Here is a 72,089-nt window from a genome sequence, read left to right on the forward strand (position 1 = left end):
TACCCAAACTTTTTTTTTCAGTATATCTTTCAGTAAAACTCATGAATTATGAAAGCTACTTCGTGACATTTTTGGCAAATTGTTCGTAAAAACTTTCTTATCTAAAAGACGCCGGAATCTCAATATCGTGATCTTATTGAGGGTCATATTTTCAAAGAAATGTTTGGGATATATACATATATACATAAATACTCCAGTGGCATCCCTAAGAGCCGGGCTCAACTCGCGAACAACTTCGTTGAGGGCGATCACTAGTCACCGGAGCCTGAGGGGGCCGTGTATTGTTCAAAGGTTGTAAATGCATTGTTAAAGGTTTGCCGAACAATGGATAGCACTGTGACTTTCCTACCTCTAGCGATCACACCCGTCAACTTGTGTGTCGCGCGACTATTCGGCCGACAAAGTTGCACGGTGCGGCCCGGCCCTACGCCTTCTGGTTGGATCTCTCTTTGTCTGAATCCTCCTCCTATATCTGTCTGGATTGGTTAATTCTCCTATATCTGTCTGGATTAATCCTTCGAACAGAATAGTTATAGGAATCATTGGAATACGCAAGCCTCCTCACCACGACAAGGTGGAGATCCGTCGAGGAGGATAATTATTTATTTATTTATTAATAACAGAAACACACAATGTTACAATTTTTTTTAAAAACATGTTTCTAAATATTTATTTATCTATTATATATTAGCCCCGATCATAGGTGTTGGCCAAGCCGAATCCTTGGAATACACAAACCACGACAAGGTGGAGATCCGTACGAGGAGGATATTCTGCTACCCAGCTATTTCCGCGTGGACAATATTTTGGAATATGCAAACAGAATGAACTATGGAATATTTGCATATTCCAAAGTACGGGATCGACAAAAGAAAGTATCTTTGAATGACCGCCGTGAGAAAATATTTTATGTCAATATTTATTCTTTGATAAATAAATATTTGACAACATACTACTAAAAAACGATCGCCCGATTAGTGACAAAATATTGAACAATGAATCATTCCTTCTTTTACTATTTGATTGAATAAAAACCAGATTAAAATGCGTATAACATGGAATACGTGACAAAAATATTCGACGAAAATCTCCCTATTTTTATCGCACAGATTTACTAGGTGACGTCATACCGAGTCCTCTTGAATTTTGCTCGCGCACAAGTAAGTAAGGCTGTGCGACAAAAATGGGGAGATTTTCACAGCACACAACTCTTAATAATGCTTAATTCATAGGCTAGCTTCCTCGGTAATATGTTGATAGATGTTCCAAGAACATATCCACTCACGTTTCCACCCAATTTTCCACGCTCAATACCTGAAACAAAAAACCAAACATTAAAACACATTTAAACTTAGGTACTTCAGCTCATTCAATATAACAATACAATCGGCGAATGTATTGCATATACATATGTATATTATAGTCATTCACCTGCTGGATGAAGGGTTCTCCAACATGCTTCCACTCGGCTCTGTTTGGGGCAGTTCTTATTCATCTCACCTCACACATTTTTCTAATTTGGTCGACCATCTTCCCTGCATTCTCTCGGGTACCATTCTAGCACTTCTTTTGTCCACCTTTTGTTCCTTATTCTAGCCACGTGACCTGCCCATTGCCATTTCAATGTCTTATTATCCATTGCTCGGCTAATTGGAATGAAGAGTAAAAAAAAGTAAGAACAGGTTAGTAAATAGAGCGCTCTGGTTTCGATTTGCTTCAGAACCAGATGACCGGCGATTATAAATCAAAATTATAAATATTTTATATTTAAATAATATCGAAATTAGAGCTAAAATATTTTATTTGTTATCGTGTGTGAATATGACGGTGAACGCACCTAGAGATGTTACAGATATAGTTAAACTAAACTCCTGACTGACCTGGAAGACGACGTTACATTGTTTGAGGTAGATTCTTCCCATCTTCAGGCATCTGAAGATCAGCGAAGTGGCGGGAGAGGTGATAGAATTCAGTTCTCGAGGTGCACCCTCGTCGATTGTGGAAATTGTAGAGGTCTCTTCTTCGCCTAAGATCACATGTGATGATATCCAAACTGTGCAACATAGTGGAAAAGGCGACGACCGAGGAGCCTGTGCTCTTCACTTAATTCTGCTAGAATCCTGGGACGTTTCCGTTTCCGTTCTCGCTCTCGTTCCCGTTCCTATTTTACCCTAACAACGCAGGTCGCGACGCTAAAACATTTGAAATTATTGCGTTGAAATGCCACTCATTCCCATTTTTTCCGTTTCCGTTCTCATTTTTGGGGGATTTTTTTTTTCACATTAAGCTTTCCGGATATGCATACCACAAATCCTGAAAGTTCCATCGTAATCGGTTGAGTGGTTTAGGAGCCTATACGAGACAGACAGACGGACATTAATTTTTATTTATGTATATAGATAATTCATTTGCATTTAATAAATATTGCATTAGAAATTGAGAGTCGTAACATGGGAAATATTGATTTTTTTCTGGAATGATAACTATGATGTTCCTGGTACCAAGCCAACGAAATAAGTATAGACACTGAGAGTTCATTTAACGTGAATTGATGTTTCGCATGGGACATGTATTTTAATTATTGCAAGAGAACTTAGACACCATCCAAAAGTGGATACAATTCTAGACAATATAGGCAAACGAACAAATGTCGGTCCATGGGACATTTACACTGAAGAAAAAAGCTTGTCCTCTCGTAAAACTGAACGACATGACATTTATCAGGCAGGAGACGACAAATATGTTGCAGCTTGACAAAACTTAATCAATTAAATGTGAGTAAAAGAGGTTAGTAAAAGAAAAGACCCCCCTGGATCTAGACTTTAGGTGAAGCGTCAATGGGCACTTCACCTACAAGTTAAGATGAAAGAGGAAGAAAAATAAAAAGTTTGCGGAATGTCCTAAAAACGACAAATAGCATCGTAAATATATTATGATAATGAGAAGTACTTATGTATGTATACTGCTTCAGTGTTTTCAGATAATCATTATTTTTAATTTTTGAATAAATTTGTATTTTTTTTTTTGAGCCAATGAAATCACCAATAAAATTTTCGTACTAATTATATGAAAATCTATATTTAAAACATATTTTCAAATAATTTTCCTTAAAATTTAGTATTTGACCATCTTATGATGCGGTGCCTCTATGTAAAGGTAATGCTTAAATGATCATCATGAAAAACACTAATTTGGTGTCAATATGAAAATCATTGACATTTTTAATATGTTTGGTACCGCTAATAAACATACATATGTATGTATGTATGTTATAATTAAAACATGATATTATAAATTATTTTTTTTCATATGTCATAAACCCTGTCGATCCACTTTTTGACTGATCATAAGAATATCGCGGCAAAATATCGTATATGTATATCTACATATATACGTATACAAAATATATTTATATTTAAATTTATCCACACTATCATAATTTTAAGGTACTTCAAGACTATCGAAGTCTATTAGACTATAAGACAATTAAAAGTTGATATTAAATATTCGTGTAAGCACAAGCCATCTATGTATGTATGCATGTAAGTCAACCGGGTTGGGGTTAAAAATATGTTGAATATTCTATTTTTGAAATACGGATAAGGGGTTCTATTTGGAAATAATATGCCATAGTCATTTGCAACTAACAAATATTATAATATTTTTTTAAATAGATTAAAAATACAGAGATATTAATACAAGGGAATAAAAGTTTTTTAACACCGATACAACCAAATAAATATTCAGCTACTGAAATACAAAAACAAGGTTCTTCGGCCAGGTTTCAAAACGTGCACGAAATATTCTCATTTCTAATGACATAACCGGGTTTCGAGTTGCTATTTATCCCATGACATTATTCAAACACCTTACACAGGTTGAAGATTCATTGAGATTTCGCGCCACCCAAAGTTCAGTGAAACATTTCATTGCACATTTCATTATCATCGAGATGAGAACCACTCACGATTGTCGGAGTTCAAAGATTACTTGATATACATATGTATGCTCGCATTGGAAACTCGCCGAATGCCCCTCTTCGCGGAAAGGCGGAATTGCAAGACGAAATAATTCAAAAACGATGAACGTATAGTATCTCAGTACCCTACCACCACCAAACAGAACGTTGATATACACGCTGTCATTGGACATTGTAATCCAACAAACAAAATAATCCCCGTAAAATCCGTCTCCATCCGACACCGCACAGCGGGCTCATACTGGGCATTGGTGTCGCATTCAAACGGATTTGTACAACCGCGTTCGACAAGTATTTACAAGTACATGCTCGATTTGTATATCCGCTCGACGTTCGAGCAAGCGCATTCAAAGAAAAAGGCATGTCCGAAAAGAAATACGCATTTTTTAAATATGCGTTTGTCGAAAGATGCGCTCATCCGTTTACACAGAGATACCGCTTCGGGGGCCCATTGTTAAATATTGTTAAATAGGCTCGACAACGGTATCGACCGGTGTGTACGCTGCATTACGTGCAAAGGTGGAAAATCAGCTAGAGATTTCGATAAAATCTCTAGACATTCATCCGGCGAAGCCCACTGACGAGAAGATTGGACGGCAGACAAGTTTGCCGATAGATCTGCCTACGAAGTTTGCCATAGAGAGAAATCACACGAAAGTTCAATTTCAACTTCCATTCTCGCAAGATTGTTGGAGACAAATTTTGGTACACAGTAATATGTCAAGTGTCTCGATTGTCTTATTTAGTCTTTGCATCTACCTTTCGTCAATGGGTCGCATTAAAATGTTGACGCAGTGAAGCCATGAATACTATAACAGCGTAATTGAACATCTCAGATCTTGCGAATACACCGCCCTCGGTTAACATAACATAATGCTTACGGGGGGAACAAACGCCACAACATATACACGACAAATATTACATTCAGATAAACATCGATATAATTGAGTATTTAATAATTGAATGTTTGAATATATTAATAATTGATTAATTTATAATCAAAGCACAAGCTATTACATATAATTTAAACACTGATTTTTTCACAACATCTAGATATTATTGAATTAAATTGTACTAAACATATATTCTGATTAAATATGAGTATTCAGATAAACATCGATTTAATTGATTATATGATATTTGAATATTTTGAATAATTGATTAATTAATAGTTATGCATATTGCATGCTACATATCATTTAAACATTGAATTTTTCACAGCATCTAGATATTGTTGGATTAAATATGAGTATTAAGATAAACATCGATATAATTGATTAATTAAAATAGAACATTAACTTCAACATATTAGCGTTTGTTCCCCCAACTTGATAGAAACAAAATGATAGAATTTCACATTTTTATATTGTATGTAATATTTAGAGTAAAGAAAAAAATAGTATAATTTACATTTACTTAATATAAATACGTTTAATGTATTTGGTAAAATTTAATGTGTATATATGTATATATACAGACATCAATTGTACAGAGATATTTTTATATAACCTTAATATTAGATTTTAAAATTTTTATAATTACCGCTTATTGGATTAACTCGCGTTGAAGAGTTGCAAATTAATCCATTTACGATCATTGTTTCCTAGACTACTGTTATCGTTTGTTATGTGTATGTATGTATGTGTATGGTTTTGATATTGAGATTTCATTTCGTTTCTGTCCTTGTTGTAATCGCAGAAACCTGAATGAATTTTTTAATAAAATTATGAATTGCCGCACCTTGTATTGTATAACATCAACTATATATAGTTTTATATTTATTCGATACAAATAAGATTCAAGCCGTTGTTCAATGGCAGACCATTTTGTGAGTTTATTTGCAGAGAGCAACGTCTCCTGAAGGCGACTCATCTAAGAAGGTTATAAATAATACAAGATTATTCAGAGGTGAAAGTCTGATCGCAGGACATCTTGTAAGTTACGGATCCTGCAAGCCCGGGCTGTGCTTTTAGTGTTTTTTAAGTGGCTGCACTTTATCGCCACTGTCCCGAGACTGGCCTAGTGTATGTATGTAATAGAGGTTTTATATGTTATACATAAGTTAAATCTTGCCACGGATTTAACTGGCATCTATGTTTTTCGTCTCGGCGCTCCTTGTCCAGAACCACCATGTCGCCATGGCAGTTGACTCATAGAGTCGTTCCCCTATCCGCAACCTGGGGATCCGTGCGGTTGTATGGAGCTATACCTCCAGGCGTCAACCATAAGTGTGTGTGTGTGTGTGTAAATCAAAACGAGAATAAATAAAATAAAATAAAGTGGAATCAAGTTAAATTAAATGTTTGACGTGTACTGAATAGAAATCTAAATATGTATGTATAAATTATATGTGACAATTATTTTATTGATTTTGGATTTTAATCAAATATATTAAAACACATCCAAGAAAATAAACACACAAAATAAGATCACGTTAAACAGGTATACAAAGTTGACCCCCGGCCGCAAAACGCATTTTTAATTGATTTAAATATGTGTACGTATTTTGGTTTTGAAAAATTGTGAATTAAAAGAAAGCTGAGAAGCCAAAAATCGTTATCAATGTGTCGGCTACTTCAACGCATTCTATGAAATGTACATACATTTACATACAATAAGGTCTCCCACTTATGAAAATAAGAAAAACTTTACATTTGTAGTTGTGTCATATGATGATATGGACTTCAGGATCCACAAGAAAGACGCATCAAATCGACTGAAACCAATTTTATTTCATTTTACGACATAAAACACTGAACATACACATTCAAAGCATGCACTTTGAAAGCGGGACATTGACTCACTTTCTTCGATAAATAGTGGATTTTGTAGCTGTGAAAAAAACTGTTTTCTCAACTAGATTACAGAGTATTGTGGACATATGTATGTATGTAAGTGATAACAGTTTGTGAATTAAGTCAAACATAAACATTGTTTTTGGAACTGAAAATTGGACTTCCGCCGCTCTCAAATATTATTGCCGCTCATATTTACAAATATTTATACATATAATATATACGTTTTATTGACTATTTGTATATAATTGTGTATTAAAATGTATAAAATTTGTCAATGTCCCATTTTCAATATAAAAGCTAGTCTACCTTGGCTGTCAAGAAGGCCTGGTTCGTTTCGTCTTTGGTCATCGGATGAATGTCGGCTCCAGCTCGTCGTTGTTAAGTGGAAGGGTCACCATCTTTTGATGGTGTCTCTGCTTGAATATGTTCGCAATGGGCACTGGGCTGTCCGTCTTGAGCATGTCGAATGTGCATATCTTGGAAGATTATGCACCTCGTCGGAAGTGATTCAGATCGAAAGATAACGCTCCTAAATACAACAAAATTTAATATTACCAATGGTAGAACAAAATTATACACATATGTATTAACAATAAATAAAAACGAATCGCAAGCAGAAATTTTCGCTGCAAATGCGCACCGCAAAAAAAAAATGAAAATAAAACATTTCACTATAGCACTATATATACATATATGTGCATATGTATACCATTGTTTGTGATATCATCTGTTCATATTATGGCACTAGAATATCTTATATAATAATTGTCTGGGAGGAATTTTCGTATGTGTGTGTGTTTATAGTTCCGTTAACACATGTTCCGTAATAAAATTTAATTAATTTTTTTGAAAACAAAATCGTATTTTTTAAATTTATTCTCCGGTTAATATCGACCGATCAAATGGAGTGCACAAGTATCACTATATTAAGGTCACTAGTGGATTATACTATGCCTTACTTAATATACATACATATGTATATTTTGATTACATATGATTCGATTATATTATAAAAGTTGAATATTTGAATGTTAAATAATTGATTAGTTAACTATCATGCACGCTTTAACACATAAATTAACATTGAAACATTCATTGTTTGCACATCATCTAGATATTGTTGAATTAAATTGTACCAAAAATGTACATATTCTGATTAAATATTTGGATTTATATATTTTTAGCAAATATTCCCAAGCCGTCGCAATGACCAAAAAAATCACAATACAATGAACCTAAATAATACAAAACACATATGTAAGTATGTACATTATACATATATATACACACAGGAGCATGCTACATAAATACATATAAATTGTATATATAATATAATTAAAATATATATAATTAAAAAAAATTGAAAAAAAGATCACATAATTTTGCAAATAAAGAGGAATGAATGCTGATCCGCAACTGAAACAGGGATACGGATACGGAACTGAAAAAGGGATCCGGATCCGGAACTGAAAAAGGAATCCTGATCCGTAACTGAAAGAAGAATCCAGAATCGGAAACAGTATATATGCATATACAGGATTTTTCTTGATTCGTTATTATTAGTCACCGGAGCCCGAGGGGGCCGTGTATTGTTCAAAGGTTGTAAATGCATTGGTAAAGGTTTGCCGAACAATGGATAGCACTGTGACTATCCTACCTCTAGTTATTATATTCGTACATTTTGTTGGCAGTGTTTTAACAATGACGTAAATATGTGGAATCGAAACGACTATTATAATTATTGACTATTAGAATTGCGCTATTATATATATATATATATATATATATATATATATATATATATATATATATATATATATATATATATATATATATATATATATATATATATATATATCATCATCATCATCATTTACAGCCATTCGCCATCCACTGCTGGATGAAGGCCTCTCCAACACGCTTCCACTCGTCTCTGTTTTGCGCAACACTCATCCATCTCATTCCGCACATTTTCCTAATTTCGTTCACCCATCTTCCTTGCGGTCTTCCTTTTACTCTTTTGCCTTCTCTCGGGTACCATTCAAGCACTTCTTTTGTCCACCTTTCGTCCATCCTCCTAGCTACGTGACCCGCCCATTGCCATTTCAATCTCTTCACTCTATCCATTATGTCCACTACCCTTGACATATTTCTCACCCACGTGTTCCGCTTTCTGTCTTTCCTCGTTATGCCAAGCATATAGCGTTCCATACTTCTTTGAGTGCATTGGATTTTATTTTGAATCTTGGCGTTCAGTGTCCAAGTTTCACATCCATACGTCATCACTGGCAAAACGCATTGATCAAAGATCCTTTTCTTCAGGCAGAGTGGCATTTTTGATTTAAAAACAGCATTCATCCGTCCAAATGCACTCCATCCTAATTTCATACGTCTCTTTATCTCTTCATTTTTACTACCAGACATGTCAATTATTTGACCTAAATATAAATAATTATTTACTAATTCTACTGGTTTATCATCTAAGGGGATGCTATCAGGCATGCAATAACTATTGAACATTAGTTTAGTCTTATCTACGTTAATTTTTAATCCTACTTTTCTACTCTCCCTGTCTAGCTGTGTTAGTCTGATCAGTAGGTCAGCTGAATCACGAGCTACTAAAACTATATCGTCTGCGAACCGAAGGTGACTCAAAAAGCGACCATTGATGCTTACTCCGGCTGTATCCCAATCCAAGTTCCTGAAAACTCCCTCAAGCACCGCATTGAATAACTTGGGCGAGATTGTATCTCCTTGTCTTACTCCTTTTCCTATGCTAAATCTATCTGTACCTGAGAAAATTTTAACCGAAGCTGTGGCATTCTTATATATTGCAGCTAACAGTCCCACATAGGGTTCCGGCACTCCCTGTGTTTGTAGAGCGTTAAGTACTGCATTATGACTAACTGTATCGAAGGCTTTCTCATAATCGACGAAACCTAGGCACAATGGCCGTTGATATTCGTTGGCGCGCTCGATTAGTTCGCCAACTACTTGGAGGTGGTCCATTGTGCTGAAATTTGCCCTAAACCCTGCCTGCTCTATAGGTTGGTTCTCGTCGAGGATATTCTTCAGCCTTTCTGTAATAACCTTCGTGAAGAGCTTGTAGACCGCTGAAAGTAAACTAATGGGTCGGTAGTTCTTGATATCGCTTTTGTCTCCTTTTTTGTATATTAAAATGATAGTTGCGTTATTCCATCCTTCTGGTATAGCTTGGTTCTGGATGCATTTGCTGAAAAGCCTAGCTAAGATATTAATTAGGGGGGGGCCGCCACATTTTAGTAAGTCAATGGGAATATTATCTTCTCCTGGGGTTTTACCGTTTTTTGCAGTTTTTAGCGCGGCCTCTACTTCGCTAGGCAATACTGCAGGAACCCTTTGGCCGTGTGTCGATTCCGGAGCGGGAAATTGACCGTTGTTGTTCTCGTAAAGTTTTGCATAGAACGTATAAACTCTGTCTATGATCTCTTCTCTATTCCTAATTATTACTCCGCTCTCTGATCTGATTGCGATCATTTGGTTTTTGCCTAAGAAAAGATCTTGTTTGCACTTTTTCAGACTACGGTTATTCTCAATGGTATTTTCTATTAGCTTGCCGTTAAAATCCCTGACATCCCTGACTATTCTCTTCTTAATTTCCTTATTTACTAGATTGTATTCTTGCTTATTATTATCCCTATCTAACTTCCTTTTATGCTTAATTAGATTTTTGGTTTCCTCTGAAATTTTACTTAGCTTAATCTGTTTCCTGAGTCCAACTAATTTCTTACCTGTTGAGGCTAGAACCGAACTAATTACAGTGTTCAATTCCTCGATGTCTGCTTCTGGGTTTAATTTCCCGTATCGATTTCCAAGTTCGAGTTCGAATTCCTTTTTCCTAGACCTTAGTTGAGCGAAATCTGGAGAGTTACTGCATCCTTTTATTAATTTCCTACGTTCGCAATTTATATTAATGGCCATCCTGGCACGGACTAATCTGTGATCGCTACCTATATCTACTTTACTTAAAACACTAACGTCTTTAACGGAGTGCAGGGCATTTGTTAGGATGAAATCGATTTCGTTTCTGTCTCCTTTAGGACTCTCCCAAGTCCACTTATTGTTGGTGTTTTTCCTGAAAAATGAATAAGTGATAAAGAGCCTGTTGTGTTCTGCGAATTCTATGAGGCGATCGCCTCTGTCGTTTCTTTGGCCGGTACCAAAATTGCCTACTGCTCTTTCTGTGTTTGCCTTTTGTCCTATTTTTGCGTTAAAGTCGCCCATTATTATTTTAAAGTGGTGGCGGCTATTATCGTATGCGCCCTGTAGTTTTTCGTAGAAGTCTTCTATTTCCTCGTCTGGGTGGCTAGATGTGGGGGCGTACACTTGGAAGATTTGACAAGTGTACCTGCTCGAGATTCTTAATACTACATAGCATATACGTTCCGATATGTCGTTTATTTCTATAATATTTCTTTCTATTCTCTTATTGATAAGAAACCCTACTCCTCCTATTCTACCATTTGGTAGCCCTCTCCAGTAGAGACAGTTACCACTTTTTAGGATTATTTGGTTTTCCTGTTTTCGTCTTACTTCGCTAAGTCCTACTAAATCCCATTTGATACTTTCTAATTCATTCTCTAATGCAAGCACACTTCCTTCACTCGATAACGTTCTTACATTGTACGTGGCTAAATACAGGTTTCTATTAGCTAAGCTATCATCCATCGTCACTCTTACCTTGTTGGAGGTTTGGATATTATTTTTCTCGCATTTATCCAAGATGTGTTGAGAAAAAGGCGGTACTTGAGAGAGATTTCCATTCAAGGAGTGAGTTCTTACCGCCATAGACTCTTCTCTGTGGTCAGCTTTGACAGATAGTCATCCTAGGTATCACTTGGATCACTTATGGGTTATTACATGCCATTTAACAGGGTTACTTTGTAAGTGAAAGTAGTTAGTTATGATAATAATAGATTAGCAATTGTTATACTACTTTTTTACAGATCTTTATCGTGAGACGCCTCTTTGGAGACAACGGATTTATATATGTGTGAGTGCGGTTTGCAATTTAATATTTTAATAATAAATTTAGTAAAGAATATAAAATTACACGAATTACTTTGATATAATTTAAATATGAAAAAGAACTGATAGACAGTTGGGAAACACTGTTTCTGCTTGTTATTAAATAAAGTTCGTTAAAAATTTTGCTGGAAGCAATTATGTGGAAGATTTATTGCTTCTGTGGGACAAACTATTGACTGACGGGAAAGGACCTTATTTTTTTGTATTCAGGTAGGGAGATATTACGAATATACCCCGGCCGTATTGACTTTGCACAGATTTTAGACACAAAAAAAAAACTAATATGACAACATTTTACGAATTCACTGATATAAATACGCTTTACGACCGATCTGCTGATTATTTTTACACTTAAATTATACTAGGATGCAATTAGTAAAATAAGTGAGTGGATGGTTAAGTTTTTAGATTTAATTTCGTGCAATAGCCGGGTTTAAGCGAGTAGTAGCAGGGAGAACGCAGAAGCACGTCTTCCCCGCATGACACGATAGACCGAACTCTATATATATATATATATATATATATATATATATATATATATATATATATATATATATATATATATATATATATATATATATATATATATATATATATATATATATATATATATATATATATATATATATATATTATATATATATATATATATATATATATATATATATATATATATATATATATATATATATATGTATGATGATGATGATACATGATACATATGTATGTATGTATGTACAATGTATGTACATATGTATGTATGTATGTACATATGTATGTATGTATGTACAGGCAAAGGTAGTGAATAGAGTGAAGATATTGAATGTCAATAGGTGGGCCACGTGGCCAGAAAAATGGGCGAAATGTGAAAAAAAAATTCGGGTGTGACCAACCCATGACTTTATCTATATATTTGAGGAATATAAGAAGGTTACAAAACAAAATTCGATATTGAACTGATGACTATGAGAGTGATACAAATTGAGCGCAAATATATGGAAACTTGCACAAAAGTTCTACTTCCGGTTGTCAGATTTTGTTCAATTTTTTTTTATTACCAAAAATCACTACCAGTATTATACTCATTAAATATCAAGAAAATAAAAATAATTTTACAGGTCAAAATAAAATAATGAAATAATGTTTTAAAAAAAAATACTACTTCCGGTTAACAAATTCTGACCAAAAGCCTACCAGCTCTAAGTTAGTACATAAAAAATAGAAATATAAATTTTCAGCTTAATACGTTCAGGGGTGTGGACAGAGTAGTGGGCACAACATTTTTGACCTTTTCACGAGGAAAAAAATCCCACTTCCGGTTTATAAAATTAAGTGATTTTTTTTTATTTTTTCTTAAAATCACTATTTTTATCATACACAATAAATATCAAGAAGCTTAAAATAATTTAAAAGGTCAAAATAAAACAATGAAAAAATAATGAAAAATTGTTTAAAAAAAAAAAACTACTTCCGGCTTACGAATTCTGACCAAAACCCTACCAGCTCCAAGTTAGTACATAAAGGATAGAAATATAAATTTTCAGCTTAATACGTTCAGGGGTGTGAACAGAGTAGTGGGCACAACATTTCCGACCTTTCTAAGAAAAAAAAATCCCACTTCCGGTTTATAAAATATAATAATTTTTTTTTATTTTCATCAAATTGATACAAGAATTATACTTGAATTTTTTTGTGACGAAAACACATGTTGAAGGGGTCGAAAAAAATAGTGGAAGAAAAATCGAACAAGAGTAAACTGCTACTTCCGGTTGACGGATGCTAACTTAATTTTATAATTAACTTGGTATTAAACTTAAACTTCTAGAAATGAAATTTCAGTTCAATAAACCAAAAGGTTTCTGAAAATAACATAAAAAACTTCGATTCTCTAGAGTAAAAGTACTGCTTCCAGTTCAGATAGATATATTTAAAAAATATAAAGTTATAAAAATTATTATTTGTATTATATTTAAAAAAAATTCAGTCCGATTCAGTTAGTGGTTTGGGAGATAATTGAATTCAAAAACTTAAAAAAAGAGGACACCTATAAGGCGAGGTACCATTTCCGGTCAACTTAAAAATTTGAAAAAAATTTACGTCGTGTCGGTAAGAATTTCAGTTTCAGTTCGATAGGACTAACGGTGTTAAAAATATCCCCAAAATACACACCCACACAGACGCACACACACACACACACACATTTTTTCTAGATCATGAAAACGTGATCAGTGATCGATTCTGAGTTCGAATCAGTCAAAATCTCGAGTTCGAATTTTCGCATGATCACAAAACTTCATCTATTGTTACTACGTACATAGATAAAGTGAAAATTGCTAGAATGGTATCTGATGGGATTGAATGCAAAAGGGTAAAAGTTAGAACGTGGGATGATGTTTGGGGTGAGATGGATGAGAGTTGCGCAAAACAGAGACAAGTGGAAGCGTGTTGGAGGGACCTTCATCCCGCAGTGGATGGTGGATGGCTGTAAATGATGATGATGATGATACAATGTAAATGTGTATTAAAAAAACATATTCGAAGCGAACGAATCATAAGCAAAAAATTTCGCTGCAAATGCGCACCGCAGATCATTTTGAAGTCGCCGCAACACGCATACGTATGTATGTACAATGTAAAAATAGGGATATAAAATGTATATCCTACCGAGAATATCCTCGCTGGAATCTTTGCGAGATATCGTGATCTTATCCTCGGCAACTCGGATGCTGTGCTTCGGCAGTCTTCTTTCTGGTGCTTTCAACCAGCTAGAAGGAAAATTATTACATCATGAAAACTGACAAAATCAACTTGCATACATATGTAGTACATCAATTTTGATTATTAGAATAAATCGTACCTTTAACGTATATATCAAACATTTTCTCTCCAGTGAAGAAAGCATCGCCTTCAAGAACGATATCGTCCTTATTCCATATCTTCTTCAGGCACGCCCAATTCAGGCGCCAGCCTTCTCCCAATTTCTACAACTGTCCAGTTTTTAATGTTCTGAAACCAGGACAGGCTATCTTAACTTCACGAACTGTTCTCGGGACACTAAAGTTTAAAATGCACAAGTCTTACGTTGATTTTATTAAATCTGCCACTAAACACGATTTCGATTGGAAACTTGAATTATACATATTACTTATGACTTATGTAGTTACTTATTAACACTTTTACTATTCTATTTTTATCTTTTAATTCCACCAAAATATGACCGGCGTCATTTATCAATAGCGTTTTACGTCTACTTCTTTTCTGTACTGCAGTCTCTCTAAAATTTTTACGCACATTATATTAATCATGCTTGCTCTGTAAATATTCGATTGCAAAACATTATATTTTCAGGAACCTTTATTAAGCTTCTTTGATGTTTTGGCGTATTTCTGTGTATACTTCCCAATTTAAATCTGGTTTTTTATACTGAAATCTTAGACCTTTTATTTTTGGGTATTGTTAAATATTTCTTTTCAATATTTACCATTTCAGTCTTGAAATCATCCCACCATTGTTTAGATGTTCATTTTCATATATAGAGTTTCCTCTTTTGGAGCATGTACATATGTATGTAATAGTCACAGCAAGATCTTTTTTCTTGGCTTAATTCTACCAGTCGATTCCCTTCTTCGTTTCTGCTACCCAAACTTTTTTTTTCAGTATATCTTTCAGTAAAACTCATGAATTATGAAAGCTACTTCGTGACATTTTTGGCAAATTGTTCGTAAAAACTTTCTTATCTAAAAGACGCCGGAATCTCAATATCGTGATCTTATTGAGGGTCATATTTTCAAAGAAATGTTTGGGATATATACATATATACATAAATACTCCAGTGGCATCCCTAAGAGCCGGGCTCAACTCGCGAACAACTTCGTTGAGGGCGATCACTAGTCACCGGAGCCTGAGGGGGCCGTGTATTGTTCAAAGGTTGTAAATGCATTGTTAAAGGTTTGCCGAACAATGGATAGCACTGTGACTTTCCTACCTCTAGCGATCACACCCGTCAACTTGTGTGTCGCGCGACTATTCGGCCGACAAAGTTGCACGGTGCGGCCCGGCCCTACGCCTTCTGGTTGGATCTCTCTTTGTCTGATTCCTCCTCCTATATCTGTCTGGATTGGTTAATCCTTCGAACAGAATAGTTATAGGAATCATTGGAATACGCAAGCCTCCTCACCACGACAAGGTGGAGATCCGACGAGGAGGATAATTATTTATTTATTTATTAATAACAGAAACACACAATGTTACAATTTTTTTTAAAAACATGTTTCTAAATATTTATTTATCTATTATAAATTAGCCCCGATCATAGGTGTTGGCCAAACCGAATCCTTGGAATACACAAACCACGACAAGGTGGAGATCCGTACGAGGAGGATATTCTGCTACCCAGCTATTTCCGCGTGGACAATATTTTGGAATATGCAAACAGAATGAACTATGGAATATTTGCATATTCCAAAGTACGGGATCGACAAAAGAAAGTATCTTTGAATGACCGCCGTGAGAAAATATTTTATGTCAATATTTATTCTTTGATAAATAAATATTTGACAACATACTACTAAAAAACGATCGCCCGATTAGTGACAAAATATTGAACAATGAATCATTCCTTCTTTTACTATTTGATTGAATAAAAACCAGATTAAAATGCGTATAACATGGAATACGTGACAAAAATATTCGACGAAAATCTCCCTATTTTTATCGCACAGATTTACTAGGTGACGTCATACCGAGTCCTCTTGAATTTTGCTCGCGCACAAGTAAGTAAGGCTGTGCGACAAAAATGGGGAGATTTTCACAGCACACAACTCTTAATAATGCTTAATTCATAGGCTAGCTTCCTCGGTAATATGTTGATAGATGTTCCAAGAACATATCCACTCACGTTTCCACCCAATTTTCCACGCTCAATACCTGAAACAAAAAACCAAACATTAAAACACATTTAAAATTAGGTACTTCAGCTCATTCAATATAACAATACAATCGGCGAATGTATTGCATATACATATGTATATTATAGTCATTCACCTGCTGGATGAAGGGTTCTCCAACATGCTTCCACTCGGCTCTGTTTGGGGCAGTTCTTATTCATCTCACCTCACACATTTTTCTAATTTGGTCGACCATCTTCCCTGCATTCTCTCGGGTACCATTCTAGCACTTCTTTTGTCCACCTTTTGTTCCTTATTCTAGCCACGTGACCTGCCCATTGCCATTTCAATGTCTTATTATCCATTGCTCGGCTAATTGGAATGAAGAGTAAAAAAAAGTAAGAACAGGTTAGTAAATAGAGCGCTCTGGTTTCGATTTGCTTCAGAACCAGATGACCGGCGATTATAAATCAAAATTATAAATATTTTATATTTAAATAATATCGAAATTAGAGCTAAAATATTTTATTTGTTATCGTGTGTGAATATGACGGTGAACGCACCTAGAGATGTTACAGATATAGTTAAACTAAACTCCTGACTGACCTGGAAGACGACGTTACATTGTTTGAGGTAGATTCTTCCCATCTTCAGGCATCTGAAGATCAGCGAAGTGGCGGGAGAGGTGATAGAATTCAGTTCTCGAGGTGCACCCTCGTCGATTGTGGAAATTGTAGAGGTCTCTTCTTCGCCTAAGATCACATGTGATGATATCCAAACTGTGCAACATAGTGGAAAAGGCGACGACCGAGGAGCCTGTGCTCTTCACTTAATTCTGCTAGAATCCTGGGACTACGTTAATATATTTAAATTGGCGAATTTGGCGACAGCTTTTTAATGAAATATTTTCTTTGGTGTATTTCGGCGATTGAAACATGTTTTTATATTTGTCATGTACATAGTTCTGTAATCAATATGTTAAGATTGGGAACTAATGATATACATACATATGTATGTATTGTACCGGTGGGCCTGGTTTCACCAATTTTCGTCAAATGAACTATTTGTACATTTTATACATGAATATAATTTGTCATCAACTGTTTATTACAGTATATGTATTTAATGAAAACAAATGCTTTTAAACTGAAAATTCTAGGATATTATTTTTATTTAAAATTAACTGAACCCGGTTTGCGTTACAATGTCATGATAACGCATGCAACTCCCGTTCCCGTTTCCGTTTCCGTTTCCGTTTCCGTTTCCGTTTCCGTTCTCGCTCTCGTTCCCGTTCCTATTTTACCCTAACAACGCAGGTCGTGACGCGAAAACATTTGAAATTATTGCGTTGCAATGCCACTCATTCCCATTTTTCCCGTTTCCGTTCCCGTTTTTGGACGATTTTTTTTCACAGTAAGCTTTCCGGATATGCATACCACAAATCCTGAAAGTTCCATCGTAATCGGTTGAGTGGTTTAGGAGCCTATACGAGACAGACAGACGGACATTAATTTTTATTTATGTATATAGATAATTAATTTGCATTTAATAAATATTGCATTAGAAATTTAGAGTCGAAACATGGGAAATATTGTTTTTTTTCTGGAATGATTACTATGATGTTCCTGTTACCAAACCGACGAAATAAGTATCGAAACTGAGAGTTCATTTAACGTGAATTGATGTTTCGCATTGGACATGTATTTTAATTATTGCAAGAGAACTTAGACACGATCCAAAGGTGGATACAATTCTAGACAATATAGGCAAACGAACAAATGTCGGTCCATGGGACATTTACACTGAAGAAAAAAGCTTGTCCTCTCGTAAAACTGAACGACATGACATTTAACAAGCAGGAGACGCCAAATATGTTGCAGCTTGACAAAACTTAATCAATTAAATGTGAGTAAAAGAGGTTAGTAAAAGAAAACGAGGTTAGTAAAAGAAAGGATCTAGACTTTAGGTGAAGCGTCAATGGGCACTTAACCCACAAGTTAAGATGGAAGAGGAAGAAAAATAAAAAGTTTGCGGAATTTCATAAAAACGACAAATAGCATCGTAAATAAATTATGATAATGTGAAGTATGTATGTATACTGCTTCAGTGTTTTCAGATAATCATTATTTTTAAATTTTGAATAAATTTGTATTTTTTTTTTTGAGCCAATGAAATATCCAATAAACTTTCCGTACTTATTATATGAAAATCTTTATTTAAAACATATTTTCAAATAATTTTCCTTAAAATTTAGTTTTCACATTATATGTACATATGTATTTGACCATCTTATGATGCGGTGCCTCTATGTAAAGGTAATGCTTAAATGATCATCATGAAAAACACTAATTTGGTGTCAATATGGAAATCATTGACATTTTTAATATGTTTGGTACCGCTAATATACATACATATGCAGTGGCGGACTGGCCATACAAGCGAACATGCCCGATGGCATGTGGGCCCCACTATCTGTTAGAAAATATGGGCCCTCAGTAAAACTATTTCACGTGTGTAAAAATTTATAGGATATTGCACTTTGGGACCTAAAGTTTGGGTATTTCAACAAAGCAAATTTCTTACGATATACACAAACAACTAATATCTGCTTTAGCAGCCCAAGGATCGGTTAACTTTTTTTATTAGGCTCGAAATGTAAGTTTCAACATTTGCGTGGGCCCTTTTGCTGGGCCCATTTCTAACCTCAATATTATGTATATACCAATACCTATGTAACAACTACCTACTGAAATAAAAATGGGAATAAACAAATTTCCGTGAATTATTCCGTGAATAAACTGAATTGCTTAAAACAATTTTGATAGGACGATTCGTCATCAACCAGCGATTTAAATTTACTTCATACTTTCAAAATAACATTTGATTATACTTCGACGATTTAAATACACAATTTTAAACAGTTTCCGAATATAAAATCTATTCGTAATCTAGACAAATCCATGTATATAGAAATATAGGATAGGGGCCCCCTCCCCAAAATCCCGATTTTCGCATGATCACAAAACTTTATCTATTGTTATTACGTACATATGTATGTATGTATGTACATAGATAAAGTGAAAAGACAGTCGGTAGAAATTAAGTTAATTGATAGTGTTTTAGTGACTCGGTTTGATGGTCGATTTTTGCTGACCATGTGAAGATTTTTAGAAAAAAATTTTCGCCTGTGGCGCTTTTTTCACTTTTTACATAATATTTTTTTATAATTATTCTATCAAAAATAAGCTTATTTTTTTCATATTTTATAACTCAATAAGGTGTATGCAAAGAATATTTTCCATTTTTATTCCGATATAAAAAATATTGTTTTCTACCGAAAGTAAAAGCCGCTTTTATGCCGCATTCTTTTATGATGCATTCTATTTACCTAGGACAAGGGTTAAAAAGAAATATACAATGTATTTTATGGATCTTTTTTGCTTTTGCCATTTTTCTTGTACTTAAATTTGTTTATTCCCATTTTTGAAAATTTTATTTTTTTTTACCCTTGATTTTTAGCGCGATGGAAAGAAGAAAATTTTGTTATATGGGGGAGGGGACAAATTTTTTTAACCCTGGGTGGGCCCCCTTCGACTCATGGCATGCACTAATTTCAGTCCCAGTCCGCCACTGTACATATGTATGTATGTATGTAATAATGAAAACATGATATTATAATTTTTTTTTTTTCATATGTCATAAACCCTGTCGATCCACTTTTTAACTGATCATAAGAATATCGCGGCAAAATATCGTATATGTATATGTACATATATACGTATACAACATATATTTATATTTGAATTTATCCACACTATCATAATTTTAAGGTACTTCAAGACTATCGAAGTCTATTAGACTATAAGACAATTAAAAGTTGATATTAAATATTCGTGTAAGCACAAGCCATCTATGTATGTATGTAAGTCAACCGGGTTGGGGTTAAAAATATGTTGAATATTCTATTTATGAAATACGGATAAGGGGTTCTATTTGGGAAATAATATGCCATAGTCATTTGCAACTAACACATATTATAATATTTTTTTAAATAGATTAAAAATACATAGATATTAATACAAGGGAATAAATGTTTTTTAACACCGATACAACAAAATAAATATTCAACTACTGAAATACAAAAACTAGGTTCATCGGCTAGTTTTCAAAACGTGCACGAAACATTCTCATTTCTAATGACATAACCGGGTTACACAGGTTGATGATTCATTGAGATTTCGCGTCACCCAAAGTTCAGTGAAACATTTCATTGCACTATCATCGAGATGAGAACCACTCACGATTGTCGGAGTTCAAAGATTACTTGATATACATATGTTTATATGCTCGCATTGGAAACTCGCCGAATGCCCCTCTTCATAGGCGGAATTGCAAGACGAAATAATTCAAAAACGATGAACGTATAGTATCTCAGTACCCTACCACCACCAAACAGAACGTTGATATGCACCAAACAGAACGTTGATATGTCATTGGACATTGCAATCCAAAACAATCACAAAAACAAAAAACAAAATAATCCCCGTAAAACCCGTCTCCATCCGACACCGGCACAGCGGGCTCTCACTGGGCATTGGTGTCGCATTCAAACGGATTTGTACAACCGCGTTCGACAAGAATTTACAAGTACATGCTCAATTTGTCCTGAGATGACAATCACTCGCTATTGTCGGAGATTGAAGAATATTTTATATATGGAAACTCGCCGAACCCCTCCTCCTTCAAAGGTGGAATTGCAAGACGCAAGAAATCGAAAACGTTGAACGTATAGTATCTCAATACCCTACCACCACCAAACAGAACGTTGATATGCACCAAACAGAACGTTGATATGTCATTGGACATTGCAATCCAAAACAATCACAAAAACAAAAAACAAAATAATCCCCGTAAAACCCGTCTCCATCCGACACCGGCACAGCGGGCTCTCACTGGGCATTGGTGTCGCATTCAAACGGATTTGTACAACCGCGTTCGACAAGAATTTACAAGTACATGCTCAATTTGTCCTGAGATGACAATCACTCGCGATTATCGGAGATTGAAGAATATTTTATATATGGAAACTCTCCGAACCCCTCCTCCTTCAAAGGTGGAATTGCAAGACGCAAGAAATCGAAAACGATGAACGTATAGTACCTCTGTACCCTTGCCATTACCCACGAAATGTACGGAATGGACATTGCATGCCGAAACAACCCAATAAGTAAACCCCGCTAACGTTTTGGGATTATCTCATGGGATTGGATTCATCCGATTTGTACAGTCGCGTTCGACAAATCTAATTACATGCTCATTTTGTATATCCGCTCGACATTCGAGCAAGCGCATTAAAAGAAAAATTGAAAGTTGTAAATCCTTTGTAAAAGAGGTTCGGTAAACCTTTAACAATGCATTTACAACATTTGAACAATACGTGGCACCCTCTGTCGATAAATATATTTGTATATTTGTATATTTGTATATTTGTATATTTGTATATTTGTACATTTGTATATTTGTATATTTGTATATTTGTATATTTGTACATTTGTATATTTGTATATTTGTATATTTGTATATTTGTACATTTGTATATTTGTATATTTGTATATTTGTATATTTGTACATTTGTATATTTGTATATATGTGACGGACGATCAACCGTCAACCAGTATGGGGAACTAATTTTTTTTGTCATTTTTTTCATTTTTCTTTTTTTTCAGTTTTATCATTTTTTTCAGTTTTTTCATTTTTTTCAGTTTTTTCATTTTTTCCGTTTTTTATTTTTTTCAGTTTTTTCATTTTTTTCAATTTTTTCATTTTTTTCATTTTTATTTTCTTATATTTCTCATTTTCTTCATATTTTTCATTTTTTTCATTTATTTCATATTTTTCATTTCTTTTTTTCATTTTATTCATTTCATTTTTGTGCTACGGACGCCTCCGGCGCCCGTAGCACAAAAATAGGGGTGATGGGGGGCGAAGGCACCGGGGTACCGAAGGCATCGGGGGCGCTGGGGGCAAAGGCGTCGGGGCGTCGGCGGTGCACAAAACGTAATTCGTATTCACTTCGTAATTTGTCATTCGTAATTTCTAATTCGTGCATCAATTTCTTTCCGAAACCAGTCGATTCAATATCTTTAACTTTATTTTTAGTCGAGTTTCAATTTCTTTTCGAAACCACCCGTTGAAATCAACGGGCCCAACACTAGTTGTTAAATATTGTAAAATAGTCTCGACAACGGTATCGACCGGTGTGTACGCTGCATTACGTGCAAAGGTGGAAAATCAGCTAGAGATTTCGATAAAATCTCTAGACATTCATCCGGCAAAGCCCACTGACGAGAAGATTGGACGGCAGACAAGTTTGCCGATAGATCTGTCTACGAAGTTTGCCGTAGAGAGAAATCACACGAAAGTTCAATTTCAACTTCCATTCTCGCAAGATTGTTGGAGACAAATTTTGGTACACAGTAATATGTCAAGTGTCTCGATTGTCTTATTTAGTCTTTGCATCTACCTTTCGTCAATGGGTCGCATTAAAATGTTGACGCAGTGAAGCCATGAATACTATAACAGCGTAATTGAACATCTCAGATCTTGCGAATACACAGCCCTCGGTTAACATAACATATGTAATGCTTACGGGGGGAACAAACGCCACAACATATACACGACAAATATTACATTCAGATAAACATCGATATAATTGAGTATTTAATAATTGAATGTTTGAATATATTAAGCTATTACATATAATTTAAACATCTAGATATTATTGAATTAAATTGTACTAAACATGTATTCTGATTAAATATGAGTATTCAGATAAACATCGATATAATTCATTCATTTCATTATTTTCCTTTTCATTTGTTTATTTTGTATTTACCTTTTTCATTTGTTTTATATTTGTAATTTTCAATTTCTTCTTATATTCTATTTTATAACCTTTTTCCAATATTTTAATTCTATAGTTTAATTATGCAATGTTCTATTTTGTCATAGCCTTTATTCTTTTCTTTTTCATTTGTTTTATAATCTTTGTAAAAATCTGTTATTGGACACGGATGTTACATATATTATATATTTACTATTTGTTTTTTATACATATCTACATCCTGTCATCTGTTGATTTTTCAATAAATAAAATTAAATAAAATAATTGATCAATTAACTTAAACATATTAGCGTTTGTTCCCCCAACTTAAGAGAAAAAAAATTACAGAATTTCACATTTTTATATATGTATGTAATATTTAGAGTAAAGGAAAATATATAGCCTAAATGTAATTGATTACTTAAATTATATAATAGAGTCGTCTTGTTCCAAAACCCGGTAAAAGCATTTCAGTCATTTGTTGGTAAACGCAGTTATTCTGCCACAACTTTATTTAGTGGATTTCATTTACAAAGTTTTATTTTAATGGAAGATATACGATTTAAAGTTATTTTGCAATTCAGTTTTTTGGAAAATTTTTGAGATTAAATGAAATATTAAGACTTGAAAACTATTTTGCCGGTGTTTGTTCCCGAGTTGTCCTTTCACGGCGATTCCGTTCCTTTGCTCACGATTTCTTTCGGATTGTTTTCTTTCTTGTATCTCCATTTTTGGTTTTTTCAATACTTTCAACAGCAATTATGAAGGAAATACGGAATGACAGTTGCACCCAGGTAACCGGTCGAAATGGCCGCCATCTTGCCATATGCAGTGTTCTGATTGGCTGTTGGCAGTTTTGCCGTTAATTCGAATAAAAAGAGAGAATTTTTGCCGTTCTTTGGAACAAAACAAGATTTTAAATATATTTTTTTAGTCATTTAACTTGGTTTTAGAAAGAATTCAAGTATACAGTAATGTGTGAAAATATTCCTAGAATCGGAATACATTTTTATCTCCGTTTTGACCAAATATGAAGATACCGGGTTTTGGAACTAGACGACTCAATAACTAATTTACATTCACTTAATTTAAAGATGCTTAATATTATTATACATATACAGACATCAATTGTACACATATATTTTTATACAACCTGAATATTAGATTTAAAAATATTTAGAATTACCGCTTATTGGATTAACTGGCGTTGAAGAGTTGCAAATTGATCCATTTATTATAATATATAAATATATATCATATATGTAGAATAATAATAGATTCTAAAAATTAATGTAATTCAAACTTAAATAAATAATAGTTTCATATGGTCCTAGCACATATGCTGTGACTCTAAAACCTTTGAAGTCTGATAAAAATACAACTTTTTTTCTCAAAATATATAACTTTCATTACAGATGATTCTCATTTCACATTTTATAACCACACATATTTTTTAGACGTGGCCGCTTTTAGAATCACGTCATAGGTGTACCCAAATTAAGAAGCGATGAGTGCTGACACGTTTGAGACGTCTATTGTCTAAAAGGAAGGGGACGAGACGTGTGCCTATACCCTCAGGAGAATATTTCTTGTTTTTATGTTTTTTTTGTTATATCAAGTGGAAATGTCGGGAAACACGTGATCTTGGATTTAACGTTTCAGGGAGAGTTTTAAATTCATAATTTCATCCCTGCAAGATACAGATAGATCAGATATTACGATCATTGTTTCCTAGACTACTGTTATCGTTTGTTATGTGTATGTATGTATGTGTATGGTTTTGATATTGAGATTTCATTTCGTTTCTGTCCTTGTTGTAATCGCAGAAACCTAAATGAATTTTTTAATAAAATTATGAATTGCCGCACCTTGTATTGTATAACATCATGTGTACTATATATAGTTTTATATTTATTCGATACAAATAAGATTCAAGCCGTTGTTCAATGGCAGACCATTTTGTGAGTTTATTTGCAGAGAGCAACGTCTCCCGAAGGCGACTCATCTAAGAAGGTTATAAATAATACAAGATTATTCAGAGGTGAAAGTCTGATCGCAGGACATCTTGTAAGTTACGGATCCTGCAAGCCCGGGCTGTGCTTTTAGTGTTTTTTAAGTGGCGGCACTTTATCGCCACTGTCCCGAGACTGGCCTAGTGTATGTATGTAATAGAGGTTTTATATGTTATACATAAGTTAAATCTTGCCACAGATTTAACTGGCATCTATGTTTTTCGTCTCGGCGCTCCTTGTCCAGAACCACCATGTCGCCATGGCAGTTGACTCATAGAGTCGTTCCCCTATCCGCAACCTGGGGATCCGTGCGGTTGTATGGAGCTATACCTCCAGGCGTCAACCATAAGTGTGTGTGTGTGTGTAAATCAAAACGAGAATAAATAAAATAAAATAAAGTGGAATCAAGTTAAATTAAATGTTTGACGTGTACTGAATAGAAATCTAAATATGTATGTATAAATTATATGTGACAATTATTTTATTGATTTTGGATTTTAATCAAATATATTAAAACACATCCAAGAAAATAAACACACAAAATAAGATCACGTAAAACAGGTATACAAAGTTGACCCCCGGCCGCAAAACGCATTTTTAATTGATTTAAATATGTGTACGTATTTTGGTTTTGAAAAATTGTGAATTAAAACAAAGCTGAGAACTGAAAGTAATCTAAGTACAAATATGTGTACCTTAACTTTATCTCAAGAGATAAAAGCGCCCCGACAAAACCGCGCGCCTCATTGATGTATAATAAATCAAAGCCTACAAATCCATCCCAGCAAAAGGCGCTCGGTGACAACAAATATGAACAAATTAAAATATTGTTGCTTAGGGGTGGGTGGAGGATCCAAGTCAAAGGCCTTAGTCGTTTCACAGAAATTATTGATGATTAAGGAGATACACGCACTGGCAGTGCTCAGTCCAGAATGACATGAGTTCACCTACGTAGGGGTAGGTCTCTCAGGACGTCTAATCTGTTTACCTATTGTATAGTCACGTATTCGGATATGTATTCTCAGGACATGGGTCAGTTCTGAGAAGTGCAATCAATGTTTAGCTTACTTGCACTTAGCCTGTCGCTAATCCTTGAAACCACTTATACCGCTCACACGGGGTTCAGGGATGGGCCTCGGCTTAATCCGATGGCAACTGACACCGGCTTTCTTATCCACTACTGCAGTTGACATTAAAGCGATTATGTATAAGCTTAAATTTAACAATTACCAAGTGTGCAATTAATACGGCTCATATCAAAATATTATAGATTTTGCTCGTTCATATATTATTATTGAGGACAAAATTAAATACCTTTTGGGAAATTAAATCAAAATTCATGTCCAAAAAATGCCGAATTTGCAATCCACACTTCCAAAGTGAAAACCCAATTTTGAAAATCAGTTACCTAGCAAATAATGAAATTACTGAATTACTTTCATCCTGCCCAATTACACTGTTCGACACGAAAAATGGTACAGAGACGAGATATATATATATATATATATATATATATATATATATATATATATATATATATATATATATATATATATATATATATATATATATATATAGAGATATAGATATATATTACATATACCGATTAATTCAATTCAGATTCGTGTAAATACTAGTATGAGTTTTTATTTCGCAATTTTACCGATTTAAAATTCAGCACACTTCCAATTAACCCCTTTAAACGAATACAAAAAATAGTGTGGCCAGAAAACTATCTCAATAAATATGTTTTAATAGAAAATACTCGATATAAAATAGTATTAACAGTGTGAAAAAATCCCAAGTGAAATTACGTACTTTTGACTTTTCATTTAAACTGAACGACTACTTAGAGAGATTTGAAAGCTGAAAAGTACTACAAATAAAATATAAAATACCTGACTATAGATTCCAATATTCATTTTGAACAGAAAATAGACAGATTTTGAGATATCGACCGAACAACACCAAGATATAGAAAAATCGCGCGATTTAAAAAACCCATATATCTCCGAATCTCGAGGCAATCATCATTCTTTATTACCAGATTCGTGTTCACTGGGCATAGATCTATAAGAAAAGTCATATCTCGTCTCTCAATCAAAAAAAAAGTCGTCATTTCTCGAACAGTGTTATTAATGGAAATATCCCACTTGTTCACAGTAATTGAAATATCCAATCAGTATAATAATGCTCTAAGCCAGGGAGATTGATTATGTCTTGGATCGTTGCGGGCCAAAGCCATAGCCCGAATAAAAACGGGAAGCAGGTGGTGTTGATTGACTGAAACTGTGATACAATCAGAAAACATTCACTTTGATATATAATAAAAACTATAGTAAACTGCCACTTCCGGTTGACGGGTGTTCACTAAATTTTATATATACATATTAACATACATAACTTATATGATTTCTAGATTATTAAAACATAATCAGTGATCGATTCTGAGTTCGAATCAGTCAAAATCTCGATTTCGAATTTTCGTATGATGACAAAACTTCGGCACACCGACAACTCAGCGTACGTACAACGCAACGTACGTGAACGTGACAATAAATCGAGTAAGTATGTTTCTATTTTTAAATTATCGAACTCCAATTGGAAGTTCTGCAAGATTATCAAAATTGTTGTATGATTTTAGTGAAAGTAGTATGGATATAGGTAAAAATATTTTAATGTTTGGGGATGGGAATTTTAATTGGGAAAATTTGAATGAATTTTATGTTAATAAATTATATAACTGGGTGAATGAAATGGGTTTTAAACAAATTGTGAAATAAATGACTAGAGTGAATGATAATTCTAAATCCCCTATAGACTTAGTTACAACAAATATGATTGACTTGAAATGTATTGTAAACGATGTACCAAAAATAGCAGATCACTCTAATGTTGTTATTTTATTGGAACCAATAGATGGCAAGGAACCTGTGGAAGCAATATGTTTAGTTGAAAAGAAATACTTAGATTTTAATATGATGAATGAAATGCTGAAAGAATGTAAGTGGAATAATGATAGTGATGATGTAAATGTTTTATGGAATGAAATGTACAATTGTTTAATGAATGTAAGAAATATGTCCTTATAATCGTAGAAATTTATCTGTCCTAAATCATAAAAACCTTGGATCACAAAAGAAGTCAAAGAAATGTTATCACAAAAAAGTAATAAATTCCTAAAGTTTAAATCCTGTAAAGAAAATGATGAAATTCTTGGAAATAAGGCTTGGTGTGAATATAAGAAGACCAGGAATGCCGCTGTAGCCATCGTAAGAAAGGCATAAATCGAATGGTACGATAGAAATATTGATAAATTAAAGAATGATCCGACAAGAATGTGGAAAACAATAAAATCATTGATTTCAAGTAAAATTGAGCCAGGAATGAAAGAATTAGACATAGATGGAATTGTTTATAGTGATAAAGTAATTATGGTAGACAGGTTAAATGAGTTTTTTTATATATAGTACTAGAGATATTGTAGATTCAATACAGGTTAATATTAATATTGTAGATTCAATACAGGTTAATATTAATATTGTAGATTCAATACAATTAAGAACATTATTATGACGATGTCCCCTTTTCAAAGTAATGGCTAGTTTACCTTGGTTCCCTCTATGTTGGCTGAGAATTTTTCTGCCCCTTCTTTGGTCATGAGATGAATTTTAGCGTCCACTTTATCAGTCAGCTCGATCTCGTTGTTGTTATTTTTTGAAAAATTAGGAAAATTTGAATTTTAAAAATAAATTTGACTTGCCTTTGCTTGAATATGTTCATCATGTGTGCTGAGACGTCAGCTGTGAGCATATCGAGGGAGCATGGCTTGGAAGCCATTCAGATCCAATGTTATCGCTCCTATCCTATCGGATACAAGGATTCTATAGGTAATATCGACAATGGAAAAACACAATTATACATCCATATACGCTACGCAAAGTCCAATGCACTCGAAGAAGTATGGAATGCTTGTCACAACGAGGAAATACAGGAAGCGGAATATGATGGGTGAGAAGTATGGCAAAGGTAGTGAATAGAGTGAAGATATTGAATGTCAATAGGTGGCCCACGTGGCCAGAAAAATGGGCGAAATGTGAAAAACAAAGTGCTAGAATGGTATCTGATGGGATTGAATGCAAAAGGGTAAAAGTTAGAACGCGGGATGATGTTTGGGGTGAAATGGATGAGAGTTGCGCAAAACAGAGACAAGTGGAAGCGTGTTGGAGGGACCTTCATCCGGCAGTGGATGGTGGATGGCTGTAAATGATGATGATGATTAAAGCCCGGACCCTGAGGGGGCTGTATATTGTTCAAATGTTGTAAATGCATTGTTAAAGGTTTGCCGAACCGTCCTACCTCTAATGATGATGATATAATGTAAATGTGTATTAAAAAAACATATTCGAAGCGAACGAATCATAAGCAAAAATTTTCGCTGCAAATGCGCACCGCAGATCATTTTGAAGTCGCTGCAACACGCATACGTATGTATGTACAATGTAAAAATAGGGATAGAAAATGTATATCCTACCTAGAATATCCTCGCTGGAATCTTGGCGAGATATCGCGATCTTATCCTCGGCAACGAGATGGTCAAACGTACAATTGAAGTTCCCTTCGCCTGTCAAAGATCTGTAGTGGATGCTGTGCTTCGGCAGTCTTCTTTCTGGTGCTTTCAACCAGCTAGAAAGAAAATTATTACATCATGAAAACTGACAAAATCAACTTACATATGTAGTTCATCAATTTTGATTATTTGAATAAATCGTACCTTTAACGTATATATCAAACATTTTCTCTCCAGTGAAGAAAGCATCGCCTTCAAGAACGATATCGTCCTTATTCCATATCTTCTTCAGGCACGCCCAATTCAGGCGCCAGCCTTCTCCCAATTTCAGACAATTTCTACAACTGTCCAGTTTTTAATGTTCTGAAACCAGGACAGGCTATCTTAACTTCACGAACTGTTCTCGGGACACTAAAGTTTAAAATGCACAAGTCTTACGTTGATTTTATTAAATCTGCCACTACACACGATTTCGATTGGAAACTTGAATTATACATATTACTTATGACTTATGTAGTTACTTATTAACACTTTTACTATTCTATTTTTATCTTTTAATTCCACCAAAATATGACCGGCGTCATTTATCAATAGCGTTTTACGTCTACTTCTTTTCTGTACTGCAGTCTCTCTAAAATTTTTACGCACATTATATTAATCATGCTTGCTCTTCGATTGCAAAACATTATATTTTCAGGAACCTTTATTAAGCTTCTTTGATGTTTTGGCGTATTTCTGTGTATACTTCCCAATTTAAATCTAGTTTTTTATACTGAAATCTTAGACCTTTTATTTTTGGGTGTTGTTAAATATTTCTTTTCAATATTTACCATTTCAGTCTTGAAATCATCCCACCATTGTTTAGATGTTCATTTTCATATATAGAGTTTCCTCTTTAGGAGCATGTACATATGTATGTAATAGTCACAGCAAGATCTTTTTTCTTGGCTTAATTCTACCAGTCGATTCCCTTCTTCGTTTCTGCTACCCAAACTTTTTTTTTCAGTATATCTTTCAGTAAAACTCATGAATTATGAAAGCTACTTCGTGACATTTTTGGCAAATTGTTCGTAAAAACTTTCTTATCTAAAAGACGCCGGAATCTCAATATCGTGATCTTATTGAGGGTCATATTTTCAAAGAAATGTTTGGGATATATACATATATACATAAATACTCCAGTGGCATCCCTAAGAGCCGGGCTCAACTCGCGAACAACTTCGTTGAGGGCGATCACTAGTCACCGGAGCCTGAGGGGGCCGTGTATTGTTCAAAGGTTGTAAATGCATTGTTAAAGGTTTGCCGAACAATGGATAGCACTGTGACTTTCCTACCTCTAGCGATCACACCCGTCAACTTGTGTGTCGCGCGACTATTCGGCCGACAAAGTTGCACGGTGCGGCCCGGCCCTACGCCTTCTGGTTGGATCTCTCTTTGTCTGATTCCTCCTCCTATATCTGTCTGGATTGGTTAATCCTTCGAACAGAATAGTTATAGGAATCATTGGAATACGCAAGCCTCCTCACCACGACAAGGTGGAGATCCGACGAGGAGGATAATTATTTATTTATTTATTAATAACAGAAACACACAATGTTACAATTTTTTTTAAAAACATGTTTCTAAATATTTATTTATCTATTATATATTAGCCCCGATCATAGGTGTTGGCCAAACCGAATCCTTGGAATACACAAACCACGACAAGGTGGAGATCCGTACGAGGAGGATATTCTGCTACCCAGCTATTTCCGCGTGGACAATATTTTGGAATATGCAAACAGAATGAACTATGGAATATTTGCATATTCCAAAGTACGGGATCGACAAAAGAAAGTATCTTTGAATGACCGCCGTGAGAAAATATTTTATGTCAATATTTATTCTTTGATAAATAAATATTTGACAACATACTACTAAAAAACGATCGCCCGATTAGTGACAAAATATTGAACAATGAATCATTCCTACTTTGACTATTTGATTGAATAAAAACCAGATTAAAATGCGTATAACATGGAATACGTGACAAAAATATTCGACGAAAATCTCCCTATTTTTGTCGCACAGATTTACTAGGTGACGTCATACCGAGTCCTCTTGAATTTTGCTCGCGCACAAGTAAGTAAGGCTGTGCGACCAAAATGGGGAGATTTTCACAGCACACCACTCTTAATAATGCTTAATTCATAGGCTAGCTTCCTCGGTAATATGTTGATAGATGTTCCAAGAACATATCCACTCACGTTTCCACCCAATTTTCCACGCTCAATACCTGAAACAAAAAACCAAACATTAAAACACATTTAAAATTAGGTACTTCAGCTCATTCAATATAACAATACAATCGGCGAATGTATTGCATATATGTATATTATAGTCATTCACCTGCTGGATGAAGGGTTCTCCAACATGCTTCCACTCGGCTCTGTTTGGGGCAGTTCTTATTCATCTCACCTCACACATTTTTCTAATTTGGTCGACCATCTTCCCTGCATTCTCTCGGGTAGCATTCTAGCACTTCTTTTGTCCACCTTTTGTTCCTTATTCTAGCCACGTGACCTGCCCATTGCCATTTCAATGTCTTATTATCCATTGCTCGGCTAATTGGAATGAAGAGTAAAAAAAGTAAGAAGAGGTTAGTAAATAGAGCGCTTTGGTTTCGATTTGCTTCAGTACCAGATGACCGGCGATTAGAAATCAAAATTATAAATATTTTATATTTAAATAATATCGAAATAAGAGCTAAAATATTTTATTTGTTATCGTGTGTGAATATGACGGTGAACGCACCTAGAGATGTTACAGATATAGTTAAACTAAACTCCTGACTAACCTGGAAGACGACGTTACATTGTTTGAGGTAGATTCTTCCCATCTTCAGGCATCTGAAGATCAGCGAAGTGGCGGGAGAGGTGATAGAATTCAGTTCTCGAGGTGCACCCTCGTCGATTGTGGAAATTGTAGAGGTCTCTTCTTCGCCTAAGATCACATGTGATGATATCCAAACTGTGCAACATAGTGGAAAAGGCGACGATCGAGGAGCGTATGCTCTCCACTTAATTCTGCTAGAATCCTGGGACGACGTTGATATATTTAAATTGGCGAATTTGGCGACAACTTTTTAATGAAATATTTTCTTTGGTGGATTTCGGCGATTGAAACATGTTTACCGGTGGGCCTGGTTTCACCAATTTTCGTCAAATGAACTATTTGTACATTTTATACATGAATATAATTTGTCATCAACTGTTTTTTACAGCTAAAACCATATGTATTTAATGAAAACAAATGTTTTTAAATTGAAAATTCTATTTTAATATTTTTGGGCGATTTTTTTTTCACATTAAGCTTTCCGGATATGCATACCACAAATCCTGAAAGTTCCATCGTTCCATGTCCGACAGACAGACGGACATTAATTTTTATTTATGTATATAGATAATTCATTTGCATTTAATAAATATTGAATTAGAAATTGAGAGTCGTAACATGGGAAATATTGATTTTTTTCTGGAATGATAACTATGATGTTCCTGGTACCAAGCCGACGAAATAAGTATAGAAACTGAGAGTTCATTTAACGTGAATTGATGTTTCGCATGGGACATGTGTTTTAATTATTGCAAGAGAACTTAGACACCATCCAAAGGTGGATACAATTCTAGACAATATAGGCAAACGAACAAATGTCGGTCCATGGGACATTTACACTGAAGAAAAAAGCCTGTCCTCTCGTAAAACTGAACGACATGACATTTAACAAGCAGGAGACGCCAAATATGTTGCAGCTTGACAAAACTTAATCAATTAAATGTGAGTAAAAGAGGTTAGTAAAGGAAAAGACCCCCCTGGATCTAGACTTTAGGTGAAGCGTCAATGGGCACTTCACCTACAAGTTAAGATGAAAGAGGAAGAAAAATAAAAAGTTTGCGGAATGTCCTAAAAACGACAAATAGCATCGTAAATATATTATGATAATGAGAAGTACATATGTACGTATACTGCTTCAGTGTTTTCAGATAATCATTATTTTGAATTTTTGAATAAATTTGTATTTTTTTTTTTGAGCCAATGAAATCACCAATAAAATTTTCGTACTAATTATATGAAAATCTTTATTTAAAACATATATATTTATATTTAAATTTATCCACACTATCATAATTTTAAGGTACTTCAAGACTATCGAAGTCTATTAGACTATAAGACAATTAAAAGTTGATATTAAATATTCGTGTAAGCACAAGCCATCTATGTATGTATGTAAGTCAACCGGGTTGGGGTTAAAAATATGTTGAATATTCTATTTATGAAATACGGATAAGGGGTTCTATTTGGGAAATAATATGCCATAGTCATTTGCAACTAACACATATTATAATATTTTTTTAAATAGATTAAAAATACATAGATATTAATACAAGGGAATAAATGTTTTTTAACACCGATACAACAAAATAAATATTCAACTACTGAAATACAAAAACTAGGTTCATCGGCTAGTTTTCAAAACGTGCACGAAACATTCTCATTTCTAATGACATAACCGGGTTACACAGGTTGATGATTCATTGAGATTTCGCGCCACCCAAAGTTCAGTGAAACATTTCATTGCACTATCATCGAGATGAGAACCACTCACGATTGTCGGAGTTCAAAGATTACTTGATATACTTATGTATGTACATATGTATGCTCGCATTGGAAACTCGCCGAATGCCCCTCTTCGCGGAAAGGCGGAATTGCAAGACGAAATAATTCAAAAACGATGAACGTATAGTATCTCAGTACCCTACCACCACCAAACAGAACGTTGATATACACGCTGTCATTGGACATTGTAATCCAACAAACAAAATAATCCCCGTAAAATCCGTCTCCATCCGACACCGCACAGCGGGCTCATACTGGGCATTGGTGTCGCATTCAAACGGATTTGTACAACCGCGTTCGACAAGTATTTACAAGTACATGCTCGATTTGTACATCCGCTCGACGTTCGAGCAAGCGCATTCAAAGAAAAAGGCATGTCCGAAAAGAAATACGCATTTTTTAAATATGCGTTTGTCGAAAGATGCGCTCATCCGTTTACACAGAGATACCGCTTCGGGGGCCCATTGTTAAATATTGTTAAATAGGCTCGACAACGGTATCGACCGGTGTGTACGCTGCATTACGTGCAAAGGTGGAAAATCAGCTAGAGATTTCGATAAAATCTCTAGACATTCATCCGGCGAAGCCCACTGACGAGAAGATTGGACGGCAGACAAATTTGCCGATAGATCTGCCTACGAAGTTTGCCGTAGAGAGAAATCACACGAAAGTTCAATTTCAACTTCCATTCTAGCAAGATTGTTAGAGACAAATTTTGGTACACGGTTAGACACAGCTTTCCGGTAATATGTCGAGTGTCTCGATTGTCTTATTTAGTCTTTGCATCTACCTTTCGTCAATGGGTCGCATTAAAATGTTGACGCAGTGAAGCCATGAATACTATAACAGCGTAATTGAACATCTCAGATCTTGCGAATACACCGCCCTCGGTTAACATAACATAATGCTTACGGGGGGAACAAACGCCACAACATATACACGACAAATATTACATTCAGATAAACATCGATATAATTGAGTATTTAATAATTGAATGTTTGAATATATTAATAATTGATTAATTTATAATCAAAGCACAAGCTATTACATATAATTTAAACACTGATTTTTTCACAACATCTAGATATTATTGAATTAAATTGTACTAAACATATATTCTGATTAAATATGAGTATTCAGATAAACATCGATTTAATTGATTATATGATATTTGAATATTTTGAATAATTGATTAATTAATAGTTATGCATATTGCATGCTACATATCATTTAAACATTGAATTTTTCACAGCATCTAGATATTGTTGGATTAAATATGAGTATTAAGATAAACATCGATATAATTGATTAATTAAAATAGAACATTAACTTCAACATATTAGCGTTTGTTCCCCCAACTTGATAGAAACAAAATGATAGAATTTCACATTTTTATATTGTATGTAATATTTAGAGTAAAGAAAAAAATAGTATAATTTACATTTACTTAATATAAATACGTTTAATGTATTTGGTAAAATTTAATGTGTATATATGTATATATACAGACATCAATTGTACAGAGATATTTTTATATAACCTTAATATTAGATTTTAAAATTTTTATAATTACCGCTTATTGGATTAACTCGCGTTGAAGAGTTGCAAATTAATCCATTTACGATCATTGTTTCCTAGACTACTGTTATCGTTTGTTATGTGTATGTATGTATGTGTATGGTTTTGATATTGAGATTTCATTTCGTTTCTGTCCTTGTTGTAATCGCAGAAACCTGAATGAATTTTTTAATAAAATTATGAATTGCCGCACCTTGTATTGTATAACATCAACTATATATAGTTTTATATTTATTCGATACAAATAAGATTCAAGCCGTTGTTCAATGGCAGACCATTTTGTGAGTTTATTTGCAGAGAGCAACGTCTCCTGAAGGCGACTCATCTAAGAAGGTTATAAATAATACAAGATTATTCAGAGGTGAAAGTCTGATCGCAGGACATCTTGTAAGTTACGGATCCTGCAAGCCCGGGCTGTGCTTTTAGTGTTTTTTAAGTGGCTGCACTTTATCGCCACTGTCCCGAGACTGGCCTAGTGTATGTATGTAATAGAGGTTTTATATGTTATACATAAGTTAAATCTTGCCACGGATTTAACTGGCATCTATGTTTTTCGTCTCGGCGCTCCTTGTCCAGAACCACCATGTCGCCATGGCAGTTGACTCATAGAGTCGTTCCCCTATCCGCAACCTGGGGATCCGTGCGGTTGTATGGAGCTATACCTCCAGGCGTCAACCATAAGTGTGTGTGTGTGTGTGTAAATCAAAACGAGAATAAATAAAATAAAATAAAGTGGAATCAAGTTAAATTAAATGTTTGACGTGTACTGAATAGAAATCTAAATATGTATGTATAAATTATATGTGACAATTATTTTATTGATTTTGGATTTTAATCAAATATATTAAAACACATCCAAGAAAATAAACACACAAAATAAGATCACGTAAAACAGGTATACAAAGTTGACCCCCGGCCGCAAAACGCATTTTTAACTGATTTAAATATGTGTACGTATTTTGGTTTTGAAAAATTGTGAATTAAAAGAAAACTGAGAAGCCAAAAATCGTTATCAATGTGTCGGCTACTTCAACGCATTCTATGAAATGTACATACATTTACATACAATAAGGTCTCCCACTTATGAAAATAAGAAAAACTTTACATTTGTAGTTGTGTCATATGATGATATGGACTTCAGGATCCACAAGAAAGACGCATCAAATCGACTGAAACCAATTTTATTTCATTTTACGACATAAAACACTGAACATACACATTCAAAGCATGCACTTTGAAAGCGGGACATTGACTCACTTTCTTCGATAAATAGTGGATTTTGTAGCTGTGAAAAAAACTGTTTTCTCAACTAGATTACAGAGTATTGTGGACATATGTATGTATGTAAGTGATAACAGTTTGTGAATTAAGTCAAACATAAACATTGTTTTTGGAACTGAAAATTGGACTTCCGCCGCTCTCAAATATTATTGCCGCTCATATTTACAAATATTTATACATATAATATATACGTTTTATTGACTATTTGTATATAAGTGTGTTTTAAAATGTATAAAATTTGTCAATGTCCCATTTTCAATATAAAAGCTAGTCTACCTTGGCTGTCAAGAAGGTCTGGTTCGTTTCGTCTTTGGTCATCGGATGAATGTCGGCTCCAGCTCGTCGTTGTTAAGTGGAAGGGTCACCATCCTTTGATGGTGTCTCTGCTTGAATATGTTCGCAATGGGCACTGGGCTGTCCGTCTTGAGCATGTCGAATGTGCATATCTTGGAAGATTATGCACCTCGTCGGAAGTGATTCAGATCGAAAGATAACGCTCCTAAATACAACAAAATTTAATATTACCAATGGTAGAACAATATTATACACATATGTATTAAAAATAAATAAACACGAATCGCAAGCAGAAATTTTCGCTGCAAATGCGCACCGCAAAAAAAAATGAAAATAAAACATTTCACTATAGCACTATACATACTGTTATGACCTCATAGCATTGATATTTATAACGAAGGCCTTATCTGCTTTCCACCAACGATAACCACATACGGTCGCACCAGACGAATCAGATTACGAACCATGCAAACCGTCAGCACATTCCACATTCCACATTCTTTAGATAACCACATACGATCGCACCAGACGAATCGGATTACGAACTGTGTGAATGGTCAACACATTCCACATTCCACATTCTTTAGATAACACAAGAAATGGCGTCGTCTATTTTGTATAAAAGGGGATACACGAACCCCGATAAGTTAGATTACCTCAGACAACACCACGTATAACTACTAGTAAAAACCCTAGTGAAAACCTAGTGAAAAACCTTGTGAAAACCCTAGTGAAAAAACCTTGTGAAAACCCTAGTGAAAGCCCATTGTGAACTCTTGTGAAAAGCCTAGAAAAACCTTGTGAAATTCCTTTGTTTAAAACTAGCATTTATAAACATTAACTTCAACTTAAACTTAAAACATCGAAGTGATCTGGCCCTTTTTTATAAAAGGGTACGAATTCTGACCAAAACCCTACCAGCTCCAAGTCAGTACATAAAGGATAGAAATATAAATTTTAGCTGAATACGTTCAGGGGTGTGGACAGAGTAGTGGGCACAACATTTTCGACCTTTCTAAGAAAAAAAAATCCCACTTCCGGTTTATAAAATATAATAATTTATTTTTATTTTCATCAAATTGATACAAGAATTATACTTGAATTTTTTTGTGACGAACACACATGTTAAAGGGGTCGAAAAAAATAGTGGAAGAAAAATCGAACAAGAGTAAACTGCTACTTCCGGTTGACGGATGCTAACTAAATTTTATAATTAACTTGGTATTAAACTTAAACTTCTAGAAATGAAATTTCAGTTCAATAAACCAAAAGGTTTCTGAAAAAAACATAAAAAACTTCGATTTTCTAGAGTAAAAGTACTGCTTCCGGTTCAGATAGAAATATTTAAAAAATATAAAGTTATAAAAATTATTATTTGTATTATATTTAAAAAAAATTCAGTCCGATTCAGTTAGTGGTTTGGGAGATAATTGAATTCAAAAACTTAAAAAAAGAGGATACCTATAAGGCGAGGTACCATTTCCGGTCAACTTAAAAATTTGAAAAAAATTTACGTCGTGTCGATAAGAATTTCAGTTTCAGTTCGATAGGACTAACGGTGTTAAAAATATCCCCAAAATACACACCCACACAGACACACACACACACACATTTTTTCTAGATCATGAAAACGTGATCAGTGATCGATTCTGAGTTCGAATCAGTCAAAATCTCGAGTTCGAATTTTCGCATGATCACAAAACTTCATCTATTGTTACTACGTACATAGATAAAGTAAAAATTGCTAGAATGGTATCTGATGGGATTGAATGCAAAAGGGTAAAAGTTAGAACGCGGGATGATGTTTGGGGTGAGATGGATGAGAGTTGCGCAAAACAGAGACAAGTGGAAGCGTGTTGGAGGGACCTTCATCCCGCAGTGGATGGTGGATGGCTGTAAATGATGATGATGATGATACAATGTAAATGTGTATTAAAAAAACATATTCGAAGCGAACGAATCTTAAGCAAAAATTTTCGCTGCAAATGCGCACCGCAGATCATTTTGAAGTCGCTGCAACTCGCATACGTACGTATGTACAATGTAAAAATAGGGATAGAAAATGTATATCCTACCTAGAATATCCTCGCTGGAATCTTTGCGAGATATCGTGATCTTATCCTCGGCAACTCGGATGCTGTGCTTCGGCAGTCTTCTTTCTGGTGCTTTCAACCAGCTAGAAGGAAAATTATTACATCATGAAAACTGACAAAATCAACTTACATACATATGTAGTACATCAATTTTGATTATAAGAATAAATCGTACCTTTAACGTTTATATCAAACATTTTCTCTCCAGTGAAGAAAGCATCGCCTTCAAGAACGATATCGTCCTTATTCCATATCTTCTTCAGGCACGCCCAATTCAGGCGCCAGCCTTCTCCCAATTTCAGACAATTTCTACAACTGTCCAGTTTTTAATGTTCTGAAACCAGGACAGGCTATCTTAACTTCACGAACTGTTCTCGGGACACTTAAAATTAAAATGCACAAGTCTTACGTTGATTTTATTAAATCTGCCACTAAACACGATTTCGATTGGAGACTTGAATTATACATATTACTTATGACTTAGTTACTTATTAACACTTTTACTATTCTATTTTTATCTTTTAATTTCACCAAAATATGACCGGCGTCATTTATCAATAGCGTTTTACGTCTACTTCTTTTCTGTACTGCAGTCTCTCTAAAATTTTTACGCACATTATATTAATCATGCTTGCTCTGTAAATATTCGATTGCAAAACATTATATTTTCAGGAACCTTTATTAAGCTTCTTTGATGTTTTGGCGTATTTCTGTGTATACTTCCCAATTTAAATCTGGTTTTTTATACTGAAATCTTAGACCTTTTATTTTTGGGTGTTGTTAAATATTTCATTTCAATATTTACCATTTCAGTCTTGAAATCATCCCACCATTATTTAGATGTTCATTTTCATATATAGAGTTTCCTCTTTAGGAGCATGTACATATGTATGTAATAGTCACAGCAAGATCTTTTTTCTTGGCTTAATTCTACCAGTCGATTCCCTTCTTCGTTTCTGCTACCCAAACTTTTTTTTTCAGTATATCTTTCAGTAAAACTCATGAATTATGAAAGCTACTTCGTGACATTTTTGGCAAATTGTTCGTAAAAACTTTCTTATCTAAAAGACGCCGGAATCTCAATATCGTGATCTTATTGAGGGTCATATTTTCAAAGAAATGTTTGGGATATATACATATATACATAAATACTCCAGTGGCATCCCTAAGAGCCGGGCTCAACTCGCGAACAACTTCGTTGAGGGCGATCACTAGTCACCGGAGCCTGAGGGGGCCGTGTATTGTTCAAAGGTTGTAAATGCATTGTTAAAGGTTTGCCGAACAATGGATAGCACTGTGACTTTCCTACCTCTAGCGATCACACCCGTCAACTTGTGTGTCGCGCGACTATTCGGCCGACAAAGTTGCACGGTGCGGCCCGGCCCTACGCCTTCTGGTTGGATCTCTCTTTGTCTGATTCCTCCTCCTATATCTGTCTGGATTGGTTAATCCTTCGAACAGAATAGTTATAGGAATCATTGGAATACGCAAGCCTCCTCACCACGACAAGGTGGAGATCCGTCGAGGAGGATAATTATTTATTTATTTATTAATAACAGAAACACACAATGTTACAATTTTTTTTAAAAACATGTTTCTAAATATTTATTTATCTATTATATATTAGCCCCGATCATAGGTGTTGGCCAAGCCGAATCCTTGGAATACACAAACCACGACAAGGTGGAGATCCGTACGAGGAGGATATTCTGCTACCCAGCTATTTCCGCGTGGACAATATTTTGGAATATGCAAACAGAATGAACTATGGAATATTTGCATATTCCAAAGTACGGGATCGACAAAAGAAAGTATCTTTGAATGACCGCCGTGAGAAAATATTTTATGTCAATATTTATTCTTTGATAAATAAATATTTGACAACATACTACTAAAAAACGTCGTATTTTTGTCGCACAGATTTACTAGGTGACGTCATACCGAGTCCTCTTGAATTTTGCTCGCGCACAAGTAAGTAAGGCTGTGCGACAAAAATGGGTAGATTTTCACAGCACACCACTCTTAATAATGCTTAATTCATAGGCTAGCTTCCTCGGTAATATGTTGATAGATGTTCCAAGAACATATCCACTCACGTTTCCACCCAATTTTCCACGCTCAATACCTGAAACAAAAAACCAAACATTAAAACACATTTAAAATTAGGTACTTCAGCTCATTCAATATAACAATACAATCGGCGAATGTATTGCATATATGTATATTATAGTCATTCACCTGCTGGATGAAGGGTTCTCCAACATGCTTCCACTCGGCTCTGTTTGGGGCAGTTCTTATTCATCTCACCTCACACATTTTTCTAATTTGGTCGACCATCTTCCCTGCATTCTCTCGGGTACCATTCTAGCACTTCTTTTGTCCACCTTTTGTTCCTTATTCTAGCCACGTGACCTGCCCATTGCCATTTCAATGTCTTATTATCCATTGCTCGGCTAATTGGAATGAAGAGTAAAAAATTTAAGAACAGGTTAGTCAATAGAGCGCTCTGGTTTCGATTTGCTTCAGAACCAGATGACCGGCGATTATAAATCAAAATTATAAATATTTTATATTTAAATAATATCGAAATTAGAGCTAAAATATTTTATTTGTTATCGTGTGTGAATATGACGGTGAACGCACCTAGAGATGTTACAGATATAGTTAAACTAAACTCCTGACTAACCTGGAAGACGACGTTACATTGTTTGAGGTAGATTCTTCCCATCTTCAGGCATCTGAAGATCAGCGAAGTGGCGGGAGAGGTGATAGAATTCAGTTCTCGAAGTGCACCCTCGTCGATTGTGGAAATTGTAGAGGTCTCTTCTTCGCCTAAGATCACATGTGATGATATCCAAACTGTGCAACATAGTGGAAAAGGCGACGACCGAGGAGCCTGTGCTCTTCACTTAATTCTGCTAGAATCCTGGGACTACGTTAATATATTTAAATTGGCGAATTTGGCGACAGCTTTTTAATGAAATATTTTCTTTGGTGTATTTCGGCGATTGAAACATGTTTTTATATTTGTCATGTACATAGTTCTGTAATCAATATGTTAAGATTGGGAACTAATGATATACATACATATGTATGTATTGTACCGGTGGGCCTGGTTTCACCAATTTTCGTCAAATGAACTATTTGTACATTTTATACATGAATATAATTTGTCATCAACTGTTTATTACAGTATATGTACTTAATGAAAACAAATGCTTTTAAACTGAAAATTCTAGGATATTAATTTTATTTAAAATTAACTGAACCCGGTTTGCGTTACAATGTCATGATAACGCATGCAATTCCCGTTCCCGTTTCCGTTTCCGTTCTCGTTCCCGTTCCTATTTTACCCTTACAACGCAGGTCGTGACGCGAAAACATTTGAAATTATTGCATTGCAATGCCACTCATTCCCATTTTTCCCGTTTCCGTTCCCGTTTTTGGACGATTTTTTTCACAGTAAGCTTTCCGGATATGCATACCACAAATCCTGAAAGTTCCATCGTAATCGGTTGAGTGGTTTAGGAGCCTATACGAGACAGACAGACGGACATTAATTTTTATTTATGTATATAGATAATTAATTTGCATTTAATAAATATTGCATTAGAAATTGAGAGTCGAAACATGGGAAATATTGATTTTTTTCTGGAATGATTACTATGATGTTCCTGGTACCAAACCGACGAAATAAGTATAGAAACTGAGAGTTTATTTAACGTGAATTGATGTTTCGCATTGGACATGTATTTTAATTATTGCAAGAGAACTTAGACACGATCCAAAGGTGGATACAATTCTAGACAATATAGGCAAACGAACAAATGTCGGTCCATGGGACATTTACACTGAAGAAAAAAGCTTGTCCTCTCGTAAAACTGAACGACATGACATTTAACAAGCAGGAGACGCCAAATATGTTGCAGCTTGACAAAACTTAATCAATAAAATGTGAGTAAAAGAGGTTAGTAAAAGAAAACGAGGTTAGTAAAAGAAAGAATCTAGACTTTAGGTGAAGCGTCAATGGGCACTTAACCCACAAGTTAAGATGGAAGAGGAAGAAAAATAAAAAGTTTGCGGAATTTCATAAAAACGACAAATAGCATCGTAAATAAATTATGATAATGAGAAGTATGTATGTATACTGCTTCAGTGTTTTCAGATAATCATTATTTTTAAATTTTGCATAAATTTGTATTTTTTTTTTTTGAGCCAATGAAATCACCAATAAAATTTTCGTACTAATTATATGAAAATCTTTATTTAAAACATATTTTCAAATAATTTTCCTTAAAATTTAGTATTTGACCATGATGCGGTGCCTCTATGTAAAGGTAATGCTTAAATGATCATCATGAAAAACACTAATTTGGTGTCAATATGAAAATCATTGACATTTTTAATATGTTTGGTACCGCTAATATACATACATATGTATGTATGTATGTAATAATGAAAACATGATATTATAAATTATTTTTTTTCATATGTCATAAACCCTGTCGATCCCCTTTAAACTGATCATAAGAATATCGCGGCAAAATATCGTATATGTATATGTACATATATACGTATCTAATCTATAATTTGGAAAGAGACTTTGTATGTATGTAAATATGTAAATATCCTTGGTCGTCGTCGTCTTCGTCGTCCGTAGATCGGTGACGTCATCGAACACGTGATTCGATTTTTTTTTTTCGATCCATGGGCGCCGATTTGTTTTTTTCGTTTCAATGGATTCACCCCCGCGGGGGCGCAAGGCGAGTAGCTTCATGGGGCCCCGCCAGGGGCGCCACAAGGGGCGCAGCCCCGAAGGGGGCCCGGGGGGCGCAGCCCCGTGGGGCCCCAGCCTCATGGGGCGCAGCCCCATGGGGCTCAAAAGGGGGCGCCACAAGGGGCGCAGCCCCGTGGGGCCCCGAAGGGGGCCCGGGAGGCCCAGCCTCATGGGGCGCAGCCCCATGGGGCTCAAAAGGGGGCGCCACAAGGGGCGCAGCCCCGTGGGGCCCCGAAGGGGGCCCGGGGGGCCCAGCCTCATGGGGCGCAGCCCCATGAGGCTCAAAAGGGGGCGCCACAAGGGGCGCAGCCCCGTGGGGCCCCGAAGGGGGCCCGGGGGGCCCAGCCTCATGGGGCTCAAAAGGGGGCGCCACAAGGGGCGCAGCCCCGTGGGGCCCCGAAAGGGGCGCGGGGGGCCCAGCCTCATGGGGCGCAGCCCCATGGGGCTCAAACGGGGGCGCCACAAGGGGCGCAGCCCCGTGGGGCCCCGAAGGGGGCCCGGGGGGCCCAGCCTCATGGGGCGCAGCCCCATGAGGCTCAAAAGGGGGCGCCACAAGGGGCGCAGCCCCGTGGGGCCCCGAAGGGGGCCCGGGGGGCCCAGCCTCATAGGGCGCAGCCCCATGAGGCTCAAAAGGGGGCGCCACAAGGGGCGCAGCCCCATGGGGCTCAAAAGGGGGCGCCACAAGGGGCGCAGCCCCGTGGGGCCCCGAAGGGGGCCCGGGGGGCCCAGCCTCATGGGGCGCAGCCCCATGGGGCTCAAAAGGGGGTGCCACAAGGGGCGCAGCCCCGTGAAGCCCCGAAGGGGGCCCGGGGGGCCCAGCCTCATGGGGCGCAGCCCCATGGGGCTCAAAAGGGGGCGCCACAAGGGGCGCAGCCCCGTGGGGCCCCGAAGGGGGCCCGGGGGGCCCAGCCTCATGGGGCGCAAGCCCTAATAGGCATTAACTAAGGGGGGCGAAGCCCTAGACGGCAATTAATCATGGGGGCGCGGAGGGGCGAAGCCCTAAAAGGCAACTGATCATGGGGGCGAAGCCTTAGACGGCATTTAATCATGGGGGCGCGGAGGGGCGAAGCCCTAAAAGGCATTAACTAAGGGGGGCGAAGCCCTAAACGGCAATTAATCTTGGGGGCGCGGGGGGCGAAGCCCTAAAAGGCAACTGATCATGGGGGCGAAGCCTTAGACGGCATTTAATCATGGGGGCGCGGAGGGGCGAAGCCCTAAAAGGCATTAACTAAGGGGGGCGAAGCCCTAAACGGCAATTAATCTTGGGGGCGCGGGGGGCGAAGCCCTAAAAGGCAACTGATCATGGGGGCGAAGCCTTAGACGGCATTTAATCATGGGGGCGCGGAGGGGCGAAGCCCTAAAAGGCATTAACTAAGGGGGGCGAAGCCCTAAACGGCAATTAATCTTGGGGGCGTGGGGGGCGAAGCCCTAAAAGGCAACTGATCATGGGAGCGAAGCCTTAGACGGCATTTAATCATGGGGGCGCGGAGGGGCGAAGCCCTAAAAGGCATTAACTAAGGGGGGCGAAGCCCTAAACGGCAATTAATCTTGGGGGCGCGGGGGGCGAAGCCCTAAAAGGCATTAACTAAGGGGGGCGAAGCCTTGGACGGCATTTAATCATGAGGGCGCGGAGGGGCGAAGCCCTAAAAGGCATTAACTAAGGGGGGCGAAGCCCTAAACGGCAATTAATCTTGGGGGCGCGGGGGGCGAAGCCCTAAAAGGCATTAACTAAGGGGGGCGAAGCCCTAGACGGCATTTAATCATGGGGGCGCGGGGGGCGAAGCCCTAAAAGGCATTAACTAAGGGGGGCGAAGCCTTGAACGGCATTTAATCATGGGGGCGCGGAGGGGCGAAGCCCTAAAAGGCAACTGATCATGGGGGCGAAGCCCTAAACGGCAATTGCTCATGGGGCGTGGAGGGGCGAAGCCCTAGAAGGCAAAGGCTCAGGGGGGCGCCGAGGGCGAAGCCCTAGAAGGCAAAAAAAAATTTTGATTTTTTTTTTTTTGATTTTTTTAAAAAAATTTTTTGATTTTTTTTTTATTTTTTTTTTGATTTTTTTTTATTTTTTTTTTATTTTTTTTTTTATTTTTTTTTTATTTTTTTTTTATTTTTTTTTTAAATTTTTAAATTTATTTAAAATTTTTTTTTTTTTTAATTAAATTAGCTTAGTCATGTTTAAGCGGTTTATATTATAAACACTGAGCGAAGCCGGGTAATACAGCTAGTACAAAATATATTTATATTTAAATTTATCCACACAATCATAATTTTAAGGTACTTCAAGACTATCGAAGTCTATTAGACTATAAGACAATTAAAAGTTGATATTAAATATTCGTGTAAGCACAAGCCATCTATGTATGTATGTAAGTCAACCGGGTTGGGGTTAAAAATATGTTGAATATTCTATTTATGAAATACGGATAAGGGGTTCTATTTGGGAAATAATATGCCATAGTCATTTGCAACTAACACATATTATAATATTTTTTTAAATAGATTAAAAATACATAGATACATATTAATACAAGGGAATAAATGTTTTTTAACACCGATACAACAAAATAAATATTCAACTACTGAAATACAAAAACTAGGTTCATTGGCTAGTTTTCAAAACGTGCACGAAACATTCTCATTTCTAATGACATAACCGGGTTACACAGGTTGATGATTCATTGAGATTTCGCGTCACCCAAATTTTCAGTGAAACATTTCATTGCACTATCATCGAGATGAGAACCACTCACGATTGTCGGAGTTCAAAGATTACTTAATATACATATGTTTATATGCTCGCATTGGAAACTCGCCGAATGCCCCTCTTCGCGGAAAGGCGGAATTGCAAGACGAAATAATTCAAAAACGATGAACGTATAGTATCTCAGTACCCTACCACCACCAAACAGAACGTTGATATACACGCTGTCATTGGACATTGTAATCCAACAAACAAAATAATCCCCGTAAAATCGGTCTCTATCCGACACCGCACAGCGGGCTCATACTGGGCATTGGTGTCGCATTCAAACGGATTTGTACAACCGCGTTCGACAAGTATTTACAAGTACATGCTCGATTTGTATATCCGCTCGACGTTCGAGCAAGCGCATTCAAAGAAAAAGGCATGTCCGAAAAGAAATACGCATTTTTTAAATATGCGTTTGTCGAAAGATGCGCTCATCCGTTTACACAGAGATACCGCTTCGGGGGCCCATTGTTAAATATTGTTAAATAGGCTCGACAACGGTATCGACCGGTGTGTACGCTGCATTACGTGCAAAGGTGGAAAATCAGCTAGAGATTTCGATAAAATCTCTAGACATTCATCCGGCGAAGCCCACTGACGAGAAGATTGGACGGCAGACAAGTTTGCCGATAGATCTGCCTACGAAGTTTGCCATAGAGAGAAATCACACGAAAGTTCAATTTCAACTTCCATTCTCGCAAGATTGTTGGAGACAAATTTTGGTACACAGTAATATGTCAAGTGTCTCGATTGTCTTATTTAGTCTTTGCATCTACCTTTCGTCAATGGGTCGCATTAAAATGTTGACGCAGTGAAGCCATGAATACTGTTGCATAGGGGTGGGTGGAGGATCCAAGTAAAAGGCCAACAGTCGTTTCACAGCATTTATTGATGATTCAGGAGATACACGTATAGCCAGTGTTCAGTCCAGAATGAATTATATCGCCTACGTACCGCCTTATAAAGGGTAGATCTCTCAGGACGCCTAATTTGTTTACCTGTTGTATAGTCACGTATTCGGATACGTATTTCCAAGACATTGGGTCTTCCCGTACCGATTCTGAGAAATAACTAATAACGGTCATTGTTTAGCCTAAATGCACTTAGAGTCCAGATATAATCTTTGGAAGTAAGTGCATGCATTTAGTTAATCCGATAACAGATATCCTTTGGTCTAAGTGCAATTCGCTCAATCCGCGGCGTACGTAACAATACTATAACAGCGTAATTGAACATCTCAGATCTTGCGAATACACAGCCCTCGGTTAAAATAAAATAATGCTTACGGGGGGAACAAACGCCACAACATATACACGACAAATATTACATTCAGATAAACATCGATATAATTGAGTATTTAATAATTGAAGTTTTGAATATATTAATAATTGATTAATTTATAATCAAGGCACAAGCTATTACATATAATTTAAACACTGATTTTTTCACAACATCTAGATATTATTGAATTAAATTGTACTAAACAGATATTCTGATTAAATATGAGTATTCAGATAAAAATCGATATAATTGATTATATGATATTTGAATATTTTGAATAATTGATTAATTAATAGTCATGCATATTGCATGCTACATATCATTTAAACATTGAATTTTTCACAGCATCTGGATATTGTTGGAATTTTGAATATGAACTAAAAAGCACGGTAAATTAAAGTTGTCACATTTCGGAATTTAATAAATAGTTTTTTAAGAATATTTGGAGTGCACATATAAATGTAATATATACATATATGAATTTTTTAATAAAATTATGAATTGCCGCACCTTGTATTGTATAACATCATGTGTACTATATATAGTTTTATATTTATTCGATACAAATAAGATTCAAGCCGTTGTTCAATGGCAGACCATTTTGTGAGTTTATTTGCAGAGAGCAACGTCTCCTGAAGGCGACTCATCTAAGAAGATTATAAATAATACAAGATTATTCAGAGGTGAAAGTCTGATCGCAGGACATCTTGTAAGTTACGGATCCTGCAAGCCCGGGCCGTGCTTTTAGTGTTTTTTAAGTGGCGGCACTTTATCGCCACTGTCCCGAGACTGGCCTAGTGTATGTATGTAATAGAGGTTTTATATGTTATACATAAGTTAAATCTTGCCACAGATTTAACTGGCATATATTCCGTCTCGGCGCTCCTTGCGATCAGCGATTCTGGGATTCAGTGAATCAGTGATTCAGTGAAAACGCGATCAGTGATTCTGAGTTCGAATCAGTCAAAATCTGGAGTTCGAATTTTCGCATGATGACAAAACTTCATCTATTGTTACTACGTGTATATAGATACACTAAAAATTGCACGGAAAATCGATCGTAATATAATATGAGAACCTCAACATTTTTCCTGTGTATGTGAGAATGATTTTTAATGCATTTTGGGATATTTGAAAATGAGATGTGTAATCGATTCGTCAGTCCCCATTCTGCAAACCAAAAATCGTTATCAATGTGTCAGCTACTTCAACGCATTCTATGAAATGTACATGCATTTAAAATTATAGTCTTTTTTTTGATAAGAAGAAGAACTTTACAGTTGTGTCATATGATTATATGGACTTCGGCGAATTCAGGATCCACAAGAAAGACGCATCACATCGACTGAAACCAATTTTATTTCATTTTACGACATAAAACACTGAACATTCACATTCAAAGCATGCACTTTGAAAGCGGGACATTGACTCACTTTCTTCGATAAATAGTGGATTTTGTAGCTGTGAAAAAAACTGTTTTCTCAACTAGATTACAGATTACTGTGGACATAAGTGATAGTTTGTGAATTAAGTTTTACATAAACAGTGTTTTTGGAACTGAAAATTGAACTTCCGCCGCTTTCAAATATAACGGCTCATATTTACAAATATTTATACATATAATATATATGTTTTATTGAATATTTGTATATAAGTGTGTTTTAAAATGTATAAAATTTGTCAATGTCCCATTTTCAATATAAAAGCTAGTCTACCTTGGCTGTCAAGAAGGTCTGGTTCGTTTCGTCTTTGGTCATCGGATGAATGTCGGCTCCAGCTCGTCGTTGTTAAGTGGAAGGGTCACCATCCTTTGATGGTGTCTCTGCTTGAATATGTTCGCAATGGGCACTGGGCTGTCCGTCTTGAGCATGTCGAATGTGCATATCTTGGAAGATTATGCACCTCGTCGGAAGTGATTCAGATCGAAAGATAACGCTCCTAAATACAACAAAATTTAATATTACCAATGGTAGAACAATATTATACACATATGTATTAAAAATAAATAAACACGAATCGCAAGCAGAAATTTTCGCTGCAAATGCGCACCGCAAAAAAAAATGAAAATAAAACATTTCACTATAGCACTATACATACTGTTATGACCTCATAGCATTGATATTTATAACGAAGGCCTTATCTGCTTTCCACCAACGATAACCACATACGGTCGCACCAGACGAATCAGATTACGAACCATGCAAACCGTCAGCACATTCCACATTTCACATTCTTTAGATAACCACATACGATCGCACCAGACGAATCGGATTACGAACTGTGTGAATGGTCAACACATTCCACATTCCACATTCTTTAGATAACACAAGAAATGGCGTCGTCTATTTTGTATAAAAGGGGATACACGAACCCCGATAAGTTAGATTACCTCAGACAACACCACGTATAACTACTAGTAAAAACCCTAGTGAAAACCTAGTGAAAAACCTTGTGAAAACCCTAGTGAAAAAACCTTGTGAAAACCCTAGTGAAAGCCCATTGTGAACTCTTGTGAAAAGCCTAGAAAAACCTTGTGAAATTCCTTTGTTTAAAACTAGCATTTATAAACATTAACTTCAACTTAAACTTAAAACATCGAAGTGATCTGGCCCTTTTTTATAAAAGGGTGCCTATAAATATCTCTTAGGCTAATATTGTAAACATTATTAAAGAATATAATAAATTCTAACTAATAAAAAAAACAAGTGACTTTTTATTACGGAAACAAAAGGTGTTTATCTGGTTTGCTCGTAGATCAAACATTGATCTGCTTGTGAATCGGATATCATTTTCTGTGTCTCCGGTCCGTCAGGACATAACATAAAATGGTGGCAGCGTGGTGGGATTCCTAAAGGAAAACCTCACAGAAGACAGTCAAATAGAAACTCCATCTCAAAAGAATTTCTACGTCAATTAAGTCTACAAACTTGGAAAAGTCATTGTCAAGATATTGCTTCGCTGGAAGAGACTCATCTCACCCAGATATTCATTCGTGAATCGCGTTCACGTAACGCCGTGCTCAATCGACACGTTGGAACAGTATCACCCAAGACACATCGACGGATTCACATCCTGGCAACCAACATCTTCGCGGATCGCGCAAGGTGGTGAACTTCGTTCTTCAAGGAAGCCAAGACTCCACGACTACGACGACGACTACGACTACTACATCTACAGTATTAACAGCATCACTTCACCTTACTTTACTTCACATCACGAGAGAGAGAGAGAATTCTTCTTCTACACATTACAGCAGTACAACGACCACGATGAAGATATTAATGTAGGTCTTTATTATAAATACTAACCATAAAATTGTACAAACACTGTAAACACACACATACATAAACACACACTACACACGAAAGGTAATCTCATTGCAAAGAAAAATAAAACTCACTTCTTAAACTTTGCAATTAATCAATTAATTAAAAACTCAAAATGGTTGGAACTTCAGGTGATAGTCCAATACCAGAGGTACCAGAAGCATTAACAAAATTCACGATAGGTGAAATATCTTTAACAATATTATTCAAGTTCATAACGTCATACAATGGAGATAGGGACACGCTCGAAATCTTCTTGACAAATTGCGATAGAACTCTTTTAATGGCTAGTCCGTCTCAAACAGAAACACTCTTTAAATATATCTTAGCATCATTAATAGATAAAGCGGCAATAGTATGTGCAAATCATGATATAAAATCATGGAAAGAACTTAAAGAAATCCTACGGAGGAATTTCGGCGAAAGGAAACATTACGCGCAATTGCTCATGGAACTGCAACAAACAAAACAAGGAGCCAGTGAGAAAGTAGCATCTTTCGTTAACAGGATTGAAACCTGCGTTAAAGATTGCCTAGTTTGCATAAAACAAACGGCCACGACGGAAATGGCAAAGGGCAAGATAGAAAGCATCGAAGAACTTAGTCTTCAAGTATTTAACTTCGGAATACATAGCTCATTAGCTACAATTCTAAGAGCAAGAAACCCAAAGACCTTAAACCAAGCAATTAACATAGCGCTTGAAGAAGAAAGGATAAACAAGCTTCAAGACTTTACCAGAAAACGATGTGGCATCTGCAATAAAGATGGCCACACGGCTAATAATTGTTATAAAAAATCGGGAAACGTAAATCGGAATAATCGCGATTTTACTAGTAAATTTAAAAATTTAAACATTAACACATACGAGGCAACTAAAAAAATATGCAAATTTTGCAAAAAGGAAGGACACTTAATCGATAAGTGTTATAAGAGAGCCAACCGGGGCAACGCCGTAGAGCGATCCATAAGTAATTTTAATTGGGGAACCAACGCTCCCGTGCGTCCTCAAAATAAATTCGTAAGACGGGACGACAAAGATCGTAATCCGCAGCAAAACTTCAATCGGAATGCGCAAAAGACGCATCTCCACATGATCAATAGATCAAAAAACGGGCGGCAATCGGTCGATGCTCGGATCGACTCAACCGATTTGCTTTAGATCCAATAATCTACCATCTAGGTGACTACAGTCTGGGAAACATGAAAATCCTTCGACTTAGTATACCGAAAGGAGATGACTACATCTCGAGATCATTCCTTGTCGACACTGGGGCAGGAATATCTTTAATAAAAGATTATTGCATAGATGAAACTGTTTCGTTGATAGACGAAAATATACATCTAAACGGAATATCCGGTGATTCCACGATCAAAGCCCTTGGAAGTATTTTTATTAACCTCAATATTGATGGTTATCGGCTCAGTAATAAGTTTCAAGTCATCCAAGATGATGATAGTTTAAACCTCGATTATGACGGGATAATCGGAGGAGATCTCTTAGAAAAGGAGAAGGCAACCTTAGATTACGCGAATAATCTATTGATTTTAAACAACGGCCTAAAAATAAAATTGAAACATAAAAGTCCTCTAAATGAAAATAACAATTATAACAATCTAAATGAAAATAATAATTCTGTAAATGAAAATTATGATAACGAAAATCATATTAATATTTTAAAACCAAGAACAGAAACCTTAATAGAAATCAATGTACTTAACCCTGAAATAGAGGAAGGCATTGTTGAACAAGAATTAAATATACCAGGAGTATATCTCGCTAAAGCCATAGTTAAAGTAAATAAAAACTCTAAAGCTTTATGCACAATTTTAAATCTAACGGAAAAAAGTATTACGCTAGATACATTGGAAATAAAATTAAAGCCAATGAATAAAGAAGTATATAAATTAGATAGAGACAATAGATCTAAAATCGAAGATAGAAAAGAATTATTGAACAAAACTATTAGAATGGATCACTTGAATCCAGAAGAAAAAATGTCATTAATATCACTTTGCGAAAAATATCATTACATATTTCATTTGACGGGAGATAAATTAACATCTACGGATTGCATAGAACATAAAATCATAACTAACTCGGATAAACCAATACATAATAAATCATATAGGTATCCAGAAGTTCATAAAAAAGAAGTAAACGATCAGATCGAGAAAATGTTGAACGAAAACATAATCAAACCTTCAACTTCTCCTTGGTCCTCGCCTTTATGGGTCGTACCCAAAAAGAAAGACGCCTCAGGACAAGAGAAATGGAGAATAGTTATCGACTATCGACAATTAAATAACATCACCATAGGAGATACATATCCTCTTCCAAACATAAATGAAATACTTGACCAACTAGGAAAAAGTAAATATTTTACCACTTTAGATTTAGCAAACGGATTCCATCAAATCAAAGTAGATTCAAAAGACATTATAAAAACTGCGTTCTCTACACCCAATGGACACTACGAATATCATCGTATGCCATTCGGCCTTAAGAATGCACCAGCCACTTTTCAAAGGCTGATGAATAACATATTAAGCGGACTTAACGGTACGAGTTGCTTTGTCTATTTAGATGACATTGTCATATATGCAACCACGCTTAAAGAACATAACACAAAACTAGAAAAAGTATTCGACAAACTTGCGAAAAATAACCTAAAATTACAACCAGATAAGTGCGAATTCTTACGAACAGAGGTAGCTTATCTAGGCCATATAATAACTGATAAGGGAGTATTGCCCAACCCAGACAAGATTAGGTGCATCAAGGAATGCCAAGAACCTAGGACACCGAAGGAAATCAAATCATTCATGGGATTAGCTAGTTATTATCGTAAATTCATAAAAGATTTTAGTAAAACCATTAAACCTTTAACAACCCTGTTAAAAAAGGATACACTATTTAATTGGGGTCATGAACAGCAAAATGCATTTGACACTCTTAAAGAACAATTAACCTCAACTCCAATATTACAATACCCAGATTTTACCCAACAATTTATATTGACTACTGACGCATCAGACTATGCAATAGGCGCAGTATTAAGCCAAGGAAAATCAGGAAAAGACTTACCAATCTCTTACGGCTCTAGAACTCTCAACAAAGCAGAGATTAATTATAGTACCATAGAAAAAGAACTATTAGCTATAATTTGGGGAGTAGAACATTATAGACCATATCTGTACGGCAGGAAATTTACTATCTATACCGATCACAGACCCTTAAGATATCTATTCGAAATGCAAAAACCCGGTACATCTAAATTTATTAGATGGAGACTCAGACTAGAGGAATATGATTATGATATTCAGTATAAAGAAGGAAGAATTAACTGTAACGCAGACTTCTTATCTAGAATCAAAAATGAAAGCTATGAATCATTTTTACGATATGATCACACTAAACTCAATTTAAAAATGCAAGAAATACAGAAATCATTATTAGAAAGCGACAGTAATATTGCACACTGCGTTTCTAAAGATCTGAAAATGTCTAAAGGCATTGCAGAAGAAATAAAAGGAATAATAAAAAACTATAATGAATTAATTAATACGAGACGAGATATAACAGATATATTACATTCAAAATTCGAGAATAAAATAATTTATCATTTAGTAACGAAAGCAAAATACTTTGACAAACCGACATATGAAAATGTCTTTCAAACGCTTAAAAACCTTAGAGATCTTTTAAAGGAAGATAAAATCAAAACCCTAGCTATACCAAAACTTGCTAGTGGAGAAGATAATTTAACTTGGAAACGAATTAAACAAATGATACAATACGTATTTAGAGACTCGGAAATAAATATACAATTATATATAAAACCAATTAACGTAAATCCAATAACTTACGACTTGATAAACGACTCAGAACTTTTATCACCTATCAGAACGCCTGATATAGACGAACTAATTCGGACAAGAGACGATCTTGACGAAGAAACCATGGACTTCAACGAAAACCTGTTCGATGAAGAACCAGATATTCAATTAAATTACCAACCTTCAGATAACGAACAAGAGATAGATTCTTCTAGCGAAATTAACTTTAAAAACTTTATGAGAACAATAAAACTAGGAACAACCGAAAACAACGAAAACGTTACGGAAACGAACGGATACTTATTAACCAATATAAATATTGCGTATCCAACATCATTAGACCTTGATGAAAACAACCCTTATTGTTTATCCATATTAGAAGACTTATCCAGTCAAGAAATGTTATCAGAAAGTGAAAAACAATTAAAAGATGTGATACTAACAGAATCAAAAGATTTCAAAAGGAAATACTTTCACTGTTTCACTAAAGTTCACTATTTCGATAAAACCGAAACTAAGATAATATTCGAAACGTTAGTTAATTTAAAAATTAAATTAATCGAATTTAACATTGACCAATTAGCAATAGCAAATTTCCAAAATCAATATGACACTATGTCAACTGCTAAAATAAAACTCATGATTGAATTTATATTTAAAGATACAAACATAAAAATACTAATATGTCATAATAAATTAATAACTCCAACATCTAGCCAAATACCAATCATCTTAAAGGAAAATCATAATTCTCCAACAGCAGGACATACAGGATTGATGAAAACCTTAGCTAGAATAAAAACTAAATATATTTGGAACAATATGAAAGACGACATATTAAATTATATAAAAAACTGTATTGATTGTCAGAAAAACAAAACTGATAGACATAAATACAAGGCACCAATGGAAATTACCACTACGTCAACGACGGCATTTGAAAGAATAGCCATAGACATTGTAGGACCATTAAACGAAACCGAAAAGGGAAATAAATATATTCTAACTGTACAAGATGACTTGACGAAATATTCTCAAGCGTACGCGATAAAAATAACAAATTCAGAAACAATCGCAATTAATCTTATCACACATTTCTCACATTACGGAATACCGAAATCATTACTCACGGATTTAGGAACTCAATTTACAAGTAACATCACGAAAGAACTTACGAAATTATTAAAAATAAAACATTTGAAAACTACGGCATATCATCCACAAACTAATGGAGCCTTAGAAAGATCCCATTCAACTCTTAAAGATTATTTAACAAACTTTGTAAACAATACTCATACAAATTGGGACGAATTATTAACATTCGCAATGCTGTGTTATAATACAACACAACATACCGCAACTAAATTCACACCTTACGAACTAGTATTCGGACATACGCCAATATTACCTAGTTCATTGAATGAATTAGAACCAGACGTAACATATGGAACATATATAAATACGTTAAAATTCAGATTAGCAAAAATAAGAAATCTTGCACGAGAAAACATAATTCGCGCCAAGATACAAGCTAAAAGAAATTACGATAAGAACATTCACGACTACAATTACGAAGTGAATGACTTAATACTGTTAAAAATGAATATTATACCACGTTCATTAAACAAGAAGCTGACTGCGAACTGGAAAGGTCCATATCGCATTACTGAAATACATAATAATCAAACCATCACCATTCGAATCGAAAATAACCGATTGAAACGCGTTCATAAAAACATTATAAAACCATTCTATGGATAAAATATTTCAGATTGCTCATCCTAACCACCAGACTCGCATCCTCACAAAACATCACTACCATTCCAAAAGGCAACGGCCTTTACTTTAATCAAATCGGAACGATCAAAATAAGCGAAGAAAGCTGGAACGTATTAACATATATTAATACAACTATTATTCAACTTGAATATAGGATTAAATTAAATAGATTTACTATTAAATAAAACTAAATTAGAAATAGACTTTACCGAAATGAACTCAGTTTATAGGGAACAAACGGAATTATTAACTTTAAATCTAGATAGATTAAGAGATAGAATAGAGACAATAATTTACTCCATTCTTTTCGCAAAACAGCAAATATTACACCCAGACATATTATCACCAGCAACCTTATATAAAGAATTAGAAGATAAATCAAAAATGATACCCAGTGGATATGAATTGCCATTACCACTTAGATATGAAACCTCACATACGTTAATGGACATAGGAGAATTGATAGTATATTCCACTTATGGAAAAATAATATATTTACTAAAAATACCACTAGTAACTTCAAACGAATACAAACTTTACAAAATGTATCCATTACCAATTCCACACGATGATCATACTGACATCTACTCACTAATACTACCAAATAAGAATTATATAATAAAGTCAAAAGACGAACTAACTTATGCCATGTTTGACATAATAAAAGAAAAATGTAAGATTATAAGTAACGGAAAATATGTATGCACGGAACTGAATCTGTTGTCAGTCCATCAAAATAATGAATGTGAACCCAGTCTACTAATCAATAATGTAAGAATTATTCCAGAAACTTGCAGAACTAGAAATATAAAAGGAAAAATAAACCTTTGGCAAAAGCTCACAGCTAACAGATGGTTATATACCTTATCTGAAAATGCCAGAATTAAAATAGAATGTAAAGATAAAATCAGTAAAATTGTAGAATTAATACATACAGGAATGTAAAGTTTAGACAAGAATTGTAAAACTTATAATGGACTTATAAAAATCTCATCTAACGATCAATTACAAGTAGAATATGAGAATCCATACTCAAATATTAACATCATTAACGATAAATGTTGTCTACTTAAAGACTTTAACAGCTCCTTATATAACGTAGATCCTATTGAACTAGAAAACGTTGAACTTTCGAATTCAATGAATACAATAAATAAACTGGAAAAATTCAACGACAAATTGGAAGATTATCAAAATCAACCAATCATTGTGAAACATTCACATGTACTTTTATATATATCTTTAACAATAATTATAATCATAAGTATAATCATAACCTTTATGCTTAAAGGATACATAATAAAAAAATATTGTAAAAATAAGCCCAGATTCAATATACACTTCAAGAAAAGAAATAATTTAGAATCAAGTAACGTAGAAATTCTAGATAATGAAAGTTCGCCTATGACAGCCGAACAAAGATTAAACTCAATTCAAATTCACTAAATTCAAATATTAGTGAATTACTTTAAGAAGGGAGGGATGTTATGACCTCATAGCATTGATATTTATAACGAAGGCCTTATCTGCTTTCCACCAACGATAACCACATACGGTCGCACCAGACGAATCAGATTACGAACCATGCGAACCGTCAGCACATTCCACATTCCACATTCTTTAGATAACCACATACGATCGCACCAGACGAATCGGATTACGAACTGTGTGAATGGTCAACACATTCCACATTCCACATTCTTTAGATAACACAAGAAATGGCGTCGTCTATTTTGTATAAAAGGGGATGCACGAACCCCGATAAGTTAGATTACCTCAGACAACACCACGTATAACTACTAGTAAAAACCCTAGTGAAAACCTAGTGAAAAACCTTGTGAAAACCCTAGTGAAAAAACCTTGTGAAAACCCTAGTGAAAACCCATTGTGAACTCTTGTGAAAAGCCTAGAAAAACCTTGTGAAATTCCTTTGTTTAAAACTAGCATTTATAAACATTAACTTCAACTTAAACTTAAAACATCGAAGTGATCTGGACCTTTTTTATAAAAGGGTGCCTATAAATATCTCTTAGGCTAATATTGTAAACATTATTAAAGAATATAATAAATTCTAACTAATAAGAAAAACAAGTGACTTTTTATTACGGAAACAAAAGGTGTTTATCTGGTTTGCTCGTAGATCAAACATTGATCTGCTTGTGAATCGGATATCATTTTTTGTGTCTCCGGTCCGTCAGGACATAACAATACATATATGTGCATATGTATACCATTGTTTGTGATATCATCTGTTCATATTATGGCACTAGAATATCTTATATAATAATTGTCTGGGAGGAATTTTCGTATGTGTGTGTGTTTATAGTTCTGTTAACACATGTTCCGTAATAAAATTTAATTAATTTTTTTGAAAACAAAATCGTATTTTTTAAATTTATTCTCCTGTTAATATCGACCGATCAAATGGAGTGCACAAGTATCACTATATTAAGGTCACTAGTGGATTATACTATGCCTTACTTAATATACATACATATGTATATTTTGATTACATATGATTCGATTATATTATAAAAGTTGAATATTTGAATGTTAAATAATTGATTAGTTAACTATCATGCACGCTTTAACACATAAATTAACATTGAAACATTCATTGTTTGCACATCATCTAGATATTGTTGAATTAAATTGTACCAAAAATGTACATATTCTGATTAAATATTTGGATTTATATATTTTTAGCAAATATTCCCAAGCCGTCGCAATGACCAAAAAAATCACAATACAATGAACCTAAATAATACAAAACACATAGGTATGTAAGTATGTACATTATACATATATATACACACAGGAGCATGCTACATAAATACATATAAATTGTATATATAATATAATTAAAATATATATAATTAAAAAAAATTGAAAAAAAGATCACATAATTTTGCAAATAAAGAGGAATGCTGATCCGCAACTGAAACAGGGATACGGATACGGAACTGAAAAAGGCATCTGGATCTGGAACTGAAAATGGAATCTAGATCCGGTACTTAAAATAGGAATCCGGATCCGGAACTGAAAAAGGAATCCTGATCCGTAACTGAAAAAAGAATCCAGAATCGGAAACAGTATATAAGCATATACAGGTTTTTTCTTGATTCGTTATTATTAGTCACCGGAGCCCGAGGGGGCCGTGTATTGTTCAAAGGTTGTAAATGCATTGTTAAAGGTTTGCCGAACAATGGATAGCACTGTGACTTTCCTACCTCTAGTTATTATATTCGTACATTTTGTTGGCTGTGTTTTAACTGTGACGTAAATATGTCGAATCGAAACGACTATTATAATTATTGACTATTAGAATTGCGCTATTATATATATATATATATATATATATATATATATATATATATATATATATATATATATATATATATATATATATATATATATATATATATATATATATATGATGATGATGATACATGATACATATGTATGTATGTATGTACAAGGGTTCCCAACCGGTCAATCGCGAAGCAACATTGATCGATCTCAATTACAATTATTAATATAAAAAAGTAGCTCACAACCTCAAAAAGGTTGCGTACCCAAGCATAAGAACATAGCTTATTATTACATATACATATACATACATTTATCATATACATAAGCATTGATTGCACTAAAATCTAGTGACTAGATAGAGTCCATGAGATAGTCATCGATATTGATTATATTATAATACTATAGTTCAGGGTTTCCCAAACTTTTTATGCAATGAAACACTTTACAAATCCGTCAGCTACATCTCGTCGTTGTTTTTTTTTTTTGAAAAATTAGGAAAATTTGAATTTTAAAAAGAAAAACGCAACTACGCAAAGTCCAATGCACTCGAAGAAGTATGGAATGCTTGTCACAACGAGGAAATACAGGAAGTGGAATATGATGGGTGAGAAGTATGGCAAAGGTAGTGAATAGAGTGAAGATATTGAATGTCAATAGGTGGGCCACGTGGCCAGAAAAATGGGCGAAATGTGAAAAAAAAATTCGGGTGTGACCAACCCATGACTTTATCTATATATTTAAGGAATATACGAAGGTTACAAAACAAAATTCGATATTGAACTGATGACTATGATAGTGATACAAATTGAGCGCAAATATATGGAAACTTGCACAAAACAAAAGTTCTACTTCCGGTTGTCAGATTTTGTTCAATTTTTTTTTATTACCAAAAATCACTACCAGTATTAAACTCATTAAATATCAAGAAAATAAAAATAATTTTACAGGTCAAAATAAAATAATGAAATAATGTTTTAAAAAAAAATACTACTTCCGGTTAACAAATTCTGACCAAAAGCCTACCAGCTCTAAGTTAGTACATAAAAAATAGAAATATAAATTTTCAGCTTAATACGTTTAGGGGTGTGGACAGAGTAGTGGGCACAACATTTTTGACATTTCCACAAGGAAAAAAATCCCACTTCCGGTTTATTAAATTAAGTGATTTTTTTTTTATTTTTACTTAAAATCACTATTTTTATCATACACAATAAATATCAAGAAGCTTAAAATAATTTAAAAGGTCAAAATAAAACAATGAAAAAATAATGAAAAATTGTTTAAAAAAAAAAAACTACTTCCGGCTTACGAATTCTGACCAAAACCCTACCAGCTCCAAGTCAGTACATAAAGGATAGAAATATAAATTTTAGCTGAATACGTTCAGGGGTGTGGACAGAGTAGTGGGCACAACATTTTCGACCTTTCTAAGAAAAAAAAATCCCACTTCCGGTTTATAAAATATAATAATTTTTTTTTATTTTCATCAAATTGATACAAGAATTATACTTGAATTTTTTTGTGACGAACACACATGTTAAAGGGGTCGAAAAAAATAGTGGAAGAAAAATCGAACAAGAGTAAACTGCTACTTCCGGTTGACGGATGCTAACTAAATTTTATAATTAACTTGGTATTAAACTTAAACTTCTAGAAATGAAATTTCAGTTCAATAAACCAAAAGGTTTCTGAAAAAAACATAAAAAACTTCGATTTTCTAGAGTAAAAGTACTGCTTCCGGTTCAGATAGAAATATTTAAAAAATATAAAGTTATAAAAATTATTATTTGTATTATATTTAAAAAAAATTCAGTCCGATTCAGTTAGTGGTTTGGGAGATAATTGAATTCAAAAACTTAAAAAAAGAGGATACCTATAAGGCGAGGTACCATTTCCGGTCAACTTAAAAATTTGAAAAAAATTTACGTCGTGTCGATAAGAATTTCAGTTTCAGTTCGATAGGACTAACGGTGTTAAAAATATCCCCAAAATACACACCCACACAGACACACACACACACACATTTTTTCTAGATCATGAAAACGTGATCAGTGATCGATTCTGAGTTCGAATCAGTCAAAATCTCGAGTTCGAATTTTCGCATGATCACAAAACTTCATCTATTGTTACTACGTACATAGATAAAGTAAAAATTGCTAGAATGGTATCTGATGGGATTGAATGCAAAAGGGTAAAAGTTAGAACGCGGGATGATGTTTGGGGTGAGATGGATGAGAGTTGCGCAAAACAGAGACAAGTGGAAGCGTGTTGGAGGGACCTTCATCCCGCAGTGGATGGTGGATGGCTGTAAATGATGATGATGATGATACAATGTAAATGTGTATTAAAAAAACATATTCGAAGCGAACGAATCTTAAGCAAAAATTTTCGCTGCAAATGCGCACCGCAGATCATTTTGAAGTCGCTGCAACACGCATACGTACGTATGTACAATGTAAAAATAGGGATAGAAAATGTATATCCTACCTAGAATATCCTCGCTGGAATCTTTGCGAGATATCGTGATCTTATCCTCGGCAACTCGGATGCTGTGCTTCGGCAGTCTTCTTTCTGGTGCTTTCAACCAGCTAGAAGGAAAATTATTACATCATGAAAACTGACAAAATCAACTTACATACATATGTAGTACATCAATTTTGATTATAAGAATAAATCGTACCTTTAACGTTTATATCAAACATTTTCTCTCCAGTGAAGAAAGCATCGCCTTCAAGAACGATATCGTCCTTATTCCATATCTTCTTCAGGCACGCCCAATTCAGGCGCCAGCCTTCTCCCAATTTCAGACAATTTCTACAACTGTCCAGTTTTTAATGTTCTGAAACCAGGACAGGCTATCTTAACTTCACGAACTGTTCTCGGGACACTTAAGTTTAAAATGCACAAGTCTTACGTTGATTTTATTAAATCTGCCACTAAACACGATTTCGATTGGAGACTTGAATTATACATATTACTTATGACTTAGTTACTTATTAACACTTTAACTATTCTATTTTTATCTTTTAATTTCACCAAAATATGACCGGCGTCATTTATCAATAGCGTTTTACGTCTACTTCTTTTCTGTACTGCAGTCTCTCTAAAATTTTTACGCACATTATATTAATCATGCTTGCTCTGTAAATATTCGATTGCAAAACATTATATTTTCAGGAACCTTTATTAAGCTTCTTTGATGTTTTGGCGTATTTCTGTGTATACTTCCCAATTTAAATCTGGTTTTTTATACTGAAATCTTAGACCTTTTATTTTTGGGTGTTGTTAAATATTTCATTTCAATATTTACCATTTCAGTCTTGAAATCATCCCACCATTATTTAGATGTTCATTTTCATATATAGAGTTTCCTCTTTAGGAGCATGTACATATGTATGTAATAGTCACAGCAAGATCTTTTTTCTTGGCTTAATTCTACCAGTCGATTCCCTTCTTCGTTTCTGCTACCCAAACTTTTTTTTTCAGTATATCTTTCAGTAAAACTCATGAATTATGAAAGCTACTTCGTGACATTTTTGGCAAATTGTTCGTAAAAACTTTCTTATCTAAAAGACGCCGGAATCTCAATATCGTGATCTTATTGAGGGTCATATTTTCAAAGAAATGTTTGGGATATATACATATATACATAAATACTCCAGTGGCATCCCTAAGAGCCGGGCTCAACTCGCGAACAACTTCGTTGAGGGCGATCACTAGTCACCGGAGCCTGAGGGGGCCGTGTATTGTTCAAAGGTTGTAAATGCATTGTTAAAGGTTTGCCGAACAATGGATAGCACTGTGACTTTCCTACCTCTAGCGATCACACCCGTCAACTTGTGTGTCGCGCGACTATTCGGCCGACAAAGTTGCACGGTGCGGCCCGGCCCTACGCCTTCTGGTTGGATCTCTCTTTGTCTGATTCCTCCTCCTATATCTGTCTGGATTGGTTAATCCTTCGAACAGAATAGTTATAGGAATCATTGGAATACGCAAGCCTCCTCACCACGACAAGGTGGAGATCCGTCGAGGAGGATAATTATTTATTTATTTATTAATAACAGAAACACACAATGTTACAATTTTTTTTAAAAACATGTTTCTAAATATTTATTTATCTATTATATATTAGCCCCGATCATAGGTGTTGGCCAAGCCGAATCCTTGGAATACACAAACCACGACAAGGTGGAGATCCGTACGAGGAGGATATTCTGCTACCCAGCTATTTCCGCGTGGACAATATTTTGGAATATGCAAACAGAATGAACTATGGAATATTTGCATATTCCAAAGTACGGGATCGACAAAAGAAAGTATCTTTGAATGACCGCCGTGAGAAAATATTTTATGTCAATATTTATTCTTTGATAAATAAATATTTGACAACATACTACTAAAAAACGTCGTATTTTTGTCGCACAGATTTACTAGGTGACGTCATACCGAGTCCTCTTGAATTTTGCTCGCGCACAAGTAAGTAAGGCTGTGCGACAAAAATGGGTAGATTTTCACAGCACACCACTCTTAATAATGCTTAATTCATAGGCTAGCTTCCTCGGTAATATGTTGATAGATGTTCCAAGAACATATCCACTCACGTTTCCACCCAATTTTCCACGCTCAATACCTGAAACAAAAAACCAAACATTAAAACACATTTAAAATTAGGTACTTCAGCTCATTCAATATAACAATACAATCGGCGAATGTATTGCATATATGTATATTATAGTCATTCACCTGCTGGATGAAGGGTTCTCCAACATGCTTCCACTCGGCTCTGTTTGGGGCAGTTCTTATTCATCTCACCTCACACATTTTTCTAATTTGGTCGACCATCTTCCCTGCATTCTCTCGGGTACCATTCTAGCACTTCTTTTGTCCACCTTTTGTTCCTTATTCTAGCCACGTGACCTGCCCATTGCCATTTCAATGTCTTATTATCCATTGCTCGGCTAATTGGAATGAAGAGTAAAAAATTTAAGAACAGGTTAGTCAATAGAGCGCTCTGGTTTCGATTTGCTTCAGAACCAGATGACCGGCGATTATAAATCAAAATTATAAATATTTTATATTTAAATAATATCGAAATTAGAGCTAAAATATTTTATTTGTTATCGTGTGTGAATATGACGGTGAACGCACCTAGAGATGTTACAGATATAGTTAAACTAAACTCCTGACTAACCTGGAAGACGACGTTACATTGTTTGAGGTAGATTCTTCCCATCTTCAGGCATCTGAAGATCAGCGAAGTGGCGGGAGAGGTGATAGAATTCAGTTCTCGAAGTGCACCCTCGTCGATTGTGGAAATTGTAGAGGTCTCTTCTTCGCCTAAGATCACATGTGATGATATCCAAACTGTGCAACATAGTGGAAAAGGCGACGACCGAGGAGCCTGTGCTCTTCACTTAATTCTGCTAGAATCCTGGGACTACGTTAATATATTTAAATTGGCGAATTTGGCGACAGCTTTTTAATGAAATATTTTCTTTGGTGTATTTCGGCGATTGAAACATGTTTTTATATTTGTCATGTACATAGTTCTGTAATCAATATGTTAAGATTGGGAACTAATGATATACATACATATGTATGTATTGTACCGGTGGGCCTGGTTTCACCAATTTTCGTCAAATGAACTATTTGTACATTTTATACATGAATATAATTTGTCATCAACTGTTTATTACAGTATATGTACTTAATGAAAACAAATGCTTTTAAACTGAAAATTCTAGGATATTAATTTTATTTAAAATTAACTGAACCCGGTTTGCGTTACAATGTCATGATAACGCATGCAATTCCCGTTCCCGTTTCCGTTTCCGTTCTCGTTCCCGTTCCTATTTTACCCTTACAACGCAGGTCGTGACGCGAAAACATTTGAAATTATTGCATTGCAATGCCACTCATTCCCATTTTTCCCGTTTCCGTTCCCGTTTTTGGACGATTTTTTTCACAGTAAGCTTTCCGGATATGCATACCACAAATCCTGAAAGTTCCATCGTAATCGGTTGAGTGGTTTAGGAGCCTATACGAGACAGACAGACGGACATTAATTTTTATTTATGTATATAGATAATTAATTTGCATTTAATAAATATTGCATTAGAAATTGAGAGTCGAAACATGGGAAATATTGATTTTTTTCTGGAATGATTACTATGATGTTCCTGGTACCAAACCGACGAAATAAGTATAGAAACTGAGAGTTTATTTAACGTGAATTGATGTTTCGCATTGGACATGTATTTTAATTATTGCAAGAGAACTTAGACACGATCCAAAGGTGGATACAATTCTAGACAATATAGGCAAACGAACAAATGTCGGTCCATGGGACATTTACACTGAAGAAAAAAGCTTGTCCTCTCGTAAAACTGAACGACATGACATTTAACAAGCAGGAGACGCCAAATATGTTGCAGCTTGACAAAACTTAATCAATAAAATGTGAGTAAAAGAGGTTAGTAAAAGAAAACGAGGTTAGTAAAAGAAAGAATCTAGACTTTAGGTGAAGCGTCAATGGGCACTTAACCCACAAGTTAAGATGGAAGAGGAAGAAAAATAAAAAGTTTGCGGAATTTCATAAAAACGACAAATAGCATCGTAAATAAATTATGATAATGAGAAGTATGTATGTATACTGCTTCAGTGTTTTCAGATAATCATTATTTTTAAATTTTGCATAAATTTGTATTTTTTTTTTTTGAGCCAATGAAATCACCAATAAAATTTTCGTACTAATTATATGAAAATCTTTATTTAAAACATATTTTCAAATAATTTTCCTTAAAATTTAGTATTTGACCATCTTATGATGCGGTGCCTCTATGTAAAGGTAATGCTTAAATGATCATCATGAAAAACACTAATTTGGTGTCAATATGAAAATCATTGACATTTTTAATATGTTTGGTACCGCTAATATACATACATATGTATGTATGTATGTAATAATGAAAACATGATATTATAAATTATTTTTTTTCATATGTCATAAACCCTGTCGATCCCCTTTAAACTGATCATAAGAATATCGCGGCAAAATATCGTATATGTATATGTACATATATACGTATACAAAATATATTTATATTTAAATTTATCCACACAATCATAATTTTAAGGTACTTCAAGACTATCGAAGTCTATTAGACTATAAGACAATTAAAAGTTGATATTAAATATTCGTGTAAGCACAAGCCATCTATGTATGTATGTAAGTCAACCGGGTTGGGGTTAAAAATATGTTGAATATTCTATTTATGAAATACGGATAAGGGGTTCTATTTGGGAAATAATATGCCATAGTCATTTGCAACTAACACATATTATAATATTTTTTTAAATAGATTAAAAATACATAGATACATATTAATACAAGGGAATAAATGTTTTTTAACACCGATACAACAAAATAAATATTCAACTACTGAAATACAAAAACTAGGTTCATTGGCTAGTTTTCAAAACGTGCACGAAACATTCTCATTTCTAATGACATAACCGGGTTACACAGGTTGATGATTCATTGAGATTTCGCGTCACCCAAATTTTCAGTGAAACATTTCATTGCACTATCATCGAGATGAGAACCACTCACGATTGTCGGAGTTCAAAGATTACTTAATATACATATGTTTATATGCTCGCATTGGAAACTCGCCGAATGCCCCTCTTCGCGGAAAGGCGGAATTGCAAGACGAAATAATTCAAAAACGATGAACGTATAGTATCTCAGTACCCTACCACCACCAAACAGAACGTTGATATACACGCTGTCATTGGACATTGTAATCCAACAAACAAAATAATCCCCGTAAAATCGGTCTCTATCCGACACCGCACAGCGGGCTCATACTGGGCATTGGTGTCGCATTCAAACGGATTTGTACAACCGCGTTCGACAAGTATTTACAAGTACATGCTCGATTTGTATATCCGCTCGACGTTCGAGCAAGCGCATTCAAAGAAAAAGGCATGTCCGAAAAGAAATACGCATTTTTTAAATATGCGTTTGTCGAAAGATGCGCTCATCCGTTTACACAGAGATACCGCTTCGGGGGCCCATTGTTAAATATTGTTAAATAGGCTCGACAACGGTATCGACCGGTGTGTACGCTGCATTACGTGCAAAGGTGGAAAATCAGCTAGAGATTTCGATAAAATCTCTAGACATTCATCCGGCGAAGCCCACTGACGAGAAGATTGGACGGCAGACAAGTTTGCCGATAGATCTGCCTACGAAGTTTGCCATAGAGAGAAATCACACGAAAGTTCAATTTCAACTTCCATTCTCGCAAGATTGTTGGAGACAAATTTTGGTACACAGTAATATGTCAAGTGTCTCGATTGTCTTATTTAGTCTTTGCATCTACCTTTCGTCAATGGGTCGCATTAAAATGTTGACGCAGTGAAGCCATGAATACTGTTGCATAGGGGTGGGTGGAGGATCCAAGTAAAAGGCCAACAGTCGTTTCACAGCATTTATTGATGATTCAGGAGATACACGTATAGCCAGTGTTCAGTCCAGAATGAATTATATCGCCTACGTACCGCCTTATAAAGGGTAGATCTCTCAGGACGCCTAATTTGTTTACCTGTTGTATAGTCACGTATTCGGATACGTATTTCCAAGACATTGGGTCTTCCCGTACCGATTCTGAGAAATAACTAATAACGGTCATTGTTTAGCCTAAATGCACTTAGAGTCCAGATATAATCTTTGGAAGTAAGTGCATGCATTTAGTTAATCCGATAACAGATATCCTTTGGTCTAAGTGCAATTCGCTCAATCCGCGGCGTACGTAACAATACTATAACAGCGTAATTGAACATCTCAGATCTTGCGAATACACAGCCCTCGGTTAAAATAAAATAATGCTTACGGGGGGAACAAACGCCACAACATATACACGACAAATATTACATTCAGATAAACATCGATATAATTGAGTATTTAATAATTGAAGTTTTGAATATATTAATAATTGATTAATTTATAATCAAGGCACAAGCTATTACATATAATTTAAACACTGATTTTTTCACAACATCTAGATATTATTGAATTAAATTGTACTAAACAGATATTCTGATTAAATATGAGTATTCAGATAAAAATCGATATAATTGATTATATGATATTTGAATATTTTGAATAATTGATTAATTAATAGTCATGCATATTGCATGCTACATATCATTTAAACATTGAATTTTTCACAGCATCTGGATATTGTTGGAATTTTGAATATGAACTAAAAAGCACGGTAAATTAAAGTTGTCACATTTCGGAATTTAATAAATAGTTTTTTAAGAATATTTGGAGTGCACATATAAATGTAATATATACATATATGAATTTTTTAATAAAATTATGAATTGCCGCACCTTGTATTGTATAACATCATGTGTACTATATATAGTTTTATATTTATTCGATACAAATAAGATTCAAGCCGTTGTTCAATGGCAGACCATTTTGTGAGTTTATTTGCAGAGAGCAACGTCTCCTGAAGGCGACTCATCTAAGAAGATTATAAATAATACAAGATTATTCAGAGGTGAAAGTCTGATCGCAGGACATCTTGTAAGTTACGGATCCTGCAAGCCCGGGCCGTGCTTTTAGTGTTTTTTAAGTGGCGGCACTTTATCGCCACTGTCCCGAGACTGGCCTAGTGTATGTATGTAATAGAGGTTTTATATGTTATACATAAGTTAAATCTTGCCACAGATTTAACTGGCATATATTCCGTCTCGGCGCTCCTTGCGATCAGCGATTCTGGGATTCAGTGAATCAGTGATTCAGTGAAAACGCGATCAGTGATTCTGAGTTCGAATCAGTCAAAATCTGGAGTTCGAATTTTCGCATGATGACAAAACTTCATCTATTGTTACTACGTGTATATAGATACACTAAAAATTGCACGGAAAATCGATCGTAATATAATATGAGAACCTCAACATTTTTCCTGTGTATGTGAGAATGATTTTTAATGCATTTTGGGATATTTGAAAATGAGATGTGTAATCGATTCGTCAGTCCCCATTCTGCAAACCAAAAATCGTTATCAATGTGTCAGCTACTTCAACGCATTCTATGAAATGTACATGCATTTAAAATTATAGTCTTTTTTTTGATAAGAAGAAGAACTTTACAGTTGTGTCATATGATTATATGGACTTCGGCGAATTCAGGATCCACAAGAAAGACGCATCACATCGACTGAAACCAATTTTATTTCATTTTACGACATAAAACACTGAACATTCACATTCAAAGCATGCACTTTGAAAGCGGGACATTGACTCACTTTCTTCGATAAATAGTGGATTTTGTAGCTGTGAAAAAAACTGTTTTCTCAACTAGATTACAGATTACTGTGGACATAAGTGATAGTTTGTGAATTAAGTTTTACATAAACAGTGTTTTTGGAACTGAAAATTGAACTTCCGCCGCTTTCAAATATAACGGCTCATATTTACAAATATTTATACATATAATATATATGTTTTATTGAATATTTGTATATAAGTGTGTTTTAAAATGTATAAAATTTGTCAATGTCCCATTTTCAATATAAAAGCTAGTCTACCTTGGCTGTCAAGAAGGTCTGGTTCGTTTCGTCTTTGGTCATCGGATGAATGTCGGCTCCAGCTCGTCGTTGTTAAGTGGAAGGGTCACCATCCTTTGATGGTGTCTCTGCTTGAATATGTTCGCAATGGGCACTGGGCTGTCCGTCTTGAGCATGTCGAATGTGCATATCTTGGAAGATTATGCACCTCGTCGGAAGTGATTCAGATCGAAAGATAACGCTCCTAAATACAACAAAATTTAATATTACCAATGGTAGAACAAAATTATACACATATGTATTAAAAATAAATAAAAACGAATATCAAGCAGAAATTTTCGCTGC

At 35.1% G+C, this 72,089-nt stretch overlaps 1 long non-coding RNA gene across 1 annotated transcript; it reads right to left on the reverse strand.

Moving 5' to 3' along the window:
- Positions 1 to 16,071: 16,071 nt before the first annotated feature.
- Positions 16,072 to 31,043, reverse strand: LOC143922730 (uncharacterized). The gene is made up of 5 exons (XR_013261637.1): positions 30,400 to 31,043; positions 30,160 to 30,311; positions 17,337 to 17,582; positions 16,888 to 17,102; positions 16,072 to 16,770 (listed from the first exon to the last, which is right to left on the reverse strand). It is a non-coding gene; the product is annotated as an uncharacterized LOC143922730 (long non-coding RNA).
- Positions 31,044 to 72,089: the final 41,046 nt, after the last annotated feature.

This window comes from Arctopsyche grandis, chromosome 2, assembly GCF_051622035.1.
Source record: "Arctopsyche grandis isolate Sample6627 chromosome 2, ASM5162203v2, whole genome shotgun sequence".
Classification (NCBI taxonomy): Eukaryota; Metazoa; Arthropoda; class Insecta; order Trichoptera; family Hydropsychidae; genus Arctopsyche; species Arctopsyche grandis.